Source organism: Bufo bufo, chromosome 7, assembly GCF_905171765.1.
Source record: "Bufo bufo chromosome 7, aBufBuf1.1, whole genome shotgun sequence".
Classification (NCBI taxonomy): Eukaryota; Metazoa; Chordata; class Amphibia; order Anura; family Bufonidae; genus Bufo; species Bufo bufo.
Genome location: NC_053395.1, coordinates 31,342,717 through 31,414,805, shown reverse-complemented (window position 1 = coordinate 31,414,805; position 72,089 = coordinate 31,342,717).

Below are 72,089 nucleotides of genomic sequence, written 5' to 3'. Positions count from 1 at the left end.
ATTTTATTTTTTGGGGATGTTACCAGGCTTAGAAGTTTAGAAGCAAAAGAAATTTACAAAAACCCAATTTTTAGGGACCACTACGGGTCTGAAGTCACTTTGCGAGGATTACATAATAGAAACCGCCCAAAAATGACCCCATTCTATAAACTACACCCCTCAAGGTATTCCAAACTGATTTTACAAACTTAGTTAACCCTTTAGGTTTTGCACAAGAGTTATTGGCAAATGGGGATGAAATTTGAGAATTTCATTTTTTTGCCTAATTTTCCATTTTAACCTATTTTTTCCACTAACAAAGCAAGGGTTAACAGCCAAACAAGACTGTATCTTTATTGCCCTGACTCTGCCGTTTACAGAAACACCCCATATGTGGCCGTAAACTACTGTACGGGCACACAGTAGGGCGTAGAGGGAAAGGAGTGCCGTATGGTTTTTGGAAGCCAGATTTTGCTGGACTGTTTTTTTTACACCATGTCCCATTTGAAGCCCCCCTGATGCACCCCTAGAGTAGAAACTCCATAAAAGTGACCCCATCTAAGAAACTTCACCCCTCAAGGTATTCAAAACTGATTTTACAAACTTTGTTAACCCTTTAGGTGTTGCACAAGATTTAATGAAAAATAGAGATACAATTTCAAAATTTCACTTTTTTGGCAGATTTTCCATTTTAATATTTTTTTTCCAGTTACAAAGCAAGGGTTAACAGCCAAACAAAACTCATTATTTATGGCCCTGATTCTGTAGTTTACAGAAACACCCCATATGTGGTCGTAAACCGCTGTACGGACACACGGCAGGGCGCAGAAGGAAAGGAATGCCATACGGTTTTTGGAAGGCAGATTTTGCTGGACTGTTTTTTTTGACACCATGTCCCATTTGAAGCCCCCCTGATGCACCCCTAGAGTAGAAACTCCAAAAAAGTGACCCTATTTTAGAAACTACGGGATAGGGTGGCAGTTTTGCTGGTACTAGTTTAGGGTACATATGATTTTTGGTTGCTCTATATTACACTTTTTTGTGCGGCAAGAAATAGATTTTTTGGCACTTTTTTACAACATTCATCTGACAGGTTAGATCATGTGGTCATTTTATAGAGCAGGTTGTCACGGACGCGGCGATACCTAATATGTATACAATTTTTGATTGGTTTGATTGGCACTATTTTGGGGTGCATATGACTTTTTGATCGCTTGCTATTACACTTTTTGGGACGTAAGATGACAAAAAATTGCTTTTTACACCGTTTTTATTTTTATTTTTTACGGTGGTCATCTGAGGGGTTAGGACATGTGATATTTTTATAGAGCCGGTCGATACGGACGCGGCTATACCTAATATGTATACTTTTTTTTATTTATTTAAGTTTTACACAATGATTTCATTTTTGAAACAAAAAAAATCATGTTTTAGTGTTTCCATTCCATTCAGTCTAAGAGCCATAGTTTTTTCAGTTTTTGGGCGATTATCTTGGGCAGGGTATGATTTTTGCGGGATGAGATGACGGTTTGATTGGTACTATTTTGGCGTAAATGCGACTTTTTTGATCACTTTTATTACCTTTTTTGGGAAGTAAGGTGGGAAAAATTTCAATTTCCTAATAGTTTTTATTTTTTTATTTTTATGGCGTTCACCGTGCGGGTAAAGTAACATGAAAGTTTTATAGATCAGGTCGTTACGGACGTGGCGATACCAAACATGTGTAGGGAATTTTTTTTTTTTTCATTTTTAATCAGTGATAAATGTGTTTTTTGATTTTTACTTTTTTTTCACTTTTTTTCACTTTTTTTTTGACCCAGACCCACTTGGTTCTTGAAGATCCAATGGGTCTGATGTCTGTATAATACAGTACAGTACACCATATAGTGTTTTGTACTGTATTTTACTTACACTTTGTCTGAACAGATCTATGCCTTTAGCACAGATCTGTTCAGCACCATGGACAGCAGGATGCCTGAGATGGCGTCCTGTTGCCATGGGAACCTTCCCCGTCTGCTCAGTAGTGGTCAGAACTTCGCAGACGGGGAAGGGTAAGGACGGGGCTCTCTGGGGGCTGTCTGGGGGCTCTCTCCCTCTCCATCGGGGGGCTGCAAAGGCACAGCAGCCCCCCGATGGGAGAGGGAGGGAGCTCCCTCTTACTGTTAACTTTTTCCATACAGTGGTCCGTACGGACCGCGGTATGGAAAGGGTTAAATGGTTGACATCTACACAGATGTCAGCTGTTTATACCAGGGTGTCAGCAATGTGCTGACACCCTGGTATACCCACTGTACACCAACGAATTTTCAAGAGGAGGCGGACGGGGGATCGCGATCCCGCCTGCCGCACCGCCCGCCTCCCGCACCGCCCCCACCGCCCACAACTCCCCCCCCTGCACCACCTGCCGGCAAAAAATCATGCTGGGGTGCAGGGGGGTGGAAAATCTATATTTTAGGAACACTAAAGTTTCTGATCCCCGCGGTCAGGGACCGCGGGGATCAGAAACTGCAGAAAGCGCAGCAAACCGCAGGTCTGAATTGACGATACGGGGGGGGGGGGTCACATGACCCCCCTGGCGTTGTGACAGGATGCCGGCTGAATGATTTCAGCCGGCATCCCGTTCCGATTAACCCCTGCGGCGCCGGCATAACGATTTAAAGTTAGGACGTACCGGTACGCCCTGAGTCCTTAAGGACTTGGGAAATAGAGCGTACCGGTACGCCCTGCGTCCTTAAGGGGTTAAAGGGACATTTTGGTTTATTTTAACTTTAAATTGGGCTAGGGAGGGAAAAAACAGATAGTGAGTACTCACTTTATTGATCTCCACATGCTGCTCCAGTCCCATCCCTGTTTAACTTTCTCTTCTCAGGCTCAACATGGCAGAAATTACTGCTCAATCAGCCAATCACTGATTGCACCAATGATCCACCTCTGCCAGTCATTGGCTGAATAGGCAGTTCCGAGCCTGAGAAGAGGAAGTCAAGAGGAGCGGGAACCAGAGCAGCGGAGGGGGATTGGTAAGTTGAATCTTCAATGTTTGTTATTTTTGCTCTCTCCTCTTTAAAGGGAATAGGGAATACACCTTTAAAGAGAATCTTCCAAATAGTATGATATTTATGCTGTGTCAATAAAATATGATCTTGAGAAAAGCTCTTCCAGGTATTCTGCATCCAAAGGAAAGCTCATCAACATCTGACCAGTGGAGGTTCGATTCCCGACACCATCACCAATCAGCTGTTCGAAAGGCCATGCTGCTTGGGTGAACACTGCAGCCCCTTCCTCGGCCTGTGATGTCACTTCTGTTGGTCACATGACTTTTGTGCATCTCAGTTCTATTCAAGTGAATCGAATTAAGCTGCAATATAAAATACAGCCACTATACAATGCATGGCGATGTGCTAAGTAATGCTATGAAGAGGCAGTGGGGTGAGTGCTGAGACCCTTTCAAAGAGCTGATTGGCAGGAGTGCCAGGACCCTCTCGATCTGATACCGATGACCTATCCTCGGGTTAGTTCATCAAAACTTAAAGGGATTATCCCATGACAAATATAAAAAATAAAAATCAGACCTCATATAGTACATGACAACCTATTTCTAACAAAGCTAGAACCAGCCCTGTACTTCACATGGATCCATAGATCTCCCCATTCATTGCTCTGCTAGATTTATATCAAGCTGACAGCTCAAGGGGAGTGTCCTTTCTACTGCAGATAAGAGGGCGTGTCCATGCTCTGTCCTATCACAGCTCAGGGGGCGTGTCCATGCTCCACCTATCACAGCTCAGGAGGCAGGTGAAGAATGAAACTAATCACGTGTGGCCTTCTCAGTAAGCAGGACAGAGAAATAAGAAAAAAAAACAGCAGGTGGCGCTATACAAATACGTTTTATTGAATAACTCGGTGGCTATGTTAAATTTTTTATTACATGTAGTTACAAAAGTATTCAGATCCAGGTGCTGGTTTGAAAACTGTATTTTTTGTGGGACAACCCCTTTAATTCCTGGAAACCCCCCTTAAAATCTGCATCATGCTGCAAAAACCAGGACCCTTTCAGTTTTACTGAATGTAACTTGCCATCAAATTATATGGTATCTAAGTCCATTGCAGTATAAAGAGCAGGTCCTATGGACCATCTACAGTACATGAACCACCCTTAAGTAGAAGAGGATGTCACTAAGGCTTCATGCACACGACCGTTTTGTGCATCCGTGGCCGTTGTGCCGTTTCCCGTTTTTTTTCGCTGACCCATTGACTTTCAATGGGTCCGTGGAAAAATCGGAAAATGCACCGTTTTGCAGCCGCATCCATGATCCGTTTTTCCTGTCCGTCAAAAAAATATGACCTGTCCTATTTTTTTGACGGACAACGGTTCACGGACCCATTCAAGTCAATGGGTCCGTGAAAGAACACGGATGCACACAAGATTGGCATCCGCGTCCGTGATCCGTGGCCGTAGGTTACTTTTTATACAGACGGATCCGAAGATCCGTCTGCATAAAAGCTTTTTCAGAGATGAGTTTTCACTTCGTGAAAACTCAAATCCGACAGTATATTCTAACACAGAGGAGTTCCCATAGTGATGGGGACGCTTCTAGTTAGAATATACTGAGAACTGTGTACATGACTGCCCCCTACTGCCTGGCAGGCCCCCCCGCCTGTAGTTAACACATTGGTGGCCAGTGCGGCCGGCCCCCCATCCCTCCCCTGTAGTTAACTCATTGGTGGCCAGTGGGCCCCCCTCCCTCCCCTGTAGTTAACTCTTTGTTGTCCAGTGCGGCTGACCCCCCCTCCCTCCCCTGTAGTTAACTCTTTGTTGTCCAGTGCGGCCGGCCCCCCCTCCCTCCCCTGTAGTTAACTCGTTGTTGTCCAGTGCGGCCGGCCCCCCCTCCCTCCCCTGTAGTTAACTCGTTGGTGGCCAGTGGGCCCTCCCCCCTCCCTCCCCCTCCTAATTAAAATCTCCCCCCCTATCATTGGTGGCAGCGGAGAGTACCGATCGGAGTCCCAGTTTAATCGCTGGGGCTCCGATCGGTAACCATGGCAACCAGGACGCTACTGCAGTCCCGGTTGCCATGGTTACTTAGCAATTTGTAGAAGCATTATACTTACCTGCGAGGCTGCGATGTCTGTGTCCGGCCGGGAGCTCCTCCTACTGGTAAGTGACAGATCATTAAGCAATGCGCCGCACAGACCTGTCACTTACCAGTAGGAGGAGCTCCCGGCTGGACACAGACATCGCAGCCTCGCAGGTAAGTATAATGATTCTACAAATTGCTAAGTAACCATGGCAACCGGGACTGCAGTAGCGTCCTGGTTGCCATGGTTACCGATCGGAGCCCCAGCGATTAAACTGGGACTCCGATTGGTACTCTCCGCTGCCACCAATGATAGGGGGGGAAATTTTAATTAGGAGGGGGAGGGAGGGCCCACTGGCCACCAACGAGTTAACTACAGGGGAGGGAGGGGGGGCCCACTGGCCACCAACGAGTTAACTACAGGGGAGGGAGGGGGGGCCGGCCGCACTGGACAACAAAGAGTTAACTACAGGGGAGGGAGGGGGGACCACTGGCCACCAATGAGTTAACTACAGGGGAGGGAGGGGGGGCCCACTGGCCACCAATGAGTTAACTACAGGGGGGAGGGGGGGCCGGCCGCACTGGCCACCAATGAGTTAAAAACAGGGGGGGGGGTCTGCCCCCTGCTGCCTGGCAGCACCTGCCAGGCAGCAGGGGGCAGTCATGTACACAGTTCTTTTAGTATATTCTAACCTGAAGCGCCCCCATCACCATGGGAACGCCTCTGTGTTAGAATATACTGTCGGATTTGAGTTTCACGATCTAACTCATAACCGACAGTATATTCTATATTCAGTATATTCTATATGGTGATGGGGACGCTTCAAGTTAAAATATACCATCGGATTGGAGAAAACTCCGATCCGATGGTATAAAAGGGACTCCTGACTTTACATTGAAAGTCAATGGGGGACGGATCCGTTTGCAATTGCACCATATTGTGTCAACGTCAAACGGATCCGTCCCCATTGACTTGCATTGTAATTCAGGACGGATCCGTTTGGCTGCGCACGGCTAGGCGGACACCAAAAAGACTGTTTTTTCATGTCCGTGGATCCTCCAAAAATCAAGGAAGACCCACGGACGAAAAAAACGGTCACGGATCACGGACCAACGGAACCCTGTTTTGTGGACCGTGAAAAAATACGGTCGTGTGCATGAGGCCTAAGAGAAATGCCATGTCTGACCTGTTCTCATCTCTCACACACGTGCTGTCTTGTATCAATGTGACATGTCTGCAGCTCGATACAAGCTCATCTTGCTGTGCTGCAGAGTGTGACAAGGCAGAAGCTCATGAATATACAGCAGTATTAACATAGATATAGATTGGCCTGTCTGTTTGTGTTTTTACGATATGGCAAATCTTGTGATATATAATCCAGCTGTTCCTGTATATATAATGTCAGACTAAATCCTGTGCCTCACGACCATATGTCATCCAAATGCCAGGTCCTTCTTGTATGCTTGATTAACATGCACCATGTGTGATTAATGGACTGGTACTGCTAGCACTTACTGAGGAGGAAAGGCCGGTTACTCATTCAGGACTAATATGAATACATAGACATGGTATTTTCAATAATACAGGAAGAAAATAGCATGCGGTATATAACACTAGACATAGGCACACAGATGGTGTGCCTCTGATGGAGCACTTGGGGAGAGGTGGTGCAAACCTGGTTGGTCCTATTTCCTTGGCTTCTGGGTGGTGAGAACCTTTGCAGGACTGCTGTCTAAAAAGGAAATACATTTTCAGTAAATAAGAGGGTTGGATATTGGCCTGAGGGTCGTGCATATGGCATGATGATCAAAACAGCACTTTAGTTGAGGCAAAGCCCCCAAATCCACCCATGGCCTCCCACTTATGTGTGGTGCTTGTATAGGCCCTGTCAATTTCCTACCCTAGAAATTTGCCAGGAATGTTTCTGAAAATTAGGGACTGTCAATGCAAGTCTGGGACTGATGGCAACTATGCAAAACACCAGGAACGACATTCCTGAGTGTCCATTCCTGGCACCATGATAAAGGGACCATTTTGATCTTTGCTATGGGACCCTTATAAATATAGGAAATCATGTTATTGAAGGAAATCACCGTGAAGCTGATGGGTAGTGATGAGCGGGAGGTGCCATATTCGATTTCGCAATATTTCGCGAATATTCGATTGAATATTTGTCTTATATTCGTCGAAATCGAATATTCGTCATTATTCTATTTATCGCGATTTAATTATTCGCGTATTATTTGCGTTCTTTTAACTGTATAAGGCAACTTTCCTATGGCTATGGCTAGGCTAATATGTGTATTTTACGAATATTCTCTATATTGCTATAACTTCGTTTTTTAGAATATTCGTAATATTCTAAAAGACGAAGTTATAGCAATATAGTGAATATTTGTAAAATACTGTACACATATACACTGTACTTTAGCTAATATAGTGCTATAATCTTTTTTTTTTTGTCAATTTTTTTTTGTCTCTTCTGAACTTCAGTTTTGGAAAATATGTAGACTATTAAAAAAATATACTATAGCACTATATTAGCTAAATTCCAGTCTATATGTGTATTTTACGAATATTCGCTATATTGCTATAACTTCGCCTTTTAGAATATAACGAATATTGGTAAAATACACATATACTGTAGACTGTAATATTCTAAAAGACGAAGTTATAACACTATAGCGAATATATTCGTTATTTAGAATATTCGTCTTTTTTTTTTTCCAATGTGTACTGTTATTCCACCTTGGCATACTGCTCCCCGACAAGCGTCCCCGTCACTATGGAAACGCCTGTGGGTTAGAATATACAATCGGATCTGAGTTTTCACAATCTCAGGGAAAACTCAGATCCAATGGTATTTTCTAACCCACAGGTGTTCCCATGGTGACGGGGACGCTTGTCAGGGAGGAGTATGTGAACAACTGTACAGATAGGAAAAAATAATGCGAAAATTCTAAATAACGAATATATTCATTATATTGCTATATATTCGTTTTTTAGAATATTGGTCATTTTATTTTCCATATGAAAACATGATTCCTCCCTGCTTAAAGGGAATCTGTCACCTGCTTTTAGCATTTTAAGCTGTCACCATCGCCATGTTCACTAAAGTACCTTATTTCCTGCAGTCTTCTTTATACTTTTTTTCGTTTTGTCCTTTTGATAAAAAAGCCCTTTTTATGATATGCAAAAACGTTTTTTTCCTGTCTGGTGCCCAGTGACGCCCCCCTGCAGTGCCCAGCCCGCCTTAATTTGAATCCCAAGAACGCCTCCTGATCCTGAAATAACCTCCCACAGCCCCGGCAAACGGTTCCGCCCCCTCCCCACGTCATCGTCTGCCTTCTAGAAATGCGCGATCATCAAGCTCCTGAGGGCAACAGCCTCAAAAGTCTCACTGGGCATGCGCCGAGCCCAGTGACGTAATCTGAGCCAGTGGCGGATCCAGGGGGGGGGGGCAACGGGGCAATTGCCCCCCCCGAGCTGGCGGCGGCGGCTGGGCACAGGGAGATGAGCGCTTCCATTGTGGAAGCGCTCATCTCCAGTCATCTGTATCGCCGTCCTCAGTACAGCGATACAGATGCCTGCCTGTGCTGCGGCAGGGGAGGGAGAGGCGTGTCCCTTTCCCTTCCTCTGATAGGCTGCCAGCCTAGTGCCTGCAGCCTATCAGAGGCCGGCGCAGGCGGAGCGATGACGTCATCGCGCCGCCTGAGTCATACAGCGTGGGACACAGGCCAGAAGAGGCCTGCATCGCATCGCTGACATGGAGGTAAGTATGTGTTTTTTTATTTTTTTATTATATACAATACTTTTATTGGCGGGGGCTGTTATTACTGGCACCTGGGGGCTGTTATTACTGGCAAATGGGGGCTGTTATTACTAGGGGCTGTTATTATTGGCACCTGGTGGCTGTTATTACTGGCACCTGGGGGCTGTTATTACTGGCAAAGGGGGACTGTTATTACTGGGGGCTGTTATTATTGGCACCTGGGGGCTGTTATTACTGGCAAAGGGGGGCTGTTATTACTGGCAAAGGGGGGCTGTTATTACTGGGGGCTGTTATTAGTGGCCCAGAGGGGCTCTTATTACTGGGGGCTCTTATTACTGGGGGCTCTTATTACTGGCCCAGAGGGGCTGTTATTACTAGGGGCTGTTATTACTGGCAAAGGGGGTCTGTTATTACTGGGGGCTGTTATTACTGGCACAGAGGGGCTCTTATTACTGGGGGCTCTTATTACTGGCCCAGAGGGGCTGTTATTACTGGGGGCTGTTATTACTGGCAAAGGGGGGCTGTTATTACTGGGGGCTGTTATTACTGGCACAGAGGGGCTCTCATTACTGGGGACTCTTATTACTGGCCCAGAGGGGCTGTTATTACTGGGGGCTGTTATTACTGGCAAAGGGGGGCTGTTATTACTGGCACAGAGGGGCTCTTATTACTGGGGGCTGTTATTACTGGCACAGAGGGGCTCTTATTACTGGGGGCTCTTATTACTGGGGGCTGTTATTACTGGCACAGAGGGGCTGTTATTACTGGGGGCTGTTATTACTGGCAAAGGGGGGATGTTATTACTGGGGGCTGTTATTACTGGCAAAGGGGGGATGTTATTACTGGGGGCTGTTATTACTGGCACAGAGGGGCTCTTATTACTGGGGGCTGTTATTACTGGCACAGAGGGGCTGTTATTACTGGGGGCTGCTATTACTGGCACAGGGGGGCTGCTATTACTGGCACGGGGGGGGGGGGGGGGCTGTTAATACTGGCACATGATTGGGGACACTATAGGGGCATCTACTGAGGCCACAAAGAAGGGGTATTTTATATGGGCTCTCTGTACAGTACAATTTTATACTGGGACACATTATGGTGGGTACTATGGGGAAGGGGGGAGAGGAGTACTATGGGGTCATCTACGGGGGGCACTAGGAAGGGGTATTTTATACTTGCAAATTATGGGGGACACTGAGGGCATCTACTGGAGCATTTTATACTGGTACATTATGGGGAGCACTAGGAGGAAGGAGGGTGTGGAGCACTATGGGGTCATTTACTAGGGGCACTATATAGGGGTATTTTATACTGGCACATTATGGGGGCACTATGGGGACATTAGCTCAACTGGGGGCATTACAAGGGGGTATTTTTTGCACTGTCACATTATAAGGAGAATTATTTCTACTGGGGGGGACATTATCGTGGGCTTTATTACTCCCCCATGGTATGACCCCCTAGTAGCAGCACCATCCTCTCCCTGCTCTGCTCTCCCTCTGCCCCTTCTCCAAATCCTTATTATGAAATCTTTCTCATTAGGATAAAACACATCAGCTCCGCCGAACCCCCGGCCAAAGTGTTGAAGTGGTGTCCGAGATCGCCAAGGGCCAAGTCAAGTAATTTTAAGTTTTCATGTGAAATATGTTTGTTATACACATATAGCCTACACTGTGCCACACAATGTACAGTATACCGCTACACTGTGCCCCACAATATACAGTATACCTCTACACTGTGCCACACAATGTACAGTATACCGCTACACTGTGTAGTCTGTTCTATAAGCACCATTGTTTTGTGGCGGCGGACAGAGAATAATCTGGAAGTGCCCCTCCCGAGACCAGGCTCTGGATCCGCCACTGATCTGAGCGCTGTTACCCTGAGGAGGTTGATGCATGCGGTACTGCGTCTGTGCGAGATTTCTGGCCGCCGACAGGAAGAAGGACGGGGCATTTCTAGAAGGTTAACGATGGCATGGGGAGGGGGCGGAACCGTTTGCCGGGACTGTGGGAGGTTATTTGAGGATCAGGAGGCGTTCTTGGGATTCTAATTAAAAAACGCCCCTCTGGGCACCTTGGAGCTTCATTAGCATATCATAAAAAGGGCTTTTTTATCAAAAGAGCAAAACTAAATAAAGTAAGAAGAAGACTGCAGGAAATAAGGTACTTTAGTGAACATGGCAATGGTGACAGCTTAAAATGGTAAAAGCAGGTGACAGATTCGCTTTAAGTTGCTTGTGGGCCAATGACTTATTGACCCACAAAAAAGAAGCAGGGAGGAATCATGTGTTCAGATAATAAAAAATGACGAATATTCGATATAACGAATATATAGCACTATATTCGTAATATTCGCGAATTTACGAAGTTGCGATATTTGTGATTAATATTCGCTATTCGAATATTCGAGCTCAACACTACTGATGGGATGGTGGCAAAGCTGGGAAGACATTGGGAACCATTGTCTGCTGGATTGGGCTGTGAGAGTACCAGCTCAGAAGAGACCAAGCAGCGGACAGAGATACTGGCTGCCCTGAGGCTACCAAAGGGCCTGACAGTAAATAGACTGGCTATCACAAAAGTACTCCTCTTCCACCTGCATATAAGAGAGCAACATTCAAGAGTTAACACTATGTCTTGCAAGTATTTTACACGTTGCATTCAAGAGCTAAGCTATTGTTATACTGTTGTTGGAAATTTCATTGAGCAACCAGATACCATGTTGAATCTAGGTGATTTGTTACTTTACTCTTTATGTGATCGGTTTGTATATACACTCACCTAAAGAATTATTAGGAACACCTGTTCTATTTCTCATTAATGCAATTATCTAGTCAACCAATCACATGGCAGTTGCTTCAATGCATTTAGGGATGTGGTCCTGGTCAAGACAATCTCCTGAACTCCAAATTGAATGTCAGAATGGGAAAGAAAGGTGATTTAAGCAATTTGGAGCGTGGCATGGTTGTTGGTGCCAGACGGGCCGGTCTGAGTATTTCACAATCTGCTCAGTTACTGGGATTTTCATGCACAACCATTTCTAGGGTTTACAAAGAATGGTGTGAAAAGGGAAAAACATCCAGTATGCGGCAGTCCTGTGGGCAAAAATGCCTTGTGGATGCTAGAGGTCAGAGGAGAATGGGCCGACTGATTCAAGCTGATAGAAGAGCAACGTTGACTGAAATAACCACTCGTTACAACCGAGGTATGCAGAAAAGCATTTGTGAAGCCACAACACGCACAACCTTGAGGCGGTTGGGCTACAACAGCAGAAGACCCCACCGGGTACCACTCATCTCCACTACAAATAGGAAAAAGAGGCTACAATTTGCACGAGCTCACCAAAATTGGACTGTTGAAGACTGGAAAAATGTTGCCTGGTCTGATGAGTCTCGATTTCTGTTGAGACATTCAAATGGTAGAGTCCGAATTTGGCGTAAACAGAATGAGAACATGTATCCATCCTCTGATGGCTACTTCCAGCAGGATAATGCACCATGTCACAAAGCTCGAATCATTTCAAATTGGTTTCTTGAACATGACAATGAGTTCACTGTACTAAAATGGCCCCCACAGTCACCAGATCTCAACCCAATAGAGCATCTTTGGGATGTGGTGGAATGGGAGCTTCGTGCCCTGGATGTGCATCCCTCAAATCTCCATCAACTGCAAGATGCTATCCTATCAATATGGGCCAACATTTCTAAAGAATGCTATCAGCACCTTGTTGAATCAATGCCACGTAGAATTAAGGCAGTTATTAAGGCAAAAGGGGGTCCAACACCGTATTAGTATGGTGTTCCTAATAATTCTTTAGGTGAGTGTATATATTATGTATTTTATCACTGCTTAGTAAGCTTTTTATGCACCTAAGCCTTGTTAAAGGGGTTCTCCGGCCTAAACCTTTTTTTGGCTCATAACTTCTAACCTGTGGAGTAAAGATTATTTACCTTCCACAGTGTAGCCGTTCCTGAGATCTGCCTCCTGGTCATGTGGTCCCTCCAGATGGATTTTCTGTTCTTCCGGGGCGAAGTCAGTCTCGTTGTCTTCAGGTCTTCTCTTCCTGCCTTGAGTAGGAAACGGAACGTCATGAATGCAAAAGAAAGCTCCGCCCGAATGTCCTCCCTCACCACGCAAGCGCAGTATGCTGAATGCTAGTGCGCATGTGCGGGATTGCCATCTGTATTGTACAGGCTTCTCAGTGAAGCCTGTACTGAACTCCTGCACAGCGTGATGTAAGTGCTGTGCAGGAGTTACAGCATAGCGATCAGCCACAGAGGCTGATCGCTATGCTGTGCATGTCCCAGGGGGCACTTTGTATGGCAAACAGGGGGCACTTTGTATGGCAAACAGGGGGCACTGGATGGAAAACAGGGGGCACTGGATGGCAAACAGGGGGCAATGGATGTCACAAAGGGGCAATGGATGGCACAAAGGGGCACTGGATGGCAAACAGGGGGCACTGGATGGCACAATGGGAGCAATGGTTGTCACAAGGGGGCAATGGATGGCACAAGGGGGCACTGGATGGCACAAGGGACCACTGGATGGCACAATGAGGGACTTGAATGGCACAAGCGGGGCAATGGATGGCAGAATGGGGGCACTGGATGTCAAACCCGGGGCACTGGATGGCAAACAGGGGCACTGGATGACAAACGGGGGGCAATGGATGGCACAATGGCGGCAATGGATGTCACAAGGGGGCAATGGTTGGCACAAATGGGCACTGGATGGCAAACAGTGGGCACTGGATGGCACAATAGGGCAATGGTTGTCAGAGGGGGCATTGGATGGCACAAAAGGGCACTGGATGGCAAACAGGGGGCACTGGATGGCACAAGGGGCAACGGATGTCACAAGGGGGCAATGAATGGCACAAAATGGCACAAAATGGCACAAGGAGGCACTGGATGACACAAGGGGGGGAATGGATGGCAGAATTGGGGCACTGGATAGCAAACCAGGGCACTGGATGGCAAACAGGTGCACTGGGTGGCAAACAGGGGGCACTGGATGGCACAATGGGGCAATGGATGGCACAAGGGGCAATGGGTGGCACAAAAGGGCACTGGGTGGCACAAAGGGGGCACTAGATGGCACAATGAGGGCACTGGATGGCACAATGGGGGAAATGGATGTCACAAGGGGGCAATGGGTGGCACAAAGAGGCACTGAATGGCAAACAGGGGTCACTAGATGGCACAATGGGGGCAATGGATGTTACAAGGGGGCAATGGATGGCAAACCGGTGCACTGGATGGCAAACAAGGGGCACTGGATGGCAAACAGGGGCACTGGATGGCAAACAAGGGGGCACTGGATGGCAAAATGGGGGTACTGTGGGTGGCACTGTTATGGGGGCAGTGTGGATGGCACTGTTATGGGGGCAGTGTGAATGACACTGTTATGGGAAAACTCTGGATGGCACTGTTATGGATGCACTGTGAATGGCACTGTTATGGGGGCAGTGTGGATGGCACTGTTATGGGGGCAGTGTGGATGACACTTATGGGAGCACTGTGGATGACACTTATGGGAGCACTGTGGACGTCACTGTTATGGGGGCGCTGTGGATGTCACTATTATGGGAATACTGTGGATGTCACTGTTATGGGGGCAGTGTGGATGACACTTATTGGAACTCTGTGGACGTCACTGTTATGGGGGCACCGTGGATGTCACGGTTATGGGCGCTGAGTATAAGTGATAGGGCTCGTGCACAGAACTATTTCGGTTTTGCGGTCTGCAAGTTGTGGATCCACTAAATAAGGTTACTGTCTGTGTGTGATTCACTTTTTTTTGCAGTCCCATTGAGTTCTATGGGTTTTAGATCTGCATTATGAGGACCAGAATAGGACATGTTCTATCTTTCGCAGAACTGACATACGGATGTGGAAAGCACATGGACGTCATCAGTGTGTTTTTTACATCTGTATGTCAGTTCCAGTAAAGACAGAACATGTCTTATTCTGGTCTTCAAAATGAGGACCTCAAATCCATAGAACTCAATGGGACTGCAAAAAATGTGGATCGCAAAATGGATACGGTTGTGCGCATAAGTGTTTAGATACACAGCTCAGCAGGCTGTATCATAGAAGATGGGATTAGATACACAGCTCAGCAGGCTGTATCATAGAAGATGGGATTAGATACACAGCTCAGCAGGCAGTATCGCACACAACAGGCTCTCTATCAGGCGCACATACATGTTAGGATTAGATACAGATGTGTTTGGACGCGCTTGTCGATTACAGCTGTTTATTACACTCTGGAGATGGTGAAGATCCCGTGGACGGTCAGTGATGAGTTTAGATACACAGCTCAGCTGGCTGTATCACACAGGATAGGATTAGATACACATGAGGGCAGAGCCTGCGGACGGTCAGTGATGAGTTTAGATACACAGCTCAGCAGGCTGTATCACACAGGATAGGATTAGATACACATGAGGGCAGAGCCTGCGGACGGTCAGTGATGAGTTTAGATACACAGCTCAGCAGGCTGTATCACACAGGATAGGATTAGATACACATGAGGGCAGAGCCTGCGGACAGTCAGTGATGAGTTTAGATACACAGCTCAGCAGGCTGTATCACACAGGATAGGATTAGATACACATGAGGGCAGAGCCTGCGGATGGCCAGTGATGGGATTCAGACACTGAGTGAGAAGTAGATTCCTGTCTGTGCAGAAAGATGGACACAGGAGTTGTAGTGGGTGGAGCAGTGTGGGGGGCGTGGCCAGCCTGTGACATCACTGTGCAGTGCAGCCAGGCTTGTGTGTCAATAAAGTTATGTATTCAACAAAACAAGAAGGGGAGAAAGTAAACAGATCTGCCAGGATAATGTGATGTCTTCCAGGGGGGGGAAGGAAAGCTCGGACATGAAAAACAGGTATTGGGGGCATATGTAGGCATGGTGAGGGGTGTTAGGAGTACATAAAAAAAAAAAAAAAAATTTATTGTAAAAAAGAATTTACAATAAAACAGAAGTTTCCATTCCCAGTTGAAGGACCACCCAGGAAAGGTTCAATTGTGATACCTATGATGTTTTGGCCTTTTCACAGACTCATTGTTGCCCAGGGCTCTACCATAGTAGACTAAGTGTCTGCCTGTTTGGTATGGTATGTATACCCATATATACAGGGTAATCTCAATGTTTTTGCCTCTTCCTTGAATAGATTTGTACTATGCAAAAGTGAAGTTTGGACAAGTGTGCCAGGTAAGACATACATCCATTGAAGCCTGGCGCCATATCTGTTTGCATCTCTCCAGACGGCCTTGTAGAGGAGCAGCTTGCAGTAATTAGAAGCATCAGGATGGCTGATCTGGGTGATAACTCTGCTGCTTTCTCTGCCTCATGATTTATTGAGTCCTTTTGCAAATCCTCCCTCTTAGTAAAGGAAATAAAGTGTGATAAGAGATTCAGTGGTTGTGCTGACTCCCCGAACCCTTCCCAGCAGTACTGCTGGCAGGTCACATAGAAGGGCAATACACAGAAGCGGACGCCTTATTGATCAGTGCCTCAGGGGTTGACAAGTGAATAAAGGAATAATGGAAAAATGCAGTTAAATACACCATTCAATGCACTTGGTAAAAGAAAAACACGCTCTGCTAATACCAGCTTTTCAAGGTCTGATGCAAGAAACTGAGAGCACTCACCCATGAAACTTGCCATTTAACCTATTCTTAACCTAGTCAATGTTGTGTTGGCTTCTAATATGTTATAATTTACTGTTCTGGGGTGTTATACAACTTAGAATAGAAGTACTGTACCTCACAGCTCAAAAAACAATTACATAGTGTGACACCGTGAGGGGTTGTATCTGCAAGGCAGGTATTTTCCTCCTAGCATGTGCGGCTGGGCTGGTTTCCAGCCAGGTGAGGTCAAATACCGGACCAGAGTTTAAGTGTCGGTCCGGGTTTTGGCAGCACCTGGCTGTCCTTAAATAGGCAGCTGGGCTCAGCAGAGATGTCTCTGTTTTTGGGATATGAGGCTTTGTGCCGTGCTGGAGGGCTGAGAGACGCAGGCTGGGGAAACAGGCCACCTAAAGCCTGCTGTGGACTACAGGAGGCAGAACTGCCAGCAAGTAGCGAATTTTAATCGCGAATATCGGCACTTCGAGAATTCGCGAATATTTAGAATCTAGCGCTATATATTCGTAAATTCGAATATTCGGTTTTTTTTTTCCACAGTACACATGATCCCTCCCTGCTTCTAGCTTGTGGGCAAATGAGAAGGCTGCAAGAGCTTAGCAACTTCCCTAGAAACCAATAGGAAAGAGAACATCCCCACAGCCATTTTGTGCTGTTTCATGCAGTTGCGAGAGAGAGAGAGAGAGAGAGAGAGAGAGAGGAGTGCGATCTTTGTGCTGTTCTGAATTCCTGTGACTTTTAAAAAACCCATATGTATAATCCAGATAGTATTAGATAGTGTAGTGAGTGACTAGTGTAGCTGATAGGTTCCAGTGTAGGATGTTAGGTACATTGGTTAGGTAGCTCATATATATAATCCTGATAGTTAGTGTTAGATAGTGAGTGTAGGTTAGTGAGTGACTAGTGTAGCTGATAGGGTCCATTGCAGGGTGTAGTGTAGGTTAGATAGAGATATAGTATAGTGTAGGCTTTTGCTGTCTGTTTCGTCTGTGAAAAAAAATAAAAAAAAGTTTCTGTGTTTTAGTGTTTAAGGGTTTCATGTGGGTAGTGATTAGTGTCAGCATCTTTTGTCTTTGAAAAAAAAAATCTTTTTCCGTGTTTTAGAGTTATTGTTTTAGGGTTTCGTGTGGGTAGTGATTAGTGTCAGCGTCCTTTGTCTGTGAAAAAAAAACATAAAAAAACAAAAAAAAAATATTTTTCAGTGTTTTAGAGTTATTGTTTTAGGGTTTCGTGTGGGTAGTGTTTAGTGTCATCTTTTGTCTGTGAAAAAAAAAAAAAAAACAACCAAAAAGTCTTTTTCTGTCTTTTAGGGTTAGTGTTCTAGAGTTTCGTGTGGGTAGTGATTAGTGTCAGCGTCTTTTGTCTGTGAAAAATGAAAAAAGTTTTTTCTGTGTTTTAAGGTTAGTGTTTTAGGGTTTCGTGTGGGTAGTGATTAGCGTCAGCATATTTTTTCTGTGAAAAAAAAGCAAAAAAAAAACAATCTTTTTTTCTGTGTTTTAGGTTTTCGGGTATATTTTATTTTACATTTTTTGCCCCATTGTCTCCAACCCAATAGAGTTTGCCCAAATTCCCTCATTATTTTCCTTATATATATTTTTTGTATATAAAAACACATCATGATTGCACATGGGCGTGGTTGTGGTAGGGGAGTTGGTTCCAGTGCTGGACCGCTGCCAGCACGGGGCCGCTCCTCTACCCATGGAGGGGCGGGCGCAGGTGGCAGGGGCATCCGCCTCATCCGTGATTTTTTTGGGCATGGCAGCGGCCCCATTTAATCTCAAGACGCTGAGGCAGTGGTGTCATACGTGAGGAGAGGGAGATCTGTTGCTCGGCTGGGTACCACTGCCCTTACCCAGCACCTGAGAGTCAACCACTGGCGGGAGTGTGAACAGATGCAGGGTTGTCGCAGAAGCACCAGCAGCAGTGTGCAGGGGACAGCAGCTCCTGCCACTGTCCTGCAGCCATCCCACCCCTTTATAGCAATGCCTTCCCACTCCCCCACTTTCTCCCCTAGAGGTACTGGTAATGGCAGCCAGACCTCTGCCTCCTCTGCACCCTCCTCCATCGCCTCCACGGCGCATTTGAATGCATCTCGCCCTTCGCCCCCGGGGACCGACGCGTGCGTTCACTCAATGGGCTCCTGGCAAAGGTTATCGCCCAACATCTGCTGCCCTTCAATATTGTGGACTGCAATCCATTCCGGCAGATGTTGAAGCAGGCCCAACCCAGATGGCGTATCCCCAGCCCCTATTTCTTTGCCAGGATCGGCGTCCCTGCCCTACACCAGCACATTGTGCATCTGACAATCGATGCCTGGACCAGCAGACATGGGCAGGGATGATACATCAGTTTTACAGCCCATTGGGTGTCCCTCTGAGGCGCCGGCGAGGGATCATCACATGTGGCGCATCTCAATTTGTGGTGCCGCCCGAGGTGTCCGGGGGAGAACTGCTGCTCTCCCTCAAGCCACTGTCTCCACCGCTGCTGAGCCCACCAGCAAGCGTCCCTGTAGCTACGCAAGTGCGGGGCATGTCCGCTGCCAGGCCGTGCTCCTGCTTGTGAGCTTAGGAGAACTGGACCTGATGTTCTGGACGCCCTCCAGGCTCAGGTCCACAAGTGTCTGACACCCCAAAGGCCCCAGGCAGGTATGGTTGTCTGTGACAAAGGCAGCAACCTCCTCGCCGCCCTCAATGCTGGCAGTCTAACACACGTGCCTTGCAAGGCACATGTCCTCAACCTTGTGGTACAGAGGTTCCTACACACATACCCAAGATTGAGCGACATCGTGCAACGTGTACGTAGATTGCCAGCCATTTCCGAGCAGCGACTGGCGGTAAAAGAATACCTGCTGTACCAAGGCACTCCCGGGCCATCACACCCACTCACCTACATCACCAATGTGGAGTGGGGGAAGATACACCAGGTCTTCCACGTGTTGGCCCCATTCGAGTAGGCAACTAAGATGGTCAGCAGGGAGCATGTCGCCCTTAATGACGTGCTCCCCATAGTGTTCCTGCTGGACAGGACACTAGATCACCTGCTCAATGCTGGGTAGAGTACCTTGGTGGAGCAAGAAGAGGCAACAATGCTCCCCTAAGACCAGACCCAGGATGAAGAGGAAGAATTTGTTGAGGAGTTTGCCGACGTCCACGAGTCTGGGCCTGGTCAGGAGGGAGAGCCGATGCTGGGGGCACCGTTAGTCCGGTGGTGGGGCGGCTCCCACAGGGAGCAGCGGCAGCAGGAGGACCAAGATGTCATGGTCCCGTGTAGGCAAGAAGAGTCACAGCGGGCTGTCCTCTTCCCCATGGCTGCCCACATGCTGCGATGCCTCAGGAGGGACCCCTAGATCAAGAAAATTAAGGAGAGGGATGATTTTTGGTTGGCCACCCTTTTAGACCCTCGCTGCAAGGGGAAACTGGAGAAGTTCATCCCAGCCAGCCGGAGGGATGCCCGTATGAATAACCTGTCTGATCCTCCGGCTGTAGCAGGCAAACCCTCAGCCTCACGCTCCAGTTCTCCCCGCCCATCTCACCCAGCAGGTGGCTGACCCAAGCAGCTCCAGCCGAGTAGGTGATCTTATGGGTGAGAAGAGGTTGTTCTACCAGTCTGCGCGATCCAGCAGCAGCAGTCACCACCAGCGGCTGGCCCGCATGGTTGCAGACTACATGGGTTCCGTCAGTGCTTCCGACAGCATGAGCACCAATGACCCCATGAAGTACTGGATTGCCAGGCTGGGCACCTGCCGTGAGCTCGCTCAGTATGCGCTGGAAGTACTGTCTTGCCCCCCCTCCAGCGTACTGTCTGAGCGGACATTCAGCGCGGCAGATGGGGTGATGACCGACAAGCGGACCCGTCTGTCCACTGACTCCGCGGACAGACTGACATTTATCAAAATGAACGGGTCCTGGATCGGCAGCGACTTCTTGGCCACCGCCGTCGCATCCGGGCGCTGAAGGGTCCCTTGTCAATCCCTCTCCTTGGCTCTCCCACCCAAACTTTGTTGTTTTTTAACTTACATATATTTTTCTTGATGAATTTATTTATTTATATTTTTATTTATTTATGGATGCATTTTTTTTAGATATTTATTCATTTGTTGATGACTTTATTTATATATTTCTCTATTGTTGAATTTCTTTACGTATTTTTTTGGCGAACAATTATATATTTTTTTCTAATCAATGAGTTTATTTTTTTTTTTTCATTCATTTATTAAAGCTCTTATTGATTTATTCATTCATTTGAATAATTTTTAAAATATATATGTATATATACTACACATTAAGCCCTTTAGAATAACAGGCGCTAGAACAATATTATATTATATATAGCTAGAACAGTAGTGCATAAACATTAGTAGGAACTGTAGATCTTAAATGTCAAGGGAACTTGACCGCATTGGCTTTTTGTGTCAAATAACTCGATTAAATTGATTTTAGCTCTAGTATAGTGCAACCCTTAGTCCTCTGTGTGATCTCTGGACAATGCCCTCCATACATAAACCATACTGGAAAATAGACCTCTCAGATACCAATTGGCACACAGCGCTCCACAGGCTGCCCACACCGGTCTGCTCTCAGTTTCCATATCAGGCACTTTGAGTCTGGAGAATAACACTGGGGTAACACAGCCTGCCGGGCCGTGTGCTGATTCCTCCAAGCCAGAGGGCAGCGGGATTGGCGGAGTTTAGCAGCGGCTCTATCATCCTCCTTTTGTCTGTGAAGAGTCATGTTTACTGACGCTCGCATGACCCATACATGATCAGCGACACACACACGCCATGCTCCAGCCATCGGCAGCACCCAGCCGTCCTCTGCCTGTCAGAGCACAGAAGCCAGTGAGGAACCAGCTTGTGTCGGTCCGGGTGTGGAAGTGTCCCTGGCTCTGCCGGCGGGCCGGCGGGATCAGTTCCCCTCCCTTCGGTGATGACTCAGTCACGGTCTCCGGCTGCTGGCGGGGTCCTCGGCGGCTGCCTCCAGTGCACTGCCCGGATCATCGATCGCCGGTCATGCTGCAGAATAAGCCTTTAGCTGCGAGGCTTGGCTACACACGGGGGGTAGTGTCATACAGCCTTGAGCAGACTTCAACAGGAAGAGGCTGACAGAAACCGGGGCACACCTACACTGTCATCCAAAGGGGAGTTTGGAGTCTGTTTTGAAGGCACCATGTGTTCTGGAGTTACATGGAACTGCCGGTAAACTTACCCCACAAAACGAATGCAGTTTTGCTTCATCTTTGTGGACTTGACATAGGTCTTCGCATGTAGACTTCCCTTTTCAAAAGGTCTTGTGCCGTTTACATTGTACAGGACTGATTGAGGACCCTAATAAAATGTTAATATTTTATTATTTTCTTGTTTGTTTTAATCAGGATTTAGGTTCGAACATAGTGTTGTCTGTAGTCCTGAACAGGATGCCTGACTTCCATGTTGACCTCTCCACATGGTTGGGTGTGACTGGCATTATACTCATTCGTGTGGTAATCCTGTTTTGGGAATGGAGCGTTATTGCCACATGTATAAATCTATATATACATGTATATTTGATGTTACTTCTTGACAACTATGAAATGATACTGTGTACATGAGATTTTTATAGAATCAAAGCTTTTCATTTTTCAATATAATCTTGAAGCCATGTTACCATTTTGGGAGTTTTTCTTATCATTTTCAAGGTTTGCTATCATGTGACTGCATAGACAGGATGCGTTTGTGGCTCAGCTTGTGTTCAGTTTCTGTTGCGAACATGTGATCTGCTATCATGTGAACACCCTGTCTATGGATACTAGCAGCCTGTGTGTTCCTCCTTCGATGCGATCACATTATTGCATCACATTTTTGGTTATGTAATGCGGAAGCAATGCGCCAACATGCGCTGTTAACCAAACGGGACACTGTATTGGATCCATGGTGGTTAGTCTTGACCCCCTCCATTATGTTTTTAATCAGTACGCAGGATATTTGAATGACAAAATTGCTTTTCGCAATATTTTTTTAATCTGGAATTGTGATGAATTAAGGAGATAATATGAATTCACACACTTTAATGGAAGTTAATAATCTCTTAACAGTACGGATACTTGTATATTATTAAAAAAAAAAATACATTATTTTTTATGTTTAGACACAATATGAATCAAACACATTAAATCGAATTCAATTATTAATAGTTTTCATTAAATATTCACCTGAGTTTGTATTTGTAATTGGCACCATTCACTTTTGTCACTGCTTGAGAAAGGTCCCATTGTGTGGACTGAAATGTTGCTTTTGGTAGAATAAACGCACATTTCCTTGAGGCTGTGCCGTCTCATTTGTTTATATATACACTCACCTAATGAATTATTAGGAACACCATACTAAAACGGTGTTGGACCCCCTTTTGCCTTCAGAACTGCCTTAATTCTACGTGGCATTGATTCAACAAGGTGCTGATAGCATTCTTTAGAAATGTTGGCCCATATTGATAGGATAGCATCTTGCAGTTGATGGAGATTTGAGGGATGCACATCCAGGGCACAAAGCTCCCGTTCCACCACATCCCAAAGATGCTCTATTGGGTTAAGATCTGGTGACTGTGGGGGCCATTTTAGTACAGTGAACTCATGGTCATGTTCAAGAAACCAATTTGAAATGATTCGAGCTTTGTGACATGGTGCATTATCCTGCTGGAAGTAGCCATCAGAGGATGGATACATGTTCTCATTCTGTTTACGCCAAATTCGGACTCTACCATTTGAATGTCTCAACAGAAATCGAGACTCATCAGACCAGGCAACATTTTTCCAGTCTTCAACAGTCCAATTTTGGTGAGCTCGTGCAAATTGTAGCCTCTTTTTCCTATTTGTAGTGGAGATGAGTGGTACCCGGTGGGGTCTTCTGCTGTTGTAGCCCATCCGCCTCAAGGTTGTGCGTGTTGTGGCTTCACAAATGCTTTGCTGCATACCTCGGTTGTAACGAGTGGTTATTTCAGTCAACGTTGCTCTTCTATCAGCCTGAATCAGTCGGCCCATTCTCCTCTGACCTCTAGCATCCACAAGGAATTTTCGCCCACAGGACTGCCGCATACTGGATGTTTTTCCCTTTTCACACTATTCTTTGTAAACCCTAGAAATGGTAGTGCGTGAAAATCCCAGTAACTGAGCAGATTGTGAAATACTCAGACCGGCCCGTCTGGCACCAACAACCATGCCACGCTCAAAATTGCTTAAATCACCTTTCTTTCCCATTCTGACATTCAGTTTGGAGTTCAGGAGATTGTCTTGACCAGGACCACACCCCTAAATGCATTGAAGCAACTGCCATGTGATTGGTTGACTAGATAATTGCATTAATGAGAAATAGAACAGGTGTTCCTAATAATTCTTTAGGTGAGTGTATATATATATATATATATATATATATATAAAAAATCCTGGGAACATATTCCTGCTACAAACAAAGAACCGGCTCCAGTCTGTTCTGACTGCGTTAGGCCCAGCTATGTGTAGGCCTTATACTATACCATTACCATTTACCTGCTGTTATCTGTCCTGATGAGTGTGGTGGAGCTATGTGTAGGCCTTACACTACACCATTACAATTTACCTACTGATGTCTGTCCGGATGAGTTTGGGCGAGCTATATACTACACCTTTTACCATGTACCTGCTGCTGCTACTGTCTGTCCTGATCCTGCTGAGTTTTGTGTAGGCCGTTTACTCCACCCTTACCTTTACCTGCTGCTGTCTGTCCTGATCCAGATGAGTTTGCCCCAGGACTAAAGGGGCCTTCCTGCAACCTTATAGGTTGAAATGAATCAAAAACATAACAATATCTAAAAATGAAAGCACACGTTAGAATGTAAAGAAATATTTATTAACAATGTTGATGAGCAAATATGCCTTTAAGGCAACTTTTTTTGTTGTTTATGGAGGTCCAGCAACTCCTGGATCCTCTTACGGTGCAGCTCCTCCAGCTGATGCACCTTCTTATCCAGATGCCGCTGCTGCTGATGTAACCTCCTTTGCTGCTCCTGTATTATCTTTTGCTGGGCGCTGATCTCCACCATTGCCCTTTGGTCAGCCTGCTGCAGCTGCATATTTTAATTTTTTTTATTTGCAAAGTACTGTTAGGATTTTAAAAAATATAAAAATTACTTTCAATTAAGATTAAGAGGCAATTAGTGCATTGTGTGTAGTATTTGTTAAAGCACTGAGGATTTACATTACAATTCGTTAGTTGAAGGGTTTTGGAACCGCGCTGCTCTGAACCGAGTCTCCCGATAAACGTGGATGGCAGAGGATGAGCCCCTTTTTCCCAACACCCAAAGGATCCAATCTTCAAAAGATCTCCTCCTCTAAGGGTTCAAATGGGATAGGCAGAATAGTGAAGCACCCTTTGCATTTTTTTCTTAAAAGGTTTTATTATACTCACAAGAGTTGGTAGACAAAAAGCATATAATACAAATGTCAGAACGTCAGGTTCCTGCCCGACCCGGGTTTCACTGCCTCGCTTCCTCAGGGGCATCTACTGTGCAGGCTTGCACTCAGGCCCTTAAATAGCCCAGCTGCTCTTAATCAGTTAACCGGTGTAGTTCCGGAACATGCAGCAGTTACTAAAACACAGTTGTACATCTCACATTCTTATTTTATCATTGACATTCCTTTATGCATTCACAAACACATTAGATCTAAAGATAAAGACCAATTCCTTCCTGTTTCATAAAATCATACATAAAACATATAAAACATTAATAAAAGACATAGATCAAAAATAGGGGACCAATTCCCTCTATTACAAAAATAAACCACATATATATCCTTTGGTTGCCGCACCATTACATATTAAGTTACAGCCTTATTCGCATTATAATTATATCATCACATACCCAAAATCTACATTGCCGTTCCTTGTATCCACCCACTCCTAGTGCATAATGCTGGTGTCCCCACCCTTTCTTGATGGCGTCATCCCGGTATCCCTTACCCCGCCTCCCTCCTCTGTCGTGCATAGCATGTGGCAGCACCGCCCAATTAAACGGTCCGGGCACCATGACGTCACCCACAGGTCCTTGAGAAGCCAAGCAAAAGAAGGACAGATGCTGCCATGGGTGCGGACAAACTACTAAAGCATATAGTAGATATATAACTGTCCCCTAAACTGCCCACTCCTGGATCTTATATCCAACAATCTCCACCTAATTCCTCCTATAGCGTAATCCGGGTATCCTCAACCACGCCTCCCTCCCCCGGCGCGCGTCTATTGGGGCATCGTCACTCCACCCCCACGACGTCACCCACAGGTCCTTTGGAGGCGCGGTGGTGGAGAGCCAGATCACGATAATGGAACAAGTTACAGTATACAAGGTTTCAAATCAAATTCGATATTGAGCCCTCCTGGTTGTAGGGTCCCTAATTGATAGATCCACTCCACCTCTTTCTTATTGATCTGTGCCAAAGCATCCCCTCCTCGCCAGTGATGTTTAACACTTTCTACTCCCACAAATATTAAACCTCGCGGATTTTTATCATGCTTTAATTTGAAATGTGCTGATACACTGTGGGTCATCAGGCCTTTTTTTATATTACGTAGATGTTCCTGTATTCTGACTTTCAGTTTCCTGACCGTCCTGCCCACGTACTGGAGCCCACAAGGGCACTCCAGCACGTATACCATACCCTCTTTTTCACACGAGCAATCTCCTCTAATACGGAAATCAGCCCCATTCTTTTTTGATGTTATAGAATTGGTGTATCTCTGCCGTTCTTTCGAATTCCGGTTCTTACATCCTGCGCAAAATCCGCACCAGGTGAATTTTCCTCCATTTTTTTGGGTCTTAATATTTATTGGGGGGATGGCACTGTGCACAAGTTTTGTTCTGATACTTGCTGCTTTTTTAAAAATAAAGGAGGGATTCGTTGGTATCGTTTTTCCTAATATCGGGTCATTCCTTAGAATTCCCCAATTCTTTTTTACCATTTTCTTAATATTATCGGACATGGAGCAGAATTTGGTTACAAAGGAGAATCTGTAGTCCCTATCCACCTTTTTGTTTATCTCTTTAGTTTGTTCCTTTCCTCCCACTTTTTCTAACTCCACACTCCGGATGCACTCATCCAAAACAGCCTCATTATAACCTCTCTCCAAGAACCTATCTTTTAGTACCCCACACTGTATCTTATAGTCGCTCGTCTCTGTACAATTACGGGCCATCCTCTTAAACTGACCTTTCGGTATGTTCTTGAGCCATGGGCCGTAATGACAGCTCTTGGTATCAATGTAGGAGTTCACATCCGTTTCCTTAAAATAGGACTTAGTCATGTAACGGCCATCTTCTATCCGTATGCACAGGTCTAAAAAGTTAACACTCTCATTACTGATATCCCCCACAAATCGTAGGTTCCAATCATTATTGTTCAGTTGGTCAATGAACAACTCGAGTCCCTCTCTTCCTCCTTCCCACACTAGGAGACAGTCATCGATATACCTCCTCCAGAAGGTCAGTTTGCCTCCTGCGGTGTCCGCTCCTAGTGTGGGAAGGATGGCACTCTCCTCCCATGCACCCATCAAAATATTTGCAAAACTGGGGGCGAATTTCGCCCCCATCGCCGTACCAATGCACTGTACGTAATATGAGTCTTTGAACCAAAAATAATTATGATCGAGGCAATAACTGAGGCATCCTAAAATAAAATCTCTTTGTGGATCCCCTATTCTTTCATCATTCCTGATCCTACTTTCTACCGCCTCCATCCCTAATTTTTTTGGGATAACAGTGTACAGGGATGCCACGTCAATTGTGGCCATCCATGTATTCACAGTTGGGGGGCTAAGGCCTTCAATAAGATGTAACACGGATCCAGTGTCCTTTAAATGCGAGGGGTTTTGCAACACATATCCCTGCAGATAAAAGTCAATGTATTCCGTGATCCGAGCAGCGCGGTTCCAAAACCCTTCATATTGTATTCACCAGTGTGTACGACCTACCACACTATTCCGGGACCAGCAGCAGCGCAAGTAATCTGTCCGTGTGGGACACAGGACTGACTTTTCATTTTTCTACAATTCGTTAGTTAATGATATTTATGATGATTATATAGTTTGTTAGTTAGTGATAGTTAAGTATAGTATAATGTTATTTAGTTGGTTAGTTACTGCTAGTTCAGTACAGTATAATTGTATTTAGTTGGTTAGTTTGTAATAGTTATGTACAGCATAATGTTATTTAGTTGTTTAGTTCATGGTTTTTATGTAGATTACATAGTTAGTGTCTACTATTATGGTTTTCTATTACTGTAGTGTGTGTTGTCCCCTTATTTTTGGCCCTTTGTTTCTGTACATGTTATGGATACAGAATTATATTGCTGTGTGCACATATTTTCCCTCCTGGCGGGGGCTGGTGACAACCTACTCCTCCACCTGGTGCTGGGGGGTAGATGCGGCTGCAGAGAGGGACCAGCCTCTTTGGCCTTCACCTCCACCATTTCGCCAACATCAGGTGTTTGTGGAGCATCTGCATGCTGGGAGGGTCCAGCATGTTCTCTCTCCTCCTCCAATGCCGAGACCACAGCCACCACCTTATCCTCTGTAGAAGGCCTGCGCTGTACAGAGGGAACTGGAACCCCTGCAATCACACAATGTTCAGAATTTAGACAAACAACTCAGAACTCATAACAAATGCAAATTCACCCCTTAATGACTGGGCCATTTTTCTCCTTTCTGCCCAGGCCATTTTGAGCAAATCTGACATGTGTCACTTTATGTGGTAGTAACTTTAAAACGCTTTTACTTATCCATGCCATTATGAGATTGTTTTCTCGTCACATATTGCATTTCATGACAGTGGAAAAATTCAGGTACAAAATTTTATTTGTATTTTTTTTTAAATACATTTATCAAAAATGTGATCTTGGTATTATGCTTTTTATTATGTAAGGTGTAAAAAAATTGGCTTTTTGGACACAGTTTTTATTTTTTACCTGAGGGTGATATTTTTATACTGCTGGTTATTACGGACGTGGCGATACCTAATATGTATATATATATTTTTTGTATTTTATTATTACACAATAATAGCATTTTTGAACCAAAATAAATCATGTCTTAATGTCTCCATATTCTGGGAGCCATATTTGTTTTATTTTTTGGGTGATTGTCTTAGGTAGGAGCTCATTTTTTGCGGGATGAGGTGACGGTTAAATTATTAGTATTTTGGGGGTCATATGCTGTTTTGATTGCTTCGTGTTGCACTTTTGGTGATGTAATGTGATAAAAAAAAAATATTTAGCACATTTTTTTATTTTTATTTTTTAACGGTGTTCCCCTGAGGGGTTAGTTTATGTGATATTTTTATAGAGCCGGTCGATACGAACGGGGCGATACATAATATGTCTACTTTTCTTTTTTTCAAAATTTTTTCAATTTTTATTTAACTTTATTTTGGAAAAAGGACGTTTATATTTTTTAAACTTTTTTTTCAGTTTATTTTTTGTCCCCCTCTGGGACTTAAACTTTTGGGGGTCTGTTCCCCTTTACAATGCATTACAAAACTTCTGTATTGTAATGCATTGGCTGTAAGTGTATTACCAGTGTAATACAGGGGGCTGGATCTCATAGGCCCTCCTGATAGGCAGCCACGATGCCTAAGGAAGGCATTGGGCTACCTTCCCTGCCATCGGGTCCCCGTCACAGCAGCGCAGGGACCCGATGGATACACCGCACATGTCTGAAGCTCGCACGTGCCACGGTCAGCGCTGACCGCGGCCATGCAGGGCTTAATGCGCAGGTATTGGTGATTTCACCGATGCCGGCGCATACAGCAGGGGTCCAGTTATCAGTGACTGCTGAACCCCTGCCCCCGATCGGGCGGGTGCAACTCTTGCACCCGCCCGATCACCATGCAGTACATTTACGTCACTGGGCTTTAAGTCACGTCCAGTTCTGACGTACATGTAAGTCATCGGGCGTTAAGGAGTTAAGTGGGGGATGTATCTAATGTAATAATGTATGGGGCCTTTTACTGGAATACAGAATGATAATTGCAGTTTATGTATATATACACACACACACGCACATATATATATATATATATTTCTGTGTGTGTAAAACGCACAAAATCAGCCGGTTACATCATACATCTGTACTTCGCTGTGTGTATAAATGTACAGGCGAAACTCGAAAAATGTGAATATCGTGCAAAGTTCATTTATTTCAGTAATGCAACTTAAAAGGTGAAACTAATATATGAGATAGACTCATTACATGCAAGGCGAGATATTTCAAGCCTTTATTTGTTATAATTTGGATGATTATGGCTTACAGCTTATGAAACCCCAAAGTCTCAATTTTGAGGTACCCTTTGCTCAGGGGGTATGGATTAATTAGCTGACTGGAGTGTGACACTTTGAGCCTAGAATATTGAACCTTTTCACAAAATTCTAATTTTAAGCTGCATTAATGCAATTCCATTTAATTTGCATTACTGAAATAAATAGACTTTTGCACGATATTCAAATTTTTCGAGTTTCACCTGTATATACAGTACAGACCAAAAGTTTGGACACACCTTCTCATTCAAAGAGTTTTCTATATTTTCATGACTATGAAGGCATCAAAACTATGAATTAACACATGTGGAATTATATACATAACAAACAAGTGTGAAACAACTGAAAATATGTCATATTCTAGGTTCTTCAAAGTAGCCACCTTTTGCTTTGATTACTGCTTTGCACACTCTTGGCATTCTCTTGATGAGCTTCAAGAGGTAGTCCCCTGAAATGGTCTTCCAACAGTCTTGAAGGAGTTCCCAGAGATGCTTAGCACTTGTTGGCCCTTTTGCCTTCACTCTGCGGTCCAGCTCACCCCAAACCATCTCGATTGGGTTCAGGTCCGGTGACTGTGGAGGCCAGGTCATCTGGCGCAGCACCCCATCACTCTCCTTCATGGTCAAATAGCCCTTACTTTCAAAGTTTTCCCAATTTTTCGGCTGACTGACTGACCTTCATTTCTTAAAGTAATGATGGCCACTCGTTTTTCTTTACTTAGCTGCTTTTTTCTTGCCATAATACAAATTCTAACAGTCTATTCAGTAGGACTATCAGCTGTGTATCCACCTGACTTCTCCTCAACGCAACTGATGGTCCCAACCCCATTTATAAGGCAAGAAATCCCACTTATTAAACCTGACAGGGCAAACCTGTGAAGTGAAAACCATTTCAGGGGACTGCCTCTTGAAGCTCATCAAGAGAATGCCAAGAGTGTGCAAAGCAGTAATCAAAGCAAAAGGTGGCTACTTTGAAGAACCTAGAATATGACATATTTTCAGTTGTTTCACACTTGTTTGTTATGTATATAATTCCACATGTGTTAATTCATAGTTTTGATGCCTTTAGTGTGAATCTACAATTTTCATAGTCATGAAAATAAAGAAAACTTTTTGAATGAGAAGATGTATCCAAACTTTTGGTCTGTACTGTATATATACTCATAGGGAGGTAGAGATGTATGATGTAACCTACTGATTTGCTACATGTCACACCAGTTAATAAGTAATTATTTGTAAAGGGATGAAATACTTATTTTCATAACTGTATATATACATTACAGAGTGTTGGCAAGAGATACAAAAGTAATGTAAGCATTGTACCTGGGCATTTTCTGTCACGGATCCCTCTGATCCGCTCCGAATTCCTCCTCTTCAAATCCAACCATTTTTTTAATATGGCCATCCTAGTGTGATTGCCCTTAAACTTCCTCTTGTGCTTGGAACGGATCTCCCTCACAATGGCCTGCTTCTCAGCGTGGACCCAGGTCCGGTCATAGCCCAGCTCCAACATGCGCTGCAGGATAAAGATGCAAGCATATAATCCCAATTATTTTTTTATACAAGTATTGTAAATAATGTCCTCAGCAAAACACGAGTGAAGTGACGGTACGGTATGGGGTGTAAAGCTGGTTCGCCTTCCCGTGGTGTACCCCGGGTAACTCTAAATGAACCAGCAAATACTCGCGGTAAGACAAAGAAAGCTTCTCCTGAGTCCTGACCAACAGGACACAAACTCTAATCTATAGACTGTGTTTGTGTGTGTGGGGGGTGTATATAGTGTGCGGCAGGAAAATGGATGTGCAATGTGCATGTGAGAGATATTTCTATGCTGTCCATACGTACATTCTACAGACATAGTGCTGTGATGTTACAATTGTACTTAGTGCACCAATCAGTAATATCTACTTAGACCTGATAAAAAGTGAAGTTATATGTATCGCAAAAAAAATTAGGATCATAAGTGGCGATTTTCGCAATCACAAAACATTTTATAACACTCTATCTGCATATAAAGTGTTTGGTCTGACATGCATGTGAAATGTAATCAAATACACTGGTGTAATGTGAAATTATTTACAGTGATCAGGAGTTCTTCCTCACTGTCTCGAAAATTGCTTCCGACCATCTTTTCCAATCGCCTCAAACTTCGGGTAGTTGGAAAACAGTTTCTAGGCCACGCCCCTTATTGTGCATGCATATTAAGCAAATTTTTCATTGCGATTTTATTAATGAAAAAAAAAATGTGAACGTAGATAGCGAATTCACGAATATATGACGAATATTCGGCCATACATTTGCAAAATATTGCAAAATCGAATACTGCCCCTGCCGCTCAACACTACCAGCAAGGTGACTTGTGTTATATGAACTTTCCATTGTGCGTGAATTAACACCAAAACAGCAAAGTTACATGCTGTTTTGTGCAATTGCCTCAAGTGTGAATAAACACTGACGTTCTGAGTTAAAAACTTGTATTTTGCCTCTGTACTGCGCCCGCTTGCCCTATCTACCAGAGAGAAACCCCACAATTGGTGGAGGATGCGGCCAAGAGCAGTGACGCTGGCATGAATGCCATTATTTTTGGTTTCTGCATTTTGCAGGCTCTGTTGTATGTCGTACATTAAACCAGCTGTATTACAACCAGTGCCCCATGACAAAATGGAGGCTGTTGTGAAGGCTCACATGGAGGCTAATCTGCAGCAGCGAGAGACAAACCTGCAGAAACGCGAGGCTAATAAGCAGCAGCAGGAAACTAAACAGTTGCTGCTACAACATGATGGCTTTGCAGACAGCAGGAGCAACATTGATCGTCCACAATGCCCGGAAAGCAGTCAGTGCCAAGATTCCTAAGATGACCCCTTCAGAAGACATCGAAACCTACCTGGCGATGTACGAGAAAGTGGCCATTAGGGAAAAGCTACCCCGTGACCAGTGGGCTGAGGTCGTCACTCCACTCCTGGCATACGATTCCCAGCGGGTGTATTTCGACTTGCCGGACGATCAATCGGCCGACTACCAAAAATAAAGGGTGAGATTTTGGCAAGACTGGTGGTGAATGTGTTGGTCCGGGGACAGCGGGTACATCAGTGGGGGTCTAAGCCGGCTGAGCCTGCGAGGACCCAGTATTATGCCTTACTCCACCTCTTGCAAAAGTGGCTACAGCCTGATGTACTGAGTCCCACGGCTATGCTGGACAGACTATTGGCTGATATGTTCTGGAGGGCTCTGCCACCCCATCTCTAGCACTGGATCGGCCAGGTGTCATGGCGGACCTGGTGGAGTGCTATGAGGCTACTAAGACTGTTCAGGGGGTTCTTTTGGGAGGGGGGCATTCAAACCCCGTAAATCTCCATCCCAGACCCGGCAACTTGTACCAACCAAACCCACCCGGGGTGTACCCTCTATGAACCTGGCTCTAATAGTCTGCTGGCGGTGTCAGGAGCCGGGCCATGTAAGAGGTGACTGTCCCCATCAGGTGGAACCCATGGATGCTAACAATGGCTACCGTCAGTCGCTATATGCCAGGAAGCTGTGTGCAGCAGGTACCCCAAAAACTCTAAACCACCTGTGCCAGGTGGATGTAGGAGACACTACAGCGGAGGCTCTGCTAGACTCAGGGAGTCTGGTGTCCCTAGTAAGGGCTCCCCTGGTACGCTCAGCAGAGTATACTGGCTGGAAAGTTGGGGTCATGTGCATCCATGGAGACTTAAAAGACTATCCCACCGCTCCTGGTGTCTCTAACCACAGGGGCTGGCAGATGGACTCACAAAGTGGCAGTTGCCCCAAATTTACACTACGAACTTATAAACGGAGAGACTTCCCGGGCTTCCCAGCACTGTGGCCTGCTATGAGAGTGACTGATACCCATGAGACAGGGGTAATCCTAGCAGAGTGGCCCGGCTCAGGGGGGAGACCAGAACCCTGGAAACCTGAGACCGAAGGGCCAGCGGTAGGGGTGAAGTGTGATGGTGGGAGACGTGCAGGACTTGCCTCCGGGTCCAGACCTCAATGTCTCTGGAGATAATTTTGGTACCGCCCAATGTCGGGACCCAACCCTATCCCACGCCTGTGAAAATGTGTTAATAGTAGATGGTGAACCACAACAACCTGGGTCAGAGTCAGTATTTCCCCGTTTTGTGATTCATCAGGATATGTTGTATCGGGTAAACCAACTACGGGTGAGCCTATTGAACAGTTGGTGGTCCCCAAGGCTTATCGCAAGCTTGCATTAGATCTAGGTCACCAACATGTTCTCGGGGGTCACCTGGGGCTACAGAAAACTCAGGATCGTATTCTACAGCGAATTTACTGGCCCATCATATTCAAAGAAGTGGAAGAGTTTTGTAAGTCTTGCCCGACCTGCCAGATAACTAGCCCCCAGTCACATTTCGGTAGTCCCCTAGTACCTCTCCCGATTATCGAAGTACCGTTTGACCGAATAGCTATGGACCTCATAGGCCCAGTACCGAAGTCCGCCAGAGGGCATCAACACACCTTAGTCATTCTAGACTACGCCACTCGGTACCCGGACGCGGTGCCACTGCGACATACCTTGGCCAAACTCATAGCTAAGAAGTTAATGGTGATGTTTTCCGAGTGGGACTACCTAAAGAGGTTCTGACCGACCAAGGGACCCCTTTTATGTCCAAGGTGAACTCTGTAAGTTGCTGCACATAAAACAACTATGGACGTCCATTTACCATCCGCAAACGGACGGTCTGGTAGAACTGTTTAACCAAACATTAAGTTCCTGGCTAGGTGGCAGGGGCCCTACAAGGTACTCAAGAAAATTCGAGACATAAACTACAAGGTACACCAGCCAGGGTGGCGAAAGCCAGAGCAGGTTTACCATGTGAATTTTCTCAAACCGTGGAAAGATAGGGAAACCTGTACAGAAGACAGCCCGTGGCCAGGTTTTCTAGGAGAAGAGGTATCGGCCCCTCTGTCTGATGCAAGAGAGGCGGCTGCCACAGTAAAAATTGCTGACAGCCTCTCCTTTTGAACAGAGTCAGAAGGCCAAAGAGTTCATTAGTCAGAACACGGATGTGTTCTCGGACCTCCCTGGACGCACGTCCATAATCCAGCATGACATTGTCACTGAGACTCAGGCAAAAGTCTGATTAAAACCATACCGAGTACCTGAGGCTCGGAGACAAGCCATATCGAAGGAGGTACAGTTAATGTTGCAGCTAGACGTCATTGAGCAGTCAAAAAGTTAGTTGGCCAGTCCTATAGTATTGATACCCAAGCCGGACAGGACGTTGTGGTTTTCTAACGACTTTTGAAAACTTAACGAGGTTTCCAAATTCGATGCGTATCCCCTGCTCCAGGTTGATGAGCTCATCGAGAGGTTAGGACAAGCCCTGTATTTTTCTGTTTTGGACCTCACGAATGGGTACTGGCAGGTGCCCTTAATGGAGGCTGCCAAAAAGAAAACTGCCTTCATCGCGCCTGAGGGGCTGTATCAATATTAGGTCTTACCCTTTGGTCTGCATGGCGCCACTTTTCAGCGACTAATGGACATTGTGCTTCGTCCTCATCTTCGGTAGTCTTCGGCTTACCTGAACTATATTGTCATCCACAGTACCGACTGGGAAAGTCACCTACCCAAAGTGCAGGCTGTAGTGGACTCCCTTCGGAAAGCTGGCCTAACCTCTAACCCCAAAAAATGTGCGATAGGGTTGGAAGAGACTAAGTACTTGAGGTATGTCATTGGGCGCGGAGTCATCAAACCCCAAGTGAACAAAATAGAGGCGATACGGAATTGGCCCCGACCTGTCACCATTAGGCAAATAAAGTAATTCCTGGGAATAGTGGGCTATTACATGAGGTTTGTTCCCCACTTTGCTACTCTAGCTGTGCCCATGAGAGGGTTCTTGAACGGACGAAAATCTGTGATGGTTCGCTGGGATGATCGGGGAGAAGAGGCTTTTGCCGCTTTGAAGTTTGCCTATGGGTCACCGGTTTTGTGACGCCAGACTTCAAGAGGGAGTTTGTGGTATAAACGGATGCCTCTGAAGTAGGCCTTGGTGCTGTACTGTCTCAGGAAGTCAACGGGGAGGAGCATCCCGTTGTCTTCCTAAGCCGCAAGCTCACCCCAGCCGAAACCAGGTACAGTATAGTGGAGGGAGTGCCTGGCTATCAAGTGGGCACTTGAGTCTCTGCGCTACTATTTGTTGGGGAGAAAGTTCCACCTGGTGACGGACATCTCCCCTCTCAAGTGGGTGAGCCAGGCTAAAGACAGGAATGCCAGGGTCACCAGATGGTTCTGGTCGCTGCAGAACTTTAAGTTCTCGGTAGAACACAGAGCAGGCTGGTTGAAGAGAAACGCGGATTCCCTGTCCCGGGTGCATTGTCTGGCGTGTGTCCACCCCCTCAGGGATGAACAAAGGGGGGGTATGTGACACAGTGAGGGGTTGTGTCTGGCAAGGCAGGTATTTTCCTCCCAGCATGTGCGGCTGGGCTGGTTTCCAGCCAGGTGAGGTCAAATACCGGACCGGAGTTTAAGTGCCGATCCTGGTTTTGGCAGCACTTGGCTGTCCTTAAATAGGCAGCTGGGCTCAGCAGAGATATCTCTGTTTTTAGGATCTGAGGCTTTGTGCCATGCTGGAGGACTGAGAGTCGCACGCTGGGGAAACAAGCCCCCTAAAGCCTGCTGTGGACTACTGGAGGCAGAACTGCCGGCAAGGTGACTTGTGTAATATGAACTTACCATTGTGTGTGAATTAACACCAAGACTGCAAAGTTACGTGCTGTTTTGTGCAATTGCCTCAAGTGTGAATAAACACTGACGTTTTGAGTTAAGAACTTGTATTTTACCTCTGTACTGTGCCCGCTTACCCTATCTACCAGAGCGAAACCCCACAATAGATATAAAAGGAGACAGATATAGCTAGATACATTAGAAATGGATGGATATATCTCAATGCTAGACATGGAAGAAGGAATGCAAATTAGTTCTTAGCAAGCTCTGCCATCAGATGTAAGGTAGCTATCCTATAAATGTTCAACCTTTTAAATAGGCCTTGAAACATGACTTGGGCAATAAGGAAACTAGCACCTCATCTGTAAACAGCTGTTTAGGGTCCAGAGCGTACTGGCTTAACTGCGTGAGAGGCCTAGGTCAGGATTTGGCAGCTACTATATTTCTGTCACGGTAGGTAAGATAAGGGAAGGAAACAGAACACGGCAAAACAAACAAAACAACTGACTAGGCCCCAAATGCTAGGGAACAAAGGGGTCACCTCCTAGCAATCCCTAAAACACTTTCCCTAAGCTGCTATGCCCATGTGCATATCTCGATGGTAGATATGCACATGCCCACGTACCTAAGACTATAACACACTGAACCAAACCCTCAGCTGTAGGGAAGAGAGAAAGAGACACCCAGCTCCTTCTAAAACTGAAGAAGCCAGCGTCTCCCTAGAGCCCCATTCAAAACAGACACAGAAGGAAAAAGGGAAAAAGGACTTATCTAGAGAAGTGCTTGAGCAGACGATCCACCAAACTTCCAGAGCTCGCACAAGGCAGAACTATAACCTGCAAAGGCTATAGGAAGAGGGAGGAATAAATAGCCTCACCAATTACCTAAAGAACCACACCTGGGAGAAGGTGGGATTCTGCTCAAACCCACAACAAAACAAACTGTCAGATCGAGTCACGTGCAGCAATTCTGACAGATCTCCTCAGAACACCCACAGGGCAGGGCGTGACAATCTCCTTATGGAGAGCACCATAATCTGCATGAGGAGTCTTATAGGTCAAGCAATGTTCCTCTGGAATTCTGGAAAGAAGGTAGCACAACCCAAGTCCTGACCTAGGCCTCTCACCTAGTTAAGCCCATACTCTCTGCTCTCCACTGATGAGGGGCAATCACCCCAAAACAGCTGTCTGCAGATGAGATGCTGGCTTAATTATTATCAAAGTCATGTTTTAAGGCCAATATGAAAAAGTTCAAACATTGAGTTATAGGATAGCTACCTTACATTTGGTGGCATCGGAAGCAGAGCTTGCTAAGAACTCATCTCTATACTTCCCAGAATTTCAGAGAAGTGGTGTCTAGCCAAAAAGACCCCTTATTCAAGATTACGATACTCTCCATTAGGAGATATAGTGCCCCTCAAATCGTGTTAGACATGAGGATTTCTCTTTGGATTGAATGCTGATCTGCGGTGAAATCCGCAAATGGATTTTCAGCAGATTTTCAGTTTCTTGTGAACGTACCCTTAGTGTATGTCGACATGACGGATTTTGACTGTGTCAGAATCCGTCACTTATTCCCATAGCAGAAACCTCTGTGTTTTCTGCCATGGTTTTCCATTGTGACTACTGCTCTCCCGTTTTCGGTTTAGCTTCATCGAACAGAGCTAAACCGGGAGCAGGCTTCTGCCACGGCTTTTCGAGGTGGCTCGCTTGGTAACTGCACTAAGAACATGCATGTTCTTGGCGCAGCCTGGAAAACCGCATGTGAAAAATCCTCGAACGCATGAACTGCAGCTGGGCCTTGAGTTGAAAGCAATGGGTGTCAGTTTCAGCGCAGATTGGTTGTGGTTTTCAGCACCGAATTTGCGCTGAAACCTGTCCCAAGCATCAGTCGTGTGAACCTACCCTTTTTCAGTAGCTGTGAAAAAATGAAAGGCACTCCAATTGATTAACCTGTCCAGAATGACGTCTCGTGAGCTCAGCAGTCACTAAAGAGTTAACTGACGCCCCTCTCCTCCTCTCCCAGTGAAAGCTAAACTCACCGAAGTCTTCAGCATTTTTGTATTTCACACTCAGATGCTTCTTTTAGTTGCACCAGATTTTCCGCTAATTCCTTATTCATGCCCGGCAGTCTCAGCAGGACCTTATAAGACGCCTCAGCTTCTCAACACGCAGCCGGTATGCCAATAGAAAATTAATTTTTAAACCTCTCTCGCCAAGTTGTGTGAAAAGGAATTCAAAATAAGGAGATTTCATTATGAGTAAGGTGTCAGCCTGCATTATCCGATGCTTTGCAGGAGATAAAAGGCAACACGAAGGGCTCTTAAGGTGGCAAAATTTCCATATTTGTTTTAAATTGTTATTATTGCTGCTTCTCACGATGACATGAGCGAGCAGAGATGGATGGAGAGGCAGCGATTAACCATGTACAGCCCATCACCGCACCACGCGCTGTGTACATGAAAGCCCTATGTCATAAGGGAGGATTTGGCAAACGCTACTGTATGTGAGGGATCTGAATAAATAAATGATGTATGGTGTAAATTGCAGCGAATGTTGTAACTTTCTCCGAAATGCACATCATATGATTATATATACACTGCTCAAAAAAATAAAGGGAACACAAAAATAACACATCCTAGATCTGAATTAATTAAATATTCTTCTGAAATACTTTGTTCTTTACATAGTTGAATGTGCTGACAACAAAATCACACACCAAAAAAATATGGAAATCACATTTTTTTAACCCATGGAGGTCTGGATTTGGAGTCACCCTCAAAATTAAAGTGGAAAAACACACTACAGGCTGATCCAACTTTGATGTAATGTCCTTAAAACAAGTCAAAATGAGGCTCAGTAGTGTGTGTGGCCTCCACGTGCCTGTATGACCTCCCTACAATGCCTGTGCATGCTCCTGATGAGGTGGCAGACGGTCTCCTGAGGGATCTCCTCCCAGACCTGGACTAAAGCATCTGCCAACTCCTGGACAGTCTGTGGTGCAACGTGACGTTGGTGGATAGAGCGAGACGTGATGTCCCAGATGTGCTCAATTGGATTCAGGTCTGGGGAATGGGCGGGCCAGTCCATAGCATCAATGCCTTCGTCTTGCAGGAACTGCTGACACACTCCAGCCACATGAGGTCTAGCATTGTCTTGCATTAGGAGGAACCCAGAGCCAACCGCACCAGCATATGGTCTCACAAGGGGTCTGAGGATCTCATCTCGGTACCTAATGGCAGTCAGGCTACCTCTGGCGAGCACATGGAGGGCTGTGCGGCCCTCCAAAGAAATGCCACCCCACACCATTACTGACCCAATACCAAACCGGTCATGCTGGAGGATGTTGCAGGCAGCAGAACGTTCTCCACAGCGTCTCCAGACTCTGTCACAGCTGTCACATGTGCTCAGTGTGAACCTGCTTTCATCTGTGAAGAGCACAGGGCGCCAGTGGTGAATTTGCCAATCTTGGTGTTTTCTGGCAAATGCCAAACGTCCTTCACGGTGTTGGGCTGTAAGCACAACCCCCACCTGTGGATGTCGGGCCCTCATATCACCCTCATGGAGTCTGTTTCTGACCGTTTGAGCAGACACATGCACATTTGTGGCCTGCTGGAGGTCATTTTGCAGGGCTCTGGCAGTGCTCCTCCTGTTCCTCCTTGCACAAAGGCGGAGGTAGCGGTCCTGCTGTTGGGTTGTTGCCCTCCTACGGCCTCCTCCACGTCTCCTGGTGTACTGGCCTGTCTCCTGGTAGCGCCTCCATGCTCTGGACACTACGCTGACAGACACAGCAAACCTTCTTGCCACAGCTCGCATTGATGTGCCATCCTGGATAAGCTGCACTACCTGAGCCACTTGTGTGGGTTGTAGACTCCATCTCATGCTACCACTAGAGTGAAAGCACTGTCAGCATTCAAAAGTGACCAAAACATCAGCCAGGAAGCATAGGAACTGAGAAGTGGTCAGGTCACCACCTGCAGAACCACTCCTTTATTGGGGGTGTCTTGCTAATTGCCTATAATTTCCACCTGTTGTCTATCCCATTTGCACAACAGCATGTGAAATAGATTGTCACTCAGTGTTGCTTCCTAAGTGGACAGTTTGATTTCACAGAAGTGTGATTGACTTGGAGTTACATTGTGTTGTTTAAGTGTTCCCTTTATTTTTTTGAGCAGTGTATATATATGTATATATATATATATATATATATATATATATAAACAGTGGATATAAAAAGTCTAGACACCCCTGTTAAAATTCAGGTTTCTGTGCTGTAAAAAAATGAGACAAAGATAAATCATTTCAGAACTTTTTCCACCTTTAATGTGACCTATAAACTGTACAACTCAATTGAAAAACAAACTGAAATCTTTTAGGTGGAGGAAAAAAATTAATAAATAAAATAATAATGTGGTTGCATAAGTGTGCACACCCTCTTATAACTGGGGATTTAGCTGTGTTCAGAATTAAGCAATCACATTCAGAATTCTGTTAAATAGGGGTCAGCATACACCGGCCATCATTTAAAGTGCCTCTGATTAACCCCAAATAAAGTTCAGCTGCTCTAGTTGGTCTTTACTGAAATTTTCTTAGTCGCATCCCACAGCAGAAGCCATGGTCCACAGAGAGCTTCCAAAGCATCAGAGGGATCTCATTGTTAAAAGGTATCAGTCAGGAGAAGGGGACAAGGGAATTTCCAAGGCATTAGATATATACCAATCTGCCTGATTGGAGTCGGGAAGGAATTTTTTATTCCCCTAAAGTGAGGAAAATTGGCTTCTACCTCACAGGGATTTTTTTTGCCTTCCTCTGGATCAACTTGCAGGATGACAGGCCGAACTGGATGGACAAATGTCTTTTTTCGGCCTTATGTACTATGTTACTATGTTACCATGTTACCATGTGCAACGTGCCAGTCCGCAGGAGTAGAACACGTGAGGTTCACGGTAGGCCGGAATGTACATACAGTTCATCGGTTACTCACGGTTTAGCAGTCGCCTCCCTGGGCCAGCAGTGCAGTGAAGGGGAGAACAGCACTGGATTCTCCGAGGCTAACTCGGTTGCAGGGGACACCGGCCAGGTGGTGATTGAGGTGCCCTTGATGGTGAATGGTTGTTGAGTGCCTGGGCCCCTGGTTTGAATAATGTCGTGACGCCAGCACCTTTATGGTGCAAGAGGTTGAGGGTAATAGTGGTGTGGAGTTGGAAGAATGAGGCAGGTTTGAAACCAACGGTAAACTTTACTATAACCAGGTTCTTGATAACAGTTTACATCCAGCAATAAAGCAGTCTTTGATACACATGCAAGTAGGATGTGATAAATCCTAGTAACAGGCTCTGCTGATGGTACTGTGTCAGGCTAGGGTGGGAAGTTATGTACTCACTGATATTCAGTTCCTTATTCTGGTTCTGTTTCTCCAGCTCTTTAATGGTGAGGCTGCCCGAAGCTAGTAAGTCCTTCACCTTGAATCTAAAGGCCCTTGAAGCCTGAATGAATAGCTGTTGTCTTTTGGGCTTATCTCCACTCCGTTTCTCTTGAATTGACTTGCATCTAACACAGCTAGCAGCTGCACTCTCACTCCTTCACTTCCCACTTCTCCTCTCAACTGATTTAACTCCCTAACTAGGCCTGAACTACACTATTTATACTGTGGTGCTACCCCCATCTAGTAGTGGATGGATGTAGTGCACCTGACAGCCTGGTAAATAGGAATATCACAGGATGACACAATACAGCATGATATAATGATGATAACAAAAAGCTTTTGCAGTTCCCACATAAGCTAGTGGGACACTGCACATGGAACACAGTCATCATCAAGTGTAGAAAATATGGCACAACAGAGACATTACCAAGAACTGGACGTCCCTCCAAAATTTATGAAAAGACGAGAAGAAAACTGGTCTGGGAGGCGACCAAGAGGCCTACAGCAACATTAAAGGAGCTGCAGGAATATCTGGCAAGTACTGGCTGTGTGGTACATGTGACAACATTCTCCCGTATTCTTCATGTGTCTGGGCTATGGGGTAGAGTGGCAAAATAAAAGCCTTTTCTTACAAAGAAAAACATCCAAGGCTACATTTTACAACACATCTGAAGTCTCCCAAAAGCATTGGGGAAAAGGTGTTATGGTCTGATGAAACCAAGGTTGAGCTTTTTGGCCATAATTCCAAAATATATGTTTGGCGCAAAAACAACCCTGCACATCACCAAAAGAACACCCTACCCACAGTGAAGCATGGTGGTGGCAGCATCATGCCAAGTGGCGGTTTTTCTTCAGCTGGAACTGGGGCCTTAGTTAAGCTAGAGGGAATTATATACAGTTCCAAATACCAGTCAATATTGGCACAAAACCTTCAGGCTTTTGCTAGAAAGCTGAACATGAAGAGGAACTTCATCTTTTAGTATGACAACGACCCACAGCATACATCCAAATCAACCAAGGAATGGCTTCACCAGAAGAAGATTACAGTTTTGGAATGGCCCAGCCAGAGCCCAGACCTGAATCCGACTGAAAATCTGTGGGGTGATCTGAAGAGGGCTGTGCCCAGGAGATGCCCTCGCAATCTGACAGATTTGGAGTGTTTCTGCAAAGAAGAGTGGGCAAATCTTGCCAAGTCAAAATGTGCCATACCCAAAAAGACTGAGTGCTGTAATAACATCAAAAGGTGCTTCAACAAAGTATTAGTTTAAGGGTGTACACACTTATGCAACCATATTATTTTATTTGTATATTTTTTCTTCCCTCTACCTAAAAGGTTTCATTTTTTTTTTCAATTGAGTTGTACAGTTTATAGGTCACATTAAAAAGGTGGAAAAAGTTCTGAAATGATTTATCACAGAAACTTGACATTTTAACAGGGGTGTGTAGACTTTTTATATCCACTGTATATAATATTAAGACGTGTGATAACTTTTGCAAGTAGTGGATCAACTTGCAGGATAACAGGCCGAACTGGATGGACAAATGTCTTTTTTCGGCCTTATATACTATGTTACTATGTAGTATTTTACTGCTCGGATGCATCAAAATAAAAGTAAATGAATAAATTAAAAAAAAGAAAACCTCTTTCCATTTTGGGTACTCAGCTCCTGTGCTGCTCTATATGTTTCCATAGCTACAGACTACAGGTTGACACTGTGTGCAGTCTGATCCTACAGTCATGTGTTACTCTCTTTACTATGACCTCCACCTCCTACTGTCTATAGGTTAGCACTTTTGTAACTGCATGAGTTTCAAAATTTAGCATAGCCAGTCAGTGACATCATTGCAACTGCAACTGCCACCAGCTACATCTACTGTTAGAAGCTTGACAGTTACAGGGAAAGATCTGCAGCAGAAAGGACATATCCCCTGAGAAAGGACACACCCTTGAGTTGCCAAATTGAGATAAACCTAGCAAGGCTTTTCGAGCAATAAATGGGAAGATATCTGGATCCATGTGAGGTACAGGGCTGGTTCTCGCTTTGTTATGTACTATGTGATGTCTGATTTGTTTTGTAGATTCATTATTGGACAACCCCTTTAAGGAACAGATATAATTGAATTCATGGAATGGGATCCTGCCTCTTATCAGATTTGCAAATTTGCAGCTATTTTAACAAACAGTTTGGAGAACTTGGAAGACATAGGGCTTGTGGACCACCACAGGCAAGACCTGGATGTGACTGCTAGCTCAGGAACCCCTTTAACTAAGCACCTGTTATATGCTTTGCACTGTTGGGACTCACATAAACACATGGCATACTGTCACGGAACCATGAACCAGACGTACAACAAGAGATAAGTGAAAATAAGAAGGCTTTATTGAAAATAAAGCTGTAAAGCAAAAGTCCAAACGGATGGTGAAACCGAGCAGACTCTTTGCGAAGCCAAAGGTCAGGAACCAGAAGGGTAGTCAGACGAAGCCAGGATCAGGAACCAGCAGGGTAGTCAGACGAAGCCAGGATCAGGAACCAGCAGGGTAGTCAGACGAAGCCAGGATCAGGAACCAGCAGGGTAGTCAGACGAAGCCAGGATCAGGAACCAGAAGCAGCAGCAGTCTTAGAAGCATGTGAACACAAGAGGACCAAGCAAGGAACTGAAGCCACAGACCTCCTATATATATGAGCTAGGCATCCAGCTCCTCCCAGGGGAAGGAGGAGCCGCAGGGTGGAAGGCTACAAGAAACCCAGAAACCAAGATGGCCGCCAGCACATGTCAAACGAAGGAGAGCAGCAAGCAGGTAAGACCATGACAGTACCTCCCCCTCAAAGGCCCCTCCTCCGCGGAGCACAAAACGGTTTCTGAGGGAAGCGTGCGTGGAAGGCTCGGAGCAAGGCAGGAGCATGGACATCTGCGGAGGGAACCCAGGAACGCTCCTCTGGACCATAACCACGCCAATGGACCAAAAACTGCAACCGACCGCGGACCAGGCGTGAGTCCAGGATATTGCTCACCTCATATTCCTCACGATTGCCCACTTGGACCGGACGAGGCCGAGGAACCGAGGAAGTGAAACGATTACACACCAGTGGCTTCAACAGGGAGACATGAAACACGTTGGAGATCCGCATGCCAGGAGGAAGCGCAAGGGCATAGGCTACCGGGTTTACCCTGCGAAGCACTCGGAAGGGACCAACAAAGCGAGGCGCCAGCTTGGGAGTGGGCACTCGAAGGTTGAGGTTGCGGGTGGACAACCATACACGGTCTCCGACCTGGTAGGAAGGAGCAGGCGCTCGTCTGCGATCAGCCTGGAGTCTCTGGCGCTGCGCAGAGACCTCAAGGGACTTCTGGATCTGTACCCAAGAAGCACGTAGGACGGAAAGGTGATCCTCCACAGCCGGAATATCCTGGGGAGAGAATACCTCCGGTAACACGGCAGGTTGGAACCCATAATTGGCCATGAAGGGAGACGTCCCAGAGGAAGAGTTCACCGCCGTGTTCCTGGCAAACTCAGCCCAAGGCAGGAGGTCAACCCAATTGTCTTGGTGATCGGAGACATAGCAACGAAGGAATTGCTCCAAGGCCTGATTGGATCGTTCTGCGGCCCCATTGGACTGAGGGTGGTAGGCCGAGGAGAAGGAGAGATGAATCCCCAACTGGGAGCAAAAGGCGCGCCAGAACCTGGACACAAACTGACTCCCCCGATCCGACACAATCTCCTTAGGCAAACCGTGCAACCGGAAGACCTCCCTGGCAAAAATCGTGGCCAACTCTTGTGCAGAGGGCAACTTCTTGAGAGGAACACAGTGGCACATTTTGGAAAACCGATCCACAATCATGAGAATGACCGTATGGCCTCGGGATGCAGGGAGGTCCACAATGAAATCCATCCCCAGGTGTGACCATGGGCGCTCCCCGGTGGCTATGGGTTGCAGAAGGCCCAACGGAAGGTGCCGAGGGGACTTACTCTGGGCACAAACGGAGCATGCCGCTACATATGCGGCAATGTCGGAACGTAGGGAAGGCCACCAGAACAGACGTGAAACAGCCCAGGACAGCTGATTCTTTCCAGGATGCCCCGCGGTCTTGGAGTTATGGTAGGTTCGCAACAACCGAGTGCGCAACTCCTCAGGCACAAAACATCTGCCGTTGGGTCTCCCAGAGGGAGCACCAGATTGAGCCGCCAAAATCTGCTCACCCAGGGGAGAGGTCAGGCTGGTGCGAATGGCGGCCAGGATCTGATTCGGAGGTATGACCGAAGTCGGAATCGACTCCTCCCTGGACAGCTCGGAGTACTGCCGTGATAAGGCATCCGCCCTGATGTTCTTGGAACCGGGTAGGTAGGAGACCACGTAATTAAAACGTGACAAGAACAGAGCCCATCTGGCCTGACGTGGTGTCAATCTCTTGGCCTCAGAAAGGTAGGTCAGATTCTTGTGGTCCGTCAGGATGAGAACCGGAACCACCGAACCCTCGAGCAAGTGCCTCCATTCTTTAAGGGCCTGCACGATGGCCAATAACTCCCTGTCACCAATCTGATAGTTGCACTCCGCGGAAGACAGTTTCCGGGAGTGAAACCCACAAGGAAGCAGAGGACCCTCTGGTGTTCTACGCTGAGACAGAAGGGCGCCTACTCCCGTCTCAGACGCGTCCACCTCGAGGACAAAGGGCAACCCAGGGTTGGGATGCGACAGAATCGGAGCCGACACAAAGGCGGACTTTAGGGCCTCAAAAGCTCGGATGGCCTCGAGCGGCCAGACCTGAAAATTACTGCCCTTCCTGGTCAGATCCGTGAGAGGCTTGGCCAGCATGGAAAAGTCCCTGATGAACTTCCGATAATAATTGGCGAAGCCCAAAAAGCGCTGCAGGGAACGAAGACCACTGGGCTGGGGCCACTGTAAGACAGCCGAAACCTTCTCAGGATCCATGGAGAACCCCTCAGCGGAAATGATGTAACCTAAGAAGGTTACCTGGGATCGGTGAAATTCGCATTTCTCAAGCTTACCGAACAGCTTGTTCTCTCGTAACCGTTGCAACACTCGTCTGACATCCAGAATGTGGGCCTCCATGGATTCAGAATATACCAAGATGTCATCCAAATAGACTACCACACACTGCTGCAACAGGTCACGGAAAACATCGTTGATGAATTCCTGAAAGACTGCGGGCGCATTGCACAACCCAAAGGGCATAACCAAGGATTCGTAATGACCGGTCCTGGTGTTAAACGCGGTCTTCCACTCATCGCCCGCCTTGATCCTTACCAGGTTATATGCCGCCCTCAGGTCGAGTTTGGTAAAGACCGCGGCCCCTTTAAGGCGATCGAACAGCTCGGAAATCAAGGGTATCGGGTAAGCGTTCTTGATCGTGATGCGATTGAGACCCCTGTAATCGATGCAAGGCCTCAACTCACCGCCCTTCTTTTTCACAAAGAAAAATCCAGCCCCTGCCGGGGACGAAGATTTGCGAATGTGTCCGCGTGAAAGCGCCTCCCTCACGTACTCCTCCATGGCCTCATTCTCCGCTACCGACAGTGGATAGACTTTGCCACGAGGAGGAACGGCACCAGATTGTAACTCTACGGCACAATCGTATGGGCGGTGCGGAGGTAGGGCAACCGCGCGCACCTTATCGAATACATCCCGGTACTCCTCGTATTCAGGAGGCAACAGAGAGTCCGAGGAAGTACACAGCAACTTGACAGACCCATGGATGCAACTAGCCCCACACTGCGGTGACCACGAGAGGATCTCGACCGATCTCCAATCGAAAGTCGGATTATGCTTCTGGAGCCAGGGGTACCCCAAGACCACCGAGTAGTGTGGAGACGAAATAACCTGGAGGCAGACCGACTCTCTGTGAACGGCACCAATGGCTATCCCCACTGGAAGGGTCTCATGAGTCACATGTGGCGGCAGAAGGGGTCTGCCGTCTATCGCCTCAAGAGCCAGTGGGGAACCTCGAGCCTGCAGAGGAATGGAATTGGCGGCAGCGAACACACTATCAATGAACAAACCACCAGCACCAGAGTCCACCAACGCCTGGGTCGTCACCGAGCCCCCGACCCAGGAGAGGACAACAGTGATCAGTGGTTTGTCAACACGGGAAACCGGGGACGAGGAGACTCCACCCAAGATCTGCCCCCGACAGGATCTCAGGGTACGAGCGTTTCCCGGACGGTTCGGACATGCCAACCGAAAATGCCCACCGAGACCACAGTACATGCATCGGCCCTCGCGTCTCCGGAGTGCCCTCTCCCCCTCGGACAGGCAAGCAAACCCCAGCTGCATGGGTTCACCCCCAGACAAGTCATCCCCAGGAGGCGTGGGAGGAGAGGGAGGCACGGGTGGGACAGCAAACGTAGGCACCAATCTGTTAGAAGACCTCCGCAGGTTCTCCTTAAAGGAAGGTCTCTCCCTGAGTCTGGTGTCAATCAAAATCAGGAAAGAAATAAGAGACTCGAGCTCAACTGGTAGGTCCTTAGCTGCAACCTCATCCTTCAAGGCATCCGAGAGACCATGAGAGAAAGCAGCGACCAGAGCCTCATTATTCCAGCCCACCTCTGCTGCCAGGGTACGAAACTCAATGGCGTATTCAGCTACGGATCGTGAACCCTGTCTGATGGACATAAGGAGCTTCGCAGCAGAGGCAGCACGAGCCGGCACATCGAATACCTTCCGAAGAGAAGCAACAAAACCGGAAAACTCGGCAACCACCGGATTGTTGTTCTCCCATAAAGGGCTGGCCCAGGCCAAGGCCTTGTCCGAGAGCAGCGAGATCAAGAAGCCCACCTTTGATCTCTCAGTAGGAAAGGCATGTGGCAGCAACTCGAAATAAATGCCCACCTGGTTAAGGAAACCTCGGCACTGAGTTGGCTCTCCCCCAAAGCGCTGTGGAAGAGGGGCAGAACCGGTCATACCCCGAAACACCGCAGACGCAACAACAGGTGTCGGGGTAGACTCTGGCGCAACAACCGGAGCGGCAGTAGGAGCGAGCCCAGGAGCGACAACCGACCCATCGGCAACGGGAGCGAAATGAGCCGTGCGTTCAAGCAGGGTTTGCAACGCCACAGCGAACCGACCCAACAGGTGATCCTGCTGATCAAGTCTGGCAACCAGCGTGGGTAGCGAGGATGGCCTTGTACCGTCAGAATTCATGGCTTGGTCCTAATGTCACGGAACCATGAACCAGACGTACAACAAGAGATAAGTGAAAATAAGAAGGCTTTATTGAAAATAAAGCTGTAAAGCAAAAGTCCAAACAGATGGTGAAACCGAGCAGACTCTTTGCGAAGCCAGAGGTCAGGAACCAGAAGGGTAGTCAGACGAAGCCAGGATCAGGAACCAGCAGGGTAGTCAGACGAAGCCAGGATCAGGAACCAGCAGGGTAGTCAGACGAAGCCAGGATCAGGAACCAGCAGGGTAGTCAGACGAAGCCAGGATCAGGAACCAGAAGCAGCAGCAGTCTTAGAAGCATGTGAACACAAGAGGACCAAGCAAGGAACTGAAGCCACAGACCTCCTATATATATGAGCTAGGCATCCAGCTCCTCCCAGGGGAAGGAGGAGCCGCAGGGTGGAAGGCTACAAGAAACCCAGAAACCAAGATGGCCGCCAGCACATGTCAAACGAAGGAGAGCAGCAAGCAGGTAAGACCATGACACATACACAGAGTCATAAAGATTCAAATTACTATCTTAGCCCTACCTTGGTCAAGGCATAATGGATAGCTGACACCCTCCTCCTTTCACCCGACACCACAGCAACCTTCCCCTAGGTCAGTGATGGCTAACCTTCGGCACTCCAGCTGTGGTGAAACTACGACTCCCGGCATGCTCCATTCATTTCTGTGGAGTTCTGAGAACAGCCAAGCAAGTGTGCATCTTGGGAGTTGTAGTTAGGTAGACCCCTGGACACAACCTGCATCCCTAATCATAAGTCCTAACTTCTCTTCAACCATTTCAGTGCCACCATCTTGCTTAATGGATTGGTTTGCATGAGCTCACGTCAACTAAAGCAAAAGAAAAAAATACTGAAATCCGTTCTTGAAAATTTAAGCAGAAACAGATTGTTACAAATGACAAATGAACATGTGAAAAAGGGCAAATAGATGGTGAAGCCGCAAGGAAAGTAATAACTGTATTTAGAGAACTTTTTGTCTCTGAAATGAGTTTTGATGGATTGTTTCAAGCAAGTGAATCTGGGACAAAGTGGCAGAGAGTTCCAAGGATTAGCGTAATGGCCTTTAGGTCAAACCAAGCACTTAATCATCTAGGAGTCTTCTAACCATAAAGCACATTGAATCTTTACAGTGTCAAGGTTCGATCACTTAAACCTCTAAGAAGTCATTACTGCCAATACAAGAAATAGATTATAGAGCTATTCCAAGGGCCCTGCATGGGTTAGCAGCACTCGCTGATCTCATGGTTCAGTCTAAAAATTCTAAAAATATTGTGAAAAAACACCTTGTCCACTGTCCTGAGAAGCTCTGTTCATCTTGATCTTCCTGGTTCATAAATAAGGCCAGAAGTACACTACAGGTTGATAACAGAAAGAGAGAGTGCAGAAGAAAGAGTCGGAAAATTTCTTTGTGCCAAAACAATTTCCATGTTATTGGTACTTTGTGGAAAGTTGAGTGATGCCCCCCTATTGTTGTATAAGGGTACGACCACATAGTCAGGTTTCTGCATGCAGTTTTGGAAGCCAAAACCAGAAGGGAATAAAAAAAAAAGGAGAAGTTGTATCTGTCCTTTATACTTTGTGACCTTTTATGATCCACTACTAATTTTAGCTTCCAAAACTGCATCAGGAAACCTGACTGCTTCTAGGTGAGACACCACCATACCTAATAGAGCTTGCCACATTTATTTCAGATGCATATTGAGGTACAGTACAAAAGAAGCCACAGTCGCCTCTAAAGATCACTTTTATTGTTCAAAGAGTAGCCTTAATACGGCCGTGTGCTCAAGCCCTTACTCTAATTACAGTATATGGGGATCATTTTAAAATGCGGCACAAAAGAGGCGTACTAAATTCAGAAATTATATTTAAAAAATATATATAAATACTGAAATATTATATCATGCTTAAAATAAACAGCAAATAAAATAATATATAAATAAAAAAAGGAAGTTATCTAAAAAATAAATATAAAATACAAAAATATGCATTGAATAAATAAAAAATAGAGAAAGAAAACAGATTTTGATACTAAAGCTGTTTGTGTGACACATATTTAGGATAAGAGCTTTACAAGGGCTGTGGACACCAGATCTTCACAGATGGCAGCGCTTGCCTCAATCCTTACTTAACATAAGCAGATTGTAAATACAGGACAGGGTTAGAAGACAGCCACTTTGTCAGCAGCCGCCAGCGCAGCAGAATAGTCTTTGCAGTGGTAAGCTGGAGGACATGTGGCTTCCTGCAGCAGATGGCCCTGGCAACACTAAATAATGGTTAGCCATGTCGGATCTGAGTGTCAGGTATTTATCTTATCAAAATAAAAGCTTCCAATATGTTCTAAGAGCTAGCAGTATGCTAAATCCTGCTGGTGGTACAGTACCCCAGAACATGGTTACTGCAAAGCGTAAATTGTTGTAATGTTGTGTTGCTAACTCAAATATTATATACCTAATAACACGGTATGGACAGTTTAGGGTTAACACCTTGGCTCACCCCCTTAAGTTGCTAGGCGATGGACCTGGGTCCGTCTCTTGGTTAGTAAGTGGAGAGTCTAGCTGTGCTACAGTGGCTCCTTAGAGATAGGCCCGAGCTCGGAGAAACTTTATCTATGAGGCAATCCACAGCCAAGGAAGCAACTTTATCAAAAATGCTCCAGAGAGAAGAAATTAGAAAGTCCAGAATCTGCAAGGCCATGCATTGGAGTCAGACAGCAAGGTACTGTGCACATTTATGGCAGAGAGATACTTTGCTGCTCTGAGAAAGAACATTGCTAGTGCTCTGCTCCTCGCCATAAATTAGGTGCATCCTCCGGAAGTGCAGGGGATATCAGAGGAGAAAGCGCCAGTCTTGATAAATCCTCCCCAATGTGTTCAATAATCTTCTCCCCAGCAACATGGTGGGTTTGGCTGACAGTAGCCTAACATATGTGGAGACCTTTAGGCTTTAAGGGTGGAAATCATGTAACATTGTCATGTACATAGCTGTTAATTGGCTGCCCACCCTAGCACTGCATTCCTGCACCAACTGGTGCGCCTGCTTACATTGCTGCCATTTGATCTTGGTAGCCTAATCAAGCCAACATTTTTTCTTGATTTACTGCTGTTTTGTTCTGTTTCTCTTGCCCCACCACATGTTGCTTCTGCAGCAAAGGAATGGTTATTGCCATTCAACACACTGGGCTGTCCCTGAGAAGATCATACTGCTAATTAAACCTAGAACGGCCTCTCATTCTCTGCCAGAGTTCCAGCACACAGCACAGTACAGTCTTGGTTTTTCTCCCACTCGGTTCCGTACTAATCAGTAATTATGGTTTAAAGGAGTTTTCACATCTCGGATTAGTGATGGACGAACATCGGCTAGGACGGTTCGCCAACGCGATCAAATGTTAGCGAACCATAAGTTCGCGACGGGCCCCAATTATTTTAATGGCAGGCGAACCTGAAAAACCTTCAGCTCATATTTGCAGCCACCAAATATTTAGTAGAAGTGCACAAATAGTTACACAACATGGACAGTGACATACTAGAGGGGGATCAATGACAAAAATTCCAACAAAAAATATGTATCTTAATCAGGGGACATTTTTATGCGTCTTAAAAGGAAATTCTCTTAAATGTGCCCTGTTGGAGCCTAGTAAAAATGTATTTTAGGCCACAGGAGTACGGGCCTTAAAAATTAGGCATTCACCTGACATAAAAGATCAAGTGATTATGTGGCCGGAGGTATATTACACGGTCAATGGATATCAATTTTACTGCAGGCCAGTACAAATACAGGTCAACTACATATGTTTAAAAGAACTAAAAATATAAAATTGGGTTAAAAACATGGCTAACGAAATCCCCCCTCTTGAAAAAACCTCTAATGATAATAGTTGAAATTCGATAACATGTGGTCGTCACTGGTGTTGAATTCCTCCGAGGCCGCAACAATTATTCATTCACCGTACAAAAAAGAACAAGTAAGTATGTGGCTGGAGGTAGATTACACAGTCATTAGATATAAATTTTATAGCAGGCCAGTGGACTACAGGCCACAAAAATTACGTATTCAGCGGACAAAAAAGAACAAGTAAGTATGTGGTTGGGGGTAGATTACACCGTCATTTGATATCAATTTTACAGCAGTCCAGTGTACTACAGGCCCCAAAAATTATGCATTCAGCGTACAGAAAAGAACAAGTAAGTATGTGGCTGGAGGTAGATTACACGGTCATTGGATATCAATTTTACAGCAGGCCAGTGTATTTTAGGCCCCAAAAATTATGCATTCACCGTACAGAAAAGATAAAGTGATTATGTGGCTGGAGGTCTATTAGACAGTCAATGGATATAAATTTTACTGCACGCCAGTACAAATACAGATCAAATACTTATGTTTAAAAGAACTAAAAATATAAAATTGGATTAACAACATGGCTAACGAAATCCCCCCTCTTGAAAAAACCCTAATGATAATAGTTGAAACACGTGGTCATCACAGGTGTTGAATTTCTCCGAGGCCCAAAACATTAGGCATTCAATGGACAGAAAAGGCCTTTTATGCCACTGTATTTACTTAAGACAGGGACCATTATTTGTTCTGGGTGGTGGCGGATATTTGTGGGCTGTCATGAGGAAATTCATTCAAACGTGGTTGACTCGTCATATGTGTTGAATTCCTCCGAGATCCATGCCTCATTCATTTTTAGAAATGTGAGGTAGTCCACACTGTTGTTAGCTTTGCGAGTGCGCTTATCGGTCACGATCCCCCCTGCTGCGCTAAATGTCCTTTCGGACAGTACACTGGATGAGGGGCAAGCCAACAGTTCCATGGCAAATTGTGCCAGCTCTGGACACAGGTCAAGCCTGCACACCCAGTAGTCCAGGGGTTCCTCGCTTCTTAGAGCGTCCACATCGGCCGTTAACCCGATGTAGTCGGATACCTGTCGGTCTAGGCGTTCCCTGAGGCTGGAGGGCGGCTGTCGATGGGTTGGCTGCAAGAATGATCTCATATCCAAAGTAACCAACACATCTTCAAACCGCCTTCTTCTTGCATGTGCTGTTGGATTGCTACCCACAACTGTTTCTCTGTGAGTGGAAATTCCTCTGCCAGTGCCCGCAAAAGCAGAATGCAGCATTTCTCGTAGCAAGGCCTGGAAGTGCTGCATTCTGACAGCCCTCTGTAAAGCTGGTAACATGTCCGCCATTTTGTGTTTGTACCGGGGGTCTAAGTACGTTGCCACCCAGTACTGGTCCTTGCCCTTTATGGTTTTTATAAGGGAATCCCTCTTCACACAATGGAGCATGAAGGCCCCCATTTGCAATAAACTGGAAGCAGTGGAGTGGCCTGGCTCCTGCTCATCATCCTCGGTCTCCTCCCAGCCACGGACAACACCAGGAATCCCAGAAAAGTTTAAAGCAGGCTCTTCTTGCTCCTCCCCTGCCCCAGCACCATCCTCCTCTGACTTCTCTTTAGACTCCTGTTGACTTGTCTCAGATGGAGTAGCCCCCCCTGGGAATTCAATCCTCATCTTCCAGCTCCTGCTCCTCGACGGCTTGATCAATGACAAGACGCAATGCATGATCCAGAAAGAAGGCGTAAGGTACGATGTCACTGATGACGCCCTGGCTGTGACTGACCAGTTTGATGATCTCATCAAATGGCCGCAGAAGTCAGCATGCGTCGCGCATGAGCAGCCACTGGCGTGGTGAAAAAAAAAAAAGCTTCCCAGAACCTGTCCTGCCGCAGAGTTCGTACAGGTAGTCGCTAACTGCACATTTCTGCTGGAGCAGTCTATCAAGCATATACAAGGTGGAGTTGCAGCCATCGGGCAGTCACAAATCAGACGTCTGACGGGCAGGTGGTGTCGCCGCTGAACGTCAGCAAGGCGAGCCATGGCCGTGTAAAATCTTCTAAAATGGCCAGAGATTTTCCTGCCCTGCCGCAAGATGTCCTGGACCCCGGGGTAATTGGCAATGAATCGCTGCACGACTAAGTTCGCGGCATGTGTGTCATTTTGCCCTGCTTCAGCGTGCTCAGCAGATTGGCACTATTGTCGCACACCACTTTACCAACTGTCAAATTGAGCAGGGTTAGCCACTGATCGGCCTGTGACCGCAAAGCTGAAAGGAGTGCAGAACCGGTGTGGCTCTTGGCTTCCAGGCACAACAGACGCAGCACAGCATGGCAATGTCTCACCTGGCACGTCGAATAGGTTCTGGGGAGCTTGGGGGGTGCAGCGGAAGAGACGGTAGCAGTGGAAAAGGAGCAGTCAGCTGGGGATGAGACAGAGGATGAAGTAGGAGGAGGAGAGGAAGAGGCAGGCCTGCATGCAATCAGTGGCGGTAACACCAAATCCACACGGGTGCCTTGGGTTGCATGCTTGATGGCCGTCAGAAGGTTCACCCAGTGGGCAGTAAAAGTTATGTACCATCCCTGCCCGTGTTTGCTATACCACGTGTCTGTGGTCAGATGCATCTTGGCACCGACACTGTGTGCCAGAGATATATTCACTAGACGCTAAACGTAGCCATATAGCTCCGGGATGCCCTTCTGGGAGAAATATTTCCTTCCAGGGACCTTCCATTGCGGTGTGCCAATGGCCACAAAATTTCTAAAGGCCTCCGAGTCCACCAGTTTATATGGCAGTAGTTGGCGGGCTAGCAGTTTCGACAAGCCAGTGGTCAGCCGTTGGGCAAGAGGGTTATCCGGCGTCATCATCTTTTTATGCTCGAACATTTGGGCCAGGAAGACTGCCATTTGCGAGATTAACGCGACGACAGCACGGTGGAAGGTGGATTGGAGGACAAATGGGAGTAGAGAGGAGAAGGAGAAGAGGCAGGACGTGGAGCAACGGGAGTGTGGCTTTGTGGGTTCTGACGGTGTTGCTCCCACTGGGCTCGGTGATGGAAGGCCAGGTGCCTTCTTAAGGCAGTCGTCCCTAGGTGAGTGTTAAGCTTACCGCGACGTATGCATTGACTGCACAGGCTGCAGATGGCCACACTATTGTCAGCAGCGGACAGTTAAAAAAAAAGCCCACACTGCTGAGCCATGTGCTGGCGTCCTGGGAGCGCCAGATGTGACCGTGCATAGTGGAGACATTAGCAGTCTGCTTTTTTTACTGTGCACTGTAAGTTCTGCCTGCTTCTCCTCCCTCTCTGCTGCTCCGTCTCTCCCTCTGAACTCCCCTCTTCTTCCTCTCTTGTGTGAGCAACCACGTGACATCCATTGACACGTCATCATCGTCACCTTCACCACCACTGACATTAAAGATCTCGGAGTAGGCAGCAACAGCGGGGACCTCCCTCCTTGGGCTGATATGGGTACTGTCGTCAGACTGCTGGGTGGCGACCATTGATACCTCCTCTTACTGATCTGATGCCAAGAATGGCTGCACATCGGTAAGGTCTGGGAATGGATGGGAAAAAATAATTCCTCTGACTCGAGCGGAGGGGATATGGTGGTGGTGGTGGTGTCTTTGGGGGTGCACACAGCAGAGAGTGAAGAGGGTGCAGATAGAGAGGATAAGGAGGGTGCAGAAACGGTAGGCTGAGTGAGCCACTCAACCAAGTCTGGTGCGTCCTTTGACGTAATCGCACACACCTTCTGCAACTTCCCACTTAGGCTCCGGCCTGGTGGACCTGCCCGACCCCTACCACACCTGCGGAATGGCCTGCCTCTTCTTCTGCCTGTCATTTTCAAAAGGACCCTGTGACAATAGTCCCTGTAGAAGAGCAGTATTTGTGGAAGAAGGTATATCACACCCCTGCCTCAATCAGTTTTTTGGGGGGGCAACTGGTATATCACATTAGTTGACATTATTTGTTCCAATGTCGTTTGTCACTATCTGTAGCTGCGGTAACGCAGCAAAACCGCAAACAAATGCTGCACTACCCAAATGCACTATATAGAAAGTACAAACCGGATTCCAAAAAAGTTGTGACACTAAACAAATTGTGAATAAAAACTGAATGCAATGATGTGGAGATGGCAAATGTCAATATTTTATTTGTAATAGAACGTAGATGACAGATCAAACGTTTAATCCGAGTAAATGTATCATTTTAAAGGAAAAATACGTTGATTCCAATCTTCACGGTGTCAACAAATCCCAAAAAAGTTGGGACAAGTAGCAATAAGAGGCTGGAAAAAGTAAATTTGAGCATAACGAAGAGCTGGAAGACCAATTAACACTAATTAGGTCAATTGGCAACATGATTGGGTATAAAAAGAGCTTCTCAGAGTGGCAGTGTCTCTCAGAAGCCAAGATGGGTAGAGGATCACCAATTCCCACAATGTTGCGCAGAAAGATAGTGGAGCAATATCAGAAAGGTGTTACCCAGCGAAAAATTGCAAAGACTTTGCATCTATCATCATCAACTGTGCATAACATCATCCGAAGATTCAGAGAATCTGGAACAATCTCTGTGTGTAAGGGTCAAGGCCGTAAAGCCATACTGGATGCCCGTGATCTCCGGGCCCTTAAACGACACTGCACCACAAACAGGAATGCTACTGTAAAGGAAATCACAGAATGGGCTCAGGAATACTTCCAGAAACCATTGTCAGTGAACACAATCCACCGTGCCATCCGCCGCTGCTAGCTGAAACTCTACAGTGCAAAGAAGAAGTTTTCACTGGGCCAGGGATCATTTAAAATGGAGTGTGGCAAAATGGAAGACTGTTCTGTGGTCAGATGAGTCACGATTCAAAGTTCTTTTTGGAAATCTGGGACGCCATGTCATCCGGACCAAAGAGGACAAGGACAACCCAAGTTGTTATCAACGCTCAGTTCAGAAGCCTGCATCTCTGATGGTATGGGGTTGCATGAGTGCGTGTGGCATGGGCAGCTTGCATGTCTGGAAAGGCACCATCAATGCAGAAAAATATATTCAGGTTCTAGAACAACATATGCTCCCATCCAGACGTCATCTCTTTCAGGGAAGACCCTGCATTTTTCAACAAGATAATGCCAGACCACATTCTGCATCAATCACAACCTCATGGCTGCGTAGGAGAAGGATCCGGGTACTGAAATGGCCAGTCTGCAGTCCAGATCTTTCACCTATAGAGAACATTTGGCGCATCATAAAGAGGAAGGTGCAACAAAGAAGGCCCAAGACGATTGAACAGTTAGAGGCCTGTATTAGACAATAATGGGAGAGCATTCCTATTTCTAAACTTGAGAAACTGGTCTCCTCGGCCCCCAGACGTCTGTTGAGTGTTGTAAGAAGAAGGGGAGATGCCACACAGTGGTGAAAATGGCCTTGTCCCAACTTTTTGGGGATTTGTTGACACCATGAAATTCTGATTCAACATATTTTTCCCTTAAAATGGTACATTTTCTCAGTTTAAACTTTTGTTCCGTGATTTATGTTCTATTCTGAATAAAATATTAGAAGTTGGCACCTCCACATCATTGCATTCAGTTTTTATTCACGATTTGTATAGTGTCCCAACTTTTTGGGAATCCGGTTTGTATATTATTGGTACATCACACCAGTAGAAATTATTTTTTCCAATAGTGTTTGTCCCTCTATATACCTGCAGTATCGCAGCAGAACCGCACACAACTGCTGCACAATAAAAATGCACTATAATATACTTTCTACGTTAGAAAGTTTTATTATTAGTATATTACACCCCTCAGTAAGTCACACCAATCGATAGCACACCTATACCAGTCCTTAAAATGACTTTTGTGGCCCTATTAGCTAGCATTTGGTGTCCCTAACAGTCTTTCCCTGCTCCACACAGCAACCTCTCCCTACACTGGCAAAAGACTGAATGTAAAATGGCGGCCAGATCGCCTTTATTAATAAGGTAGGGGGTGTGTCCATGTGCTGAAACATCTCAATTGGCTGTCCTGTACCACCTGATGGATGTGTCATGGGTAAAAGTTCTTCACAATGTAAAAGAATATGGCGCCGGCGGACATCGCCATATGTTCGACCGTACGGAGAACCGCGAACGAGCAAAGATCGCCACGAAATGACCGCCGGGCGAACCGCAAGGCCATCTCTATCTCAGATATTGATGGCATATCACTAGGATATTCCATCAATGTCAGATTGGTGTGGGTCCCACCTCTGGGACACACTCCTATTTCTAGAACTGGGTACCTGAGGTGAAGGATAGCACACTGCTCTCCTGTTATCGGAAGTCCCATAGTGGTGAATGGAGAGCACTCCGCTCATGCACTGCCACCTCATCATTCACCACTGTGGGTCTACCGGAAATAGCCAAGGTAGTGCTTGGCAATTTTCAGAATTTCCATAGCGGTGAAAGGAGGGTTGTGGCGCTTTCATGGTGCATTATCCTTCACTTCACAGAAAGGACTTTTCTGGAGATAAGAGCCACAGAGCACCCACACCTATCTGACATTGATGGCATGTCCTCATCAATGTCTGACGTGGGAATACCCCTTTGAAGGGGTATTCCCATCACAATGATCACTGTTAAATCTCTTAATGATTTGACAGTGATCATTTTTCTAAATACATTTTATTACCCAATTCTCACCCTTTTTGAGAAAATAAGTCCCCTCTTACCTGATTATTGTCTTTCGTCTCCCCTGGTTACGGCCACCTCTCCTGTTGAATCCCGCCGGGCCGTGCTTGCGCAGAAGACTGAAGATCCTCTCCCGGCCGGGCCGCGCAATGTCCTGAACGCGCACGCCGCCGCGCATGCGCCATGATGACTTCTTCCTGGCCAGTATAGTACAGAGCCGCGCATGCCGGCTCTGTTACTATACAGGCCAGGAATAAGTCACCATGGCGGCGTGCGCGTTCAGGACATTGCGCGGCCCGACCGGGAGAAAAACTTCAGTCTTCTGCGCAAGCGCGGCCTGGCCGGGAGAAGACGTCAATCAAGCACCGCCGAATCCAGGAAGTGAACGTCGCGCTGGACGAAGGTAAGTATGAAAACCGAAGATGGGAATACCCCTTTAAGTTAAAAAATCTGATCCATTTTGTTGAAAAACAGACAGTTAAAAGCAGATTTTAAACTAATTGAATTTGACTTGAATGCTGCAAAAGTTTAATCTACATCTGAATAAAAAAAATTGTTGATCTGATTTGGGAAAGTTTAGAAAGAAAAAGAAAGAAAAGAGTTAAATAGTGAGAGTCAAGAAAGGATATCTCAGAGTGTCATACTTACATTTTCAGGCCAATTGGACACCTTAGATTTGGGTAGAAATGATTTAGACTTGAATCGACCCAAAATCGAACCCAAATATAATTTTGAACGATGTGCTCATCTCTAGTTAAAAGAACTCTTGGAAACTGAAACACTTTGTAATACTTGGGATCTGAGGAAGCCGTGGATTCTTTCTTTAGGTCCCTGTGTCAAGCTCTGCTCCCTCAAGCCCTGCTGTGGGCATAACACCATGTATCCACTCGACCAGGAGTGTCCCTTTGAGCTCATATTGTAAGACTTGCAGTAATTATTACATTTAAGTTTCTCTGATGGCAAACTTTTTGCGTTGCCAAATTGCCTTTGACTGTACATCTGATTAAAGCCAGAGAGAAAAACACTAATAATGAGTTAATTATCACTTTATCCAAGCAACACTTTAGTTTTGTCACAGTTTTAGTTCACTTTAAGTGAAAATAGCCTTGAGGATGAGCTCAAGTTATTCAAGAATGAAATCTTCTAAAGTTTTTTTTAGCAGTGTGAACATTACGAAGGAGGAATAATCATCACATGCGTCTTACTTTTTGACTGCTTTATACCGATGCATATAATATCATAGTCAATGAGAATTTCTCTGGAAAAAGTCAGTTATCTTTGAGAGTATACAGTATAAGATCTCATATAAATCATACTATAAGTTGTAAGTTATAAGGAGTTGTATTGCAGCACCCGAAGAAGTATATGGGCCCATACTGCATTGCTGATATGAAGCATTTAAAGGACGGATCTGTATGTTACCTTACAGACTTTTGGGGCTGGGGGTACTTTTTTTTTCTTGTGTAGAGCGCCTAGTAGACATAAGGAGTCCTATACTGTAGGTCATGTTCTTCTGGGAAAAAAGCTATGCAAATTAGCTCTCTTTCTAAACAAGAAAAGAAGCCTGTACCTCTAGTGCCAACTAAGGAAAGGCAGCTATCCTATTGCAGTAAGCGGTTGGCAAGGGGAGAGGGGTCCCTTAAAGGGAAAGTGTTTTTTGTCGCGACGCCAGTTGCATTTTAGCGGCGAGGGACTAAGTCCCCCTATGTAGAAGGTGGCGATGGAACCCAGGTGTAGGAATGCCAGAGTGGTATAAGGGTTGCCTATAGTGTCCCTTTAGGTGTGGCTTTGCACTTGTCACAGTACTCCTACCTTGATATCCGAAACCCCAAGAGTGGCCGTCCACTGCAGTGAAAAGGATAGTTGAATGGTGGTGAGGATGGAATAAATTTAGTTCAGACCTTGTATATAGTTGAACAGCAGCTTTACTTGAGTAAACTTGCATCAGAAACAATCTTCAAGCTTTATCTTGGTCATCAGCAGGTTTTGGCTTAACTTTTGGCAGGCAAACACATTCAGCTCTACTACATCTTTCACTCTTTAGCTCTCTTGTGCGGTCAGGATTAAATAGAAACTTTTCCTCTCTGCTGTACTTAACTTTCTGTAGTCTGACTCTGTTTTTATCTTTATCTTTATCCAGGGAACCTTTCCTCCTGGCTTCTCTGAGGCTCTTTACTCTTTTCTCTTGTTCCAGCAGAGCTCCCTCCAGCACAACCTCCTTTTGGCAAGGGGGTCCTCTAGACTGACCTTCACTAACCAAACTCCTCCCTCTCTAGAGAGGGCTGCAATGGACAAAAAGGTTCCATTCAAGACAAACTAGCTCTGCCATTATTGCCGCCATCTGCTGATAAACCAGGCACATTACATATAAACACAACAGTTGCATAGAAATTAATACACAATTTTGCAGGATATTGACATAAGTGCATAAGATGACATTGGGTCAGTGGCGTAGCATGGGGGTGGCGTTGCCCCGGGCACCAAATTGCAGGGGGCGCCAGGCAGCAGGAATTTCAAGGAGGGCCAAGGGAGCCTATGGCTCCCGTCCCCTCTGTTCTGCCTCTTAGGCTTCAGGCAAGCTTAGAATGTATTGACTTCTTTGAAGGCATGACATCATGAGATCATGTGACTCCTTCCTCCCGCCACTTACAGACTGTGCCAGATGCAGGAAAAGGGAGAAGCAGAGCAGTGTCCAGAGCAGGGAGAGTGCAGGCACTTATGCTGTGGTCAGTGATTTCTTGTGAGGGGTCTGGGGGCTGTATTTTTATGTAGTTTGTAGTGGAGTAAATGAGGGGTGTGAGAGCTGCTAGCTGCTTTTATAAAGTCATCCACAGTTACATTGCTCACCGTACAGTACATCCCCTTACAAGGTATTTTAACTCCATGAGGCGGTTTTGCCTCCTCTTTGCCCCCTCCAGACGATGGGCTTTGCCTCCTCTGTGCCCCCTCAACACTGTGGGTTTTGCCTCCTCTGTGCCACCTTAACACTGTTGGTTTTGCCTCCGCTGTGCCCCCTCCACATAGTGGGTTTTGCCTCCGCTGTGCCCCCTCTACACGGTGGTTTTGCCTCCTCTGTGTGCCCTCCACACTGTGGGTTTTGTCTCCTTAGTACCCCCTTTCAGATGATGGGTTTTGTCTGCTCTGTGCCCCCTCAACACTGTGGGTTTTGCCTCCTCTGTGCCCCCTCCACACAGTGGTTTTGCCTCCTCTGTGCCCCCTCCACACAGTGGTTTTGCCTCCTCTGTGCCCTCTCCACACAGTGGTTTTTTGCCTCCTCTGTGCCCCCTCTACACGGTGGGTTTTGCCTCCTCTGTGCCCCCTCTACACGGATTAGGATATATAATGGTCGCCTCTGTATTAGTATATATAATAGCCCCCTCTGTATTATTATAATATATAATGCCCCCTCTGTATTATTAATATATATAATAGCCCCCTCTGTATTATTAATATATATAATAGCCCCTTTAGTATATATAATGGCCACTCTGTATTCGGATAATATATAATGTCTCCCTCTGTATTATTATAATAAATAATGGCCCCTCTGTATTATTAGTATATATTAGTATGCCTCAACTCTGGTCCTCCTATCTGTCTGGCTCTACCACAGTATTCGGGGGGCAGCAGGATGACAGTGTTGAGGCACCAGGAGGGGAGGATGATAGTAAAGTGAGGAATTTAAAAATGTTTTCTGTGAAACTCTGTAGAGACACAGCTGAAATAAGGTGTCATAGCGGTCTTATCTCCGAATGAAGACGTTCAGGAAAGTCTACATCACAGGAGATGTCACTGGATGGATGAGGTACGTGGTGCTGTATTCTACTGTATATTTTGTAGCGATGTATGTAATGTCCATCCACATATCTGTTTCACAGTAGGGTTGGGGGTTGGATTGAGAATATGGCCCACCCTGCCGCATCCTGGCCCCAGACTTCAGTTCACACTGTGTGTGTTCTGAATTCTGGGGCCTCGCACCCATCTACTATATTATCTGTACTCAGAGAGTTATCACTGTGTTATCTGTGGTGTTACATAGGACTGCAGGTGACATCTACTACATTATCTGTAAAAAGGGGCATGTCCATAGGATGGAGGGGGGGGGGGGGGGGGGGAATGCATGGCTTGCCCCAGGTGCTGGCAACCCACGCTATGCCACTGCTTTGGGTCAACCACAGGAGATAGTAGGGGGTGCAAAGAGGTGGTAATACCACTCTGGGGTATTGCACTATAAATCATTGTTTGACCTCTTAAACAGGCCTTGAGACATAGCTTAGGATAACAGCCAAGTCACTACTTCATCTACCAACTTGGAGCACATGGCTTTGCTATGTGCATGAGGCCTTGTATTATTATGGGATCAGAAGTTTGGGAAAAAATAAACTTAACATAACTAAAAAGTTTACTAAACTATGATAAAAGACATATACAAAGATATACAAAGATAAAGTAGGTAACATTCACTGAGAGTAGTTAAACAGATGGTCTGGCTCCAGATCGACCAGTGCCCAACATGGAACTCATCCCTTATGATACAAAGAGTGATGATGATAGCTAGAGATCTTACCCTGACACCATTTTAGGAAAAAAAAATTCTTACCACGAAGCGTGATGAAATTCGGCTTCATTTAGAATCAAATTTTTCCCAAAATTTGGACCAAATTCCACTTCTGATGCTTTGAAACAACTTATTAAACTTAAGATTTAATATACAAAAAGCTACATTGCTAAAAGATAAGATAACAAAAAAGGACATACAGATAATTATTATTAAATTGCATTATACTTTTCCTTATAGAAGAATTGCAGTTGTGCAGTGAAGAGCAATCCCAATCATCTGGACAGTAAAACATTTATTAGACTTTAAGACAGTAAAGCATCTTTAGAATAATCCTTAGATTACACTGCACACTACATTAATAAACCCCAGTGTAATAATGTTGAATGAGCAATTCCCATATCAAGCACTCTGATGTCTACATTTTATTGGAATGCATTTTGTGGCTCTATAAAATTATTTAAAGACGCTCATGCATATTGTTCTAACTTAAAGGGGTAGTCCATTCATATAGAGTAACAGTACATTGCTAAGATATGACATTACTTTATTATGATATAGATAGATAGATAGATAGATAGATAGATAGATAGATAGATAGATAGATAGATAGATAGACATATAGAGCTAGATAGACAGATACTAGATAGACAGCTAGACATACTGTAGATAGATAGATAGATAGATAGATAGATAGATAGATAGATAGATAGATAGATAGATAGATAGATAGAAGATATACAGAGGATTGACTGATAGACAGAGGTAGATAGATAAATAGATTGAGTGATTGATTGATTTATTGATATGAGATGGATAGATAGATGTTATCTCCTCATATACAGCAATAGTATACTGCTAAGATATGACATTACTTTATTATGATAGATATAAACAGATAGATAGATAGATATAAACAGATAGATAGATAGATAGATAGATATAAACAGATAGATAGATAGATAGATAGATAGATAGATAGATAGATAGATAAGGCAGCATTCCATAGTCCCCCAGTAGTAATAATTCTCCTTATAATGTGACAGTAGAAAAATGCCCCCTTAAAATGAGCATCAGTGAAAAAAATGTCCCCTAATAATGTGCACTAGTACAAAAAATACCCCCTTTTAGTGCCCCAGTTCAGCTAATGTCCCCATAGTGCCCCCATAATGTGTGGAAGTATAAAATACCCCTGTATAATGCCCCCAAGTCAATTGCCCCATAATGCTGCTCTCCCCTCTTCCCCATTGTGCCCCCATAATGTGCCTGTATAAAATACCTCTATATAGTACCCCCAGTAAATGCCCCTATAGTGCTCCTCTGCCCCCTTCCTCATAGTGCCCCCCCATAATGTACCTGTAAAAAATGCCCCTATATAGTGCCCAAGTAGAAGCCCTCAGTGTCCCCCATAATTTGCCAGTATTAAATACCCCTTCTTAGTTCCCACATTGTGCCCTTCTCCCCCTTCCCCATAGTGCCCCCATTATATGTCCCAGTATAAAATGCCCCCAGTAGATGCCCTTATAGAGACCCCCATAATGTGCCAATATAAAATACCCTTTTAATGCCCCCAATTGATGCTCCCATAGCGCTCCTATCCCCCTTCGCAATAGTGCCCCCCATAATGTGCCAGTATAAAATACCTTCTTAGTGTCCCCCCAATAGATGCACCCATAGTGCTCCTCTCCCCCTTCCCCATATAAAATACCTCTTCTTTCTGCCATCAGTCCCACACTGTACGGCTCAGGCGGTGCGATGACATCATCGCGCTTCCTGCACCTGCCTCTGATAGGCTACAGGCACAAGGCTTGCAGCCTATCAGAGGAGAGGGGAAGGGAGACGCCTCTCCCTTGCCCTGCTGCACCATTCATCTGTATTGCTGAGGACGGAGATACAGATGAATATAGAGATGTGCGCTTCCAGTAACACAGCTTTCTTCCTGACGCAGCTGTGTTTTGCCTTTGCTTAGAGTATTTTGTAATTTGTGAGCATGACGAGCTGTGTGTAGAAAAAAACACCACCTTAATTAGTGCTAAATTATAGGCGAATTTCATAATTTGTTCAATAAAATTCCAGATTGTTCTTGTTTTCTGTACTCGTCTGTTGTAGAATAAGCTGGTAAACTGGAGCCTTTTGAAATGCTCGGAAATAGTAAGAAAATGGTAACATCCAATAGAAGCAGATGTAAGTAGATTGCTATCATAAAGACCATGATGTTCACTCCACAATCCTGTTTATGATTCACCACTTTTGTTACATAGGAACTCCAGGGCTCTTTCTTTTTAGATTTTTTAAACTTTAAAATTGAATTTCAAGAATTGCATTTTGGTCAAAGTGTAAATGAACTTGCTTGACACATCTGCCAGGTTTTGAACCTCGGCAAAGTAAAGCACTGACATTACTTCCAGGCAGAGGTTTGAGAAGAAGTCAAGTATGTGTTCCCCTCCTAGAAGTTGCAAGTTTCCCTATTACTATACTGGGTTCATCGGTTCTGTTGTGATTGGCCCCTTTGTTATCTTCAGAACATATGGGCTGTGTTGCCTTTGCGACGTATAGATTGATAGAGTAAGTTACATCTTTCTCCACAATACAGAGGGACAATACACTTGTTGGCTCCAATACTAACCTAGGGCACTGAAGCCTGATGGTTGCAGAACTAGGTGATGCTATTACTTGAACATTTCAGAACATAACTTAAACAGTCTTTTGAATGTAACCGCTATAATTAGCTCTCCCAAATCTCTGTTGACTTCATGGGGACCTTTAGGCTATTATTGTCTTCACACCAACCTATGGACACAGTTGACTTCAGTATGCTCCTCAGCAGTTGAAGCAACTAACCAATGGTTCAACTTCAACTCTACCACACTATTCATGGGATGTACACAGAAGGAGGCTCACTGCTATTTGGTCCCTACCCCTTCTCCATCAGATCCCTCCTATTACAGTCTGCTTGTAACAAACCAGGCCACACTATGGGTCTCAGGGCATCAGCTCTCCATCTAAACACAAGGCTGATGACTTGGTCTAGTAGAACCCAACCCACAATGGTTCTCTTCCAACTTGCATCTCTCCCAAGCCCAGCAGATTCCCCAGAACTTACCACACATGTCACTCAACAGTTGGTGGCGGAAATGTTCATGCACACTCTAACACTGTCCAATCAGTGCTTCCAATGTTAAGCTGTGTAGGAACAGACCCCTTTGATACTTGATACTTTGATACTTAGATACTGGCTTCAGATCTACTCTAGAGAGAGTTCAGAGAAGAGCTACTAAACTAGTACATGGATTGCAGGATAAAACTTACCAGGAAAGGTTAAAGGACCTTAATATGTATAGCTTGGAAGAAAGAAGAGACAGAGGGGATATGATAGAAACTTTTAAATACATAAAGGGAATCAACTCGGTAAAGGAAGAGAGCATATTTAAAAGAAGAAAAACTACCACAAGAGGACACAGTTTTAAATTAGAGGGGCAAAGGTTTAAAAGTAATATAAGGAAGTATTACTTTACTGAGAGAGTAGTGGATGCATGGAATAGCCTTCCTGCAGAAGTGGTAGCTGCAAATACAGTGAAGGAGTTTAAGCATGCATGGGATAGGCATAAGGCCATCCTTCATATAAGATGGGGCCAGGGGCTATCCATAGTACTCAGTATATTGGGCAGACTAGATGGGCCAAATGGTTCTTATCTGCCGACACATTCTATGTTTCTATGTTTCTTTGACGTTGGGAATGGTAACACGCATTTATTGATAAATATTCTGGAGGAACATCAGAAGAACGACTCAGCACATTTATGAGAGAGGATGCCCCAGAAACGAAATGCTAATTTTTTAACTAAAATAGACATTTCAGAACAGCATAGGTGACAGGTCCTTTGTAAAATATATCCCTCTACTAAAATTATTTTTGATTTTACTAAAAGATACTGGCTTCAGATCTACAGTACTAGAAAGTTTTCACCAGCTGCCACATTTCCAACAAATGACACAAAACAGAATGGCACTTTCCGCCGACAGAACACAACGATGGGGATGTATTGTCATCTTCTCGTAATCATTTATTATAATGCATAAGGATATTCAAGGGTTGGTTTAACATATTAATAGCCCCATAGTGCGATATGAACAGTACTGTCTGCCCTGGGGGTAGCATTGTTTCTGACAGCACCATATGGCCCTCCTGGATGATATTAACAGATATTAAGTATCTGCTCAGTGCATCTTACAACGGAAGCCGCAACATAGCTGACAGCACCATATGGGATAGGAACAAAGAGTGGCCATGTATTGAAAGCTCTCACTTTGGCAACACCATTGTACTTGAAAGCCATATGGTACATCTCAAGAAGTGATAACCATCCTATTCCATATGACTGCTCAGAAATTAAATTTAGAACTGAAGCGACTGATAGAATTGAAGTTCTTTCCGTGCTGTATTTGGATAGATGACAGAGCCCTTCAAGTGTAATAGCTGGAAAAACCAAGTTTTTCATCTGAAAACTCAAGTCAATGGTACTTGCACCACGTTAGCTTTGTAGCAGGAGCAAAACATCACACTGTAGGTATCTCTCATGACCTGAGTACAGTAGATTTCTAAGTTATATGGAGCCATATTATAGATCTCTGCTCATCTTCTGGACCAGAATATTTATGCCAAAGACATACAACATTCTGGAAAAACTTTTGTGCCTGGACCAGGGGCGTAACAAGTAACCATGGGGTTCCATAGAAAAAATTGAAATGAGGCCCCATGCCACCATAACTACTTTCAGCAGCATTTTCAGGAAAGCTTATGATTGGTCTTCTTAATGCACAGAGTTAAGGCAGACATTGATGTCATAGTACAGGGATAATACACACAGTGATGTCATAGTACAGGGGTAACATACACAGTTATGCAACAACAGTAGATTAGTGTTGATCGAGCATCAAAGTGCTCGGGTGTTCGAGTGCTCAGGTCGAACACCTCGGGATGCTCAGGTGCTCTACCGAGCACCCGAGCACAATGTAAGTCAATGGGAGAAGCATTAAACCAGGCACCCCCTGCTTTGAAGAGGGAAGGGTGTCTGGTTCATAGGAAAAGGTCAGAAATTGATGGAAACACCACTGAAATGGTTCGGGAACAGCATGGGGAGGATGTCTGGATGCATCTTGGACTCCCAGGTCGCTGCTGGGAACGATGTTGTCCTAGTAGTACGCCACTTTTACAGACTGACACTAATGCGATTTTAGAGGAAAAATTGTTAGGAAACATTCTTTCCTGTATATTTACTTGTATATAAAGTGCAAGTGCTGACAAATATTACAAGGAAGAGGCACTCCGATACAACCTGTATATCACATAATGGAGGGCCTAATTCACATTGTGGTACAATTGTTCAGGTAGTGGGACTCCTACACTCATAAAGCTAATGCACTAAGTGAAAGGGCTTCCAAAAATTACAAGGAACCGGCACTCCAATACACCCTTTATTACACATAAAGCAGGGCATCATACACACCCTTGAAAAATTATGATTTAAGCCTGCTGGTGATCCTCAAACATTACGGGCGGGGGCCTGCTGATGATCTGACCATCTAAAACATTAGGAGCGAGTGCCTGCTGCTGATCTGAGCATCATAAAAATTATGGGCGAGTGCCTGCTGCTTAACTAACCATTGAAAAAATTATGGACGAGGGCCTGCTGGTGAGCTGACCCTCTAAAAGATTGTAGGTGAGGGCCTGCTGGTAAGCTGACCCTCTAAAACATTACATGCGAGGGCCTGCAGGTGAGCTGGCCCTCTAAAAGATTGTAGGTGAGGGCCTGCTGGTGAGCTGACCATGTAAAACATTGTGGTTGAGGGCCTGATGGTGAGCTGACCCTCAAAAACATATGTGAGGGCCTGTTGGTGAGCTGACCCTCTAAAAGATTGTAAGTGAGGGCCTGCTGGTGAGCTGACCCTGTAAAACATTATGGTTGAGGGCCTGCTGGTGAGCTGACCCTCTAAAACATTACATGTGAGGGCCTGCAGGTGAACTGGCCTTCTAAAAGATTGTAGGTGAGGGCCTGCTGGTGAGCTGACCCTTTAAAAACATTATATGCGAGGGCCTGCAGGTGAGCTGACCCTCTAAAACATTAGGAGCGAGGGCAGACTAATAAGCATGCTGATATGATGGAAGAGGAGGAGGAGGATGAGAAGAGGAAGATTGAACCATAAACCCTTTTTTGTGGTGGAAGGGGTGCATGGGAATACAGTGTATTCCGTACATTATACAAAGAACATTTAAAGTGCCTTTATGTTCAGCCGCTTTCCTCTGGTGGAGTAGAGAAGTCAGGGGCAATCGTGGCCTTGTTCATTTTTCTAAGAGTCAACCTGTCAGCATTTTCAGTTGACAGGCGGATGCGCTTATCAGTTATTATGCCCCCAGCAGCTCTAAATACACGCTCTGACAAAACGATGCGCCAGGGCAGGCCAGCACCTCCAAGGCATAGAGCGCCAGTTCGTTCCATGTGTCCAGCTTGGAACACCCAGTAGTTGTAAGGCACAGAGAGTTCATTAAGGACGCTGACACGGTCTGCTACGTACTCCTTCACCATGTTCCAAAAGTTTTCCCTCCTTGTGACACTATTCCACGCATCAGGTTGAGAGTGCTGCCGGGGTGTCATGAAACTGTCCCAGGCTTTGGAGAGTGTTGCCCTGCCTCTGTTGGAACTGCTGTGTGTTGCCCTCATCTTCCCTCCTCGGTTGCCCAAGGAACTACGTACTCTGCCGCCAGCGTTGTCAGCTGGAAATTTTTGGAGCAATTTTTCCACAAGGACCTTCTGGTATTGCACCCTTTTGCTTGTCCTCTTCACCACAGTAATGAGAGATGAGAAGTTCTCTTTGTAGCGGGGGTCGAGAAGGGTGAACAACCAGTAATCTGTGTTGTCCAAAATGCGTGAAACGCGTGGGTAATGGAAAAAAAAAAAAAAGCCTAACATAAAGTCAGTCATGTGTGCCAGAGTCCCAACAGGCAAGACTTCGCTGTCGTCATCAGGAGGATGACTCTCAATCTCCTCATCCTCTTCCTCCTCTTCTGCCCATCCACACTGAACAGATGGAATTAAACTTCGATGGGTACTACCCTCTGTAGTGGAGGCAACCGTTTCCTGCACCTCCTCCTCATCATCATCATCATCCAATTTGCGCTGAGAAGACGATCTGAGGGTGGTCTGGCTATTACCCTGTGTAATGTCTTCCCCTATTTCCACCTCTTCCACATGCAAAGCGTCGGCCTTAATTGTGAGCAGCGAGCGTTTCAGTAGGCACAGAAGTGGGAGGGTGACAGTGATAATAGCGTTATTGCCGCTCACCATCTGTGTTGATTCCTCACAGTTTCCTAAAACTTCAGAGGTCAGACATCCATGCCCACTCCCCACTTGTTAATAGCGGAAGCTGACTAGAAAGGCGACGACCATGTTGTAGCTGGTATTCCACTACTGCCCTCTGCTGCTCAGAAAGCCTGGCCAACATGTGGAACGTCGAGTTCCAGCGCGTGCTCACTTTGCACAACAGGCGGTGAGCTGGCAATTGTAATCGCTGCTGCAGCGTTGACAGACCGGCTGAAGCTGTCGATGACTTGCAGAAATGGGCACACAAGTGGTGCACCTTCACCAGTAGCTCAGGCAAATTGGGGTAGGTTTTGAGAAACCGCTGAACCACTAAGTTGAAGATGTGGGCTGAGTAAGGGATGTGTGAGAGCTTCCCGAGCTCCAACGCCGCCACCAAGTTACGGCCATTATCAGACACAACCATGCCTGGTTCTAGGTTGAGTGGCGAGAGCCACAGCTCAGTCTGGTCTCTTATCCCCTGCCACAGGTCTGATGCGGTGTGCTGTTTGTCACCTAAGCAGAACAGCTTAAGCACGGCCTGTTGATGCTTCCCCACTGCAGTGCTACACTGCTTCCAGCTACCGA